The 71,300-nt window shown below is 50.2% G+C and overlaps 1 protein-coding gene across 1 annotated transcript; it reads left to right on the plus strand.

Annotated features, from left to right (window-relative positions):
- The first annotated feature begins 27,873 nt into the window (after positions 1-27,873).
- LOC142002860 (aquaporin-5-like) lies at positions 27,874-44,657 on the plus strand. The gene is made up of 4 exons (XM_074979316.1): positions 27,874-28,392; positions 39,590-39,751; positions 40,575-40,655; positions 44,469-44,657. The coding sequence occupies exons 1-4, from the start codon at positions 27,874-27,876 to the stop codon at positions 44,655-44,657; spliced, it is 951 nt and encodes a 316-aa protein (XP_074835417.1).
- The last annotated feature ends 26,643 nt before the right edge of the window (positions 44,658-71,300 follow it).

Consider the following 71,300-nt stretch of genomic DNA (forward strand, 5'->3'; position numbering starts at 1 on the left):
CTCCAGCACTGAGTGGTGGGAGCATCTGGTCATGGGGGAATGGGATGATGACCAGTGAACTTCCACATGATCCAGGAGACCTTCATGGAGCTCTGCCAGTGGCTCACCCCTGCCTTGAGGCACCAGGACACCCAGTGCGCCTTCATTGTCGAGAAGAGGGTCACAATAGGAGTCTGAAAGCTGGCCACTCCAGACAGCTACCGCTCTGTGAGCCAGCAGTTTGTTGTTGGCAAGGCCACAGTCAGGGTTGTCATGATGGGGGTAAGGAGGCTTGGGCCTGAACTCACTGGGGGGGTAAGGGGCTCAGGAAGGGGGCCCGGGAATGGGGCACACTCTGCATACCCTCACAGGCATCCATGTCTCCTCCCCACAGGTGGTGCATGCTATCAATGCCCTGCTGCTGCAGAGGGTCATCCAAGTTGGGGACCTGGACGCGGCCATCGCAGGATTCACCACCATGGGATTCCCTAACTGCTGTGGGGCCCTTGATGGGACCCACATCCCCATACGCGCTCTGGACCACAGTGGTGGGTACTATATCAACAGGAAGGGCTATCACTCTGTGGTCCTGCAGGCCATGGTGGACGGCCATCACTGCTTCAAGGATGCATATGTGGGCTGGCCTGGCTGTACCCATGATGCTCGCGTGTTCCACAATTTGGGACTCTGCTGCCAGCTGGAGGCAGGGACCTACATCCCCCAGAGGGAGATGCCTCGGGGGGACACCACTGTATACCTCTGCCTCGTGGCGGATGCGGACTACCCCCTCCAGCCCTGGTTTATGTACCCCTACATGGGCCGCCTCAATGCCAGCCAGGAGCTCTACAATACCCGACTGAACCACGCCCGCTAAGTGATTGCATGGGCCTTCAGGCACCTGAAGGGCCCGTGGCATTGCCTCCTGGCCTGCCTGGACGCGGGCCTCCCAAATATCCCTCAGGTTGTAGGTGCCAGCTGCACTCTCCACAACGTGGTGGAAAGCAAGGAGGAGGCCTTCGTGCAGGGCTGGGCACTGGAGGCCGGAACAGGCTACCCCCAGCTGGCCACTGCCCCTAGCTGCCAGGCCCACTGGGACAGGGTCCAGGTCCAGGAGGCCCTGCGGGAGTACTTTGACCAGGGGGCCCAGTGAGTGCCAGCCAGACCATCCTTGGTTGGTCCCCTGCACACCACCCCTAGCACCTGCACGCCGCCCTCACCAAAAGCACATGAGACATGGAGTTTTTGAAAAATAAAACCACTTCGTTGTTAAAATAACCAAAAACCTTGCCTCTGTGCATATAAAACTAATAAACAGCATCATGGAAAATAACTATATACGGCGGAGGACAACTATATACACGGGGGAGACATGGGCAGGCCAGCCATCAGCTCATCATTCCGGGACGGGGGTGGACAGGCGTGACCCCGCCATGTTCAGGTAGTTGGTCCCCCCCTCAGCCGGAGTCCCCAGTGACACCAGCTGGGAGGACGGGGAGGTACTGCCAGGGTGGGTCCTCAGCCTGGTCGTCAGCCCCATTGAGCTCCTGCCCTGCAGAGCTGGCAGGTGGGGTGGCAGGTGGGACATCAGGCAGGACATCAGATGGGGCAGCAGGGAAGGCAGCACAGAGGACAATGGTGGGGACAGCCGGGCCACCAGCTCCTCGAAGGTGGAGGCCACCCAGTTAAAGGTGGCCATAAAGTCCTGCCAGGCCTCCCAGCGCCAGGTGGCCTCCCGCTCCTCGAAGTGGAGCCTCTGCTCCATGACGTCCACTTGGCACCGGAGGGCAGCAGCCACCTCGGGGTTGTGGGTGGTACTCCTCTGGCCCCAGCGGGGGGTGGGCCCATCCCAGGGCTGGCAGTGCCCCCGGGCAGTGGGGGTCTGGGTGTCTCAGGGGGCTGTCCGGGACCATGGATGGTGCAGCTGCGGAAACAGGGGAAGCGGGGAGGGAGGCCGTGAGTACCAAGCCCTGACCTGTGGCCCACCCCCCATCCTCCCAAGGGCATCTGGTCCCCATACCCCATCGGTGCATGCAGTGGCCCTGTGGGGGGCCGCTCCTTCCAGTTGTCCACCCCTCCCACCTCCCACCGGGGGAAGGGCACCGCACTGTCCATGGGTGAGGGTGCTGATGGGCACTGGTGGCTGTGGCACCATCCCTGGGCCATGGTCTGCCCGGGTCCTCGCAGGCTGGGGTCTGCTGGGGATGTGGTCAAGTGGTGCCTTGAGGGGCGGTGCCCTGTGGGGTATGTACACGACAGGCCACTGCCATGGTCGGGGAGGCCCGTCTGGTTGATTTCCAGCTGGAGCTGTGGGAGGGGATGTCCAGCATGAGCTCTCCCTCCTCTCTGGACCACTCCGTGGTTCGGGTAGAGGGTCCTTGCTCTGGCTCTGGCCCTGGGGGTGCGGGGCTGGGCTCTGGACCCAACTCTGGCTCTGAGGCCTGCTGGGGCTCTGAGGTCGTCGTGTCAATGGTGGCTGGGGGGGAGGAGGTTTCCCAGGTGCCCAGGGTAGCCCTGAGCTCCCTGTAATAGGGGCAAGCAGCGGGGGCAGCCCCACACTGGTTGGTTGAGTCCTGGGCCTGTGCGTACCCCTGCTGCAGCTCCTTGACCTTAGTCCTGACATGGTCAGGAATGCGGGCAGGGTGACCCCAGGTGGCCAGGCCCTTGGCCAGCCGGGCATATGCCTCTGTATTCCGCCACTTGCTCCCCATTACGTGGAGCACCTCCTCCTCACCCCAGAGCCCCAGCAAGTCACGGAGCTCAGAGTCAGTCCAGGAGGGGCCCCGCTTCCTGCCCCGCTGGCTGGAGGCCTGGGAGCCCTGGGATGGCCTGTGTGGGGGAGCTCTGAGGACGCTTGGTAGGCTGGCTTGCTGCCATGGTCTCCCTCTGGGCTGTGCAGGGGTGCCTTGTGGCACGGCTGCTGTCTGCACGATATAAGCTTCCTGCTACGGGTTTCCAGGTCCCTCCGGCTTTAAGAACTGCTGGGTTCAGAGATCACAGAGCCCTGCAGGGGCTGGCCAGCACATCTTCGCCTAACAGCTGATTTTCGCCATGATGGACCCCGCTATTTCAAATTGGTTAGACGTCGATGTAGGGTGTGATAACCATCTTCTGACAGGAATACCGATTTTGACGTCTCGACGTCTAACTTCGATTTCAACTTCGAAGTAGCATGTGCCATGTGCAGAATGGGCACGTGCTATTTCGAAGTTGGGCTTGCTACTTTGACGTTGCATTCTAGTGTAGACACACCTTCCATGAGATTGTCAGGGTAAGTGTAGCATGTTTGTGGTGAGCTGTAATTGTAACTGTTATTTTTAAATGAGAAATTTAATAAAACTAAAAAAGTTAAAAAATTGAAAGGTCAGATTTACATTAGAAAAATGCATTTTCATTTTTAAAAAAATCATTGCTTTTCATACACCCTGGAGCCCCTGTCACTGCAGAGTTCGTGAGGGCTGGGACAACCCTTCATGTGCAGAGCATCGGGCCCCTGGTGTCTGCTACTGGGCACCAAATCCCCTTTGGAGGTTACTTTTCCAGCTGTGTGTCTGAAAGGTCTGTTTCTGAGCTCCTCCAGCTCCTGGATAGCAGGGGATGTCTTCTCTCCATGCCTTGGCCAACAAGGCACTGCCAGAACACAGCTAAATGCTGTCATGGCAGTTAGTGCTGACACGAGGCGGGGGAGTTATGTGAAGCTCGATGGAGACACACAAAAGTGGGTTCACCATCCCCAGCAAAGCTCTTCAAGCAGAGTGCCCAGTGAGCTCCAGGCCTGTGGCTTGTATTAGACAGACCAAGGTGGCCTTCTGCTGGACTGATAAGAAACTGCTGTTGCCACAGCATTGCCTGAGGTGTGGGGTCTGGAGCTGGGATGGGGTGGGTGTGGGGATGTAGGGGACAGGGTTCCTGGTAGCTCTGTGGGGAGCCAAGCAGGGGTCACCCAAGGGAGGGGGCTAGGCAGGTGCGCTGGTTGGGAAGGGGAGGGATATAGTCCTTTCTGCGCTGGGGAAAGGGCATTGCTCTCTCTTCATTCCGACCCATTCCAACCCTGGGTCTAGACGCAGCCCATTTCTACCCACCTCCAGGGTGGGAAGAGAGCAGCATTATATAAAGCAAGATCAGGACTGAAGCTTTATTTAAGGCCACATTCATTTCCCCTCCTCCTCCTTCTACTCTTCCTCACCAGTCTTCCCCAAACAGTTGGGCATGGCACCCCCGCCCCCGCTGGGACTGGTGAGCTGTGTCAGCACAAAGGCCTTGGAATACAGCAATTCAGGGAGAGCCAGGGGCTGGGCGAGGAGACTTGAATGGCCCACATGGGAAACAAGAGATTTGCCCACAGATGCCAGCTGAGCAGGGCTTGGTGTTGTGCTCCGGCATTGGTATGGTGGCAACCTACAGCAGCTACAGACAGCCCCAGGACTTCTGCATCTCCCCCAGAATAGGCCCCTGGGTGGCTTTCATCTCTCCAGGCCTTGTCAGGGTGTGGTGATGGCATCATTGCTGCGCCCATGCTCTTCTGTCACCCAGAAGCTAAACTAAGGCCATGTCTTGTTCAGGAGCAGGACAAAGGCTGAGACAGAGATCTCAACTCCTATGCATTTCAAGGGCAATTTTCCCACCTGTAATATTCACAGAAGAGACACATCCTACTTAGTTTGACTCATCATACGTGTAACCCTTTTTTTTAGCTTTTTGTTCTTTATTTTTTTCCCTTCTAACCCCCACTGCTGTATAATCCCTGGATTCTGTTTTTCTACTCCAGTCATCTGAAAAAGTGGTCTTACCCATGGACGCTCATGACCTAACAAATTTGTTAGTCACTTTGGGTATGTCTACACTGCAGCATTATTCTGAAATAAACTATTCAGGAACAGATATTCCAGGTAACTTATTCTGAAATAATGATGCTACACAAAAAATGGATTTTGAAATAGCACTCAGCTATTTTGAAATATGGGCTATGTCTACACTTAGTAAAAACTTCAAAATGTCCATGCTAATGGCCAAATCAAAGAATATGAATCAGGTGCTGAAATTCCAATGAGCTTATCCGGAATATCTCTTCCCAAATCTCAAATAAGGGGATTTCGATTTTCGTGGAGTCCTTTCGAAAAGGACCCTGGTGTAGATGAGCCGTGCAGGAGAGAAACTGCGGCACTTTTGAAGTGCGACGGCCGCCAGCATACTAATGAGGTGCCGAATATGCATTTCAGCACCTTTGACCATTACTATGGCCATTTCGAAGTTTTTACCAAGTGTAGACACATAACCTACTTGTACATTAGACACTTTTGTTGACAAAACACAGGTTTTGTCGACAAAATTTGTGGAGCGTCCACAATAAAAGACCTTTCAGAAGAGGCATGTTAATGAGGCACTTCGGAACAGGTTAATGAGGTGCTGCCATGCATATTCATTGCCTCATTAACATAATGGCAGCCAGTCACACTTCGAAAGTGCTTTTGAAATGCAGACTGGCTGCGTAGACACAAGCGCTTCGAAATAAACCCCACACTTTGAAATTCCCGTATTCCCAATTCGTTTTGTAAAGTCTGAGATGGGGGTTCAATGTCGTAGTAGTAGTAGTAGTAGTAGTAGGCATCCTTCTGCATAGACTATGGATCGTGCCCTCTTAACACACCATATTTTCATCCATTTCAACTCCTCAACCAATTAAATGAACGTGTTGATTCTCAGGGAACTTGTTCAGAGCGAGTGATCAAGAGACAACGTGGAGGGGGAATACCTTTGACTGGTGAGGAAAATCAGCTTTTGAGCTGCCCAGAGCTCCATTTCTGGTCTGAGAGCAGGGCTGGAAGGCTGGGCAGGAGACCCTGCCCCATTTTGTGTCCCACCATGGCAGAATCCCTGCCTTGCATGCAAACTCAGCTCCTCAGCGCTGGGACTGCAAGGCTACGTCTACACGTGAAGCCTACATCGAAGTAGCTTATTTCGATGAATAGCGTCTACACGTCCTCCAGGGCCGGCAACATCGATGTTCAACTTCGACGTTGCTCAGCCCAACATCGAAATAGGCGCAGCGAGGGAACGTCTACACGTCAAAGTAGCACACATCGAAATAGGGATGCCAGGCACAGCTGCAGACAGGGTCAACGGGCGGACTAGCGCTTCCGGGGCAACAGCTAGCCGCTCCCTTAAAGGGCCCCTCCCACATACACTCAGCCTGCACAGCACGCGGTCTGAGGAGCCATAGGCACACAGACCCCGGGCGCCGCAGTCATGGACCCCCAGCAGCAGCAGCAGCAGCAGCAGCTAGAGGTCCACCCAGCCCTCCCGGCAGGAGCAGGGCTTACCCTGGCCCATGCCATGTGGGAGGCAGCTGAGTACCTCCTTGCCCCAGGGGAGGAGATGCCCCCAGGGCAGCAGGGCTCAACCCCTACCCCTGCAGCACCCCACTCCACCCCCTGCCTCACACGCCGGCAGCTGTGGAGCTACCCCACCAGCACCAACTGGTGGGAGCGGCTGGTGCTTGGCGAGTGGGACGACGACCACTGGCTCAGGAACTTCAGGATGAGCCAGCAGACATTCCTGGAGCTGTGCCAGTGGCTCACCCCCGCACTCAGGCACCAGGACACTGCCATGCGGCGTGCCCTCCCTGTGGAGAAACGGGTCGGCATCGCTGTCTGGAAGCTGGCCACTCCGGACAGCTACCGATCCGTGGGGCAGCAGTTTGGTGTCGGAAAGGCCACCGTCGGGGCTGTCTTCATGGAGGTAAGAGAACCCACAGGGGGAGGCCAGGGCAGGGCAGGGCAGAGCAGGGGGGCCAGGGCAGAGCAGGGGGGCCAGGGCAGGGCCACGCACACCCTGCTCACCCCTCATTGGGGCTGTCCCATGTGCTTTCTCTGCAGGTCGTGCGTGCAATCAACGCCATGCTCCTGCACAGGCTCGTGAGGCTGGGGGACCCACATGCCACTGTCGCCGCCTTTGCCACCCTGGGCTTCCCCAACTGCTTCGGGGCTCTGGATGGGACTCACATCCCCATCCGCGCCCCGCATCACAGTGGAGGACGATACCTCAATCGGAAGGGCTACCATTCTGTCGTCCTGCAGGCCTTGGTGGACAGCCGGGGACGTTTCCAGGACATTTACGTGGGCTGGCCTGGCAGCACCCACGACGCCTGGGTTTTTCGGAACTCGGGCCTGTGCCGCCGGCTGGAGGCGGGGACCTACATACCCCAGCGGGAGATCCCTCTGGGGGACACCACCATGCCCTTCTGCGTCATCGCAGATGCGGCATACCCCCTCTGGCCGTGGCTCATGCACCCCTACATGGGCCACCTCTCCGCTAGCCAGGAGCGCTTCAACGAGCGCCTGAACCGTGCGCGCCAGGTGGTGGAGCGCTCATTTGGCTGCCTCAAGGGACGCTGGAGATGTCTCCTGACCCGCCTGGATGCGGGCCCCAACAACATCCCCCAGATTGTGGGTGCCTGCTGAGCCCTGCACAACCTCGTGGAGAGCAAGGGGGAGACCTTTCTGCAGGGCTGGGCCGCGGAGGCTGGCAGGGCACACGTGCAGCCACCTGCTGCCCCCAGTCGGCAGGTGGACCTCGAGGGGACCCAGGTCCGGGAGGCCCTGTGGGCCTACTTCGACCAATAGGCCGCGGGGTGAACTCTGCCCAGGCCCCCTACTGCCCGCCCCTTCCTCCCCCACACTCCTGCCCCAACGCCCACACCATGGAGCACCCCACCGCCCCCCCACCACTTGTCCTGGACAAATGATAGCACGAACTTGTGGGTGAACGTAAATTTTTTTTTTCTGGCCGAACCTTTTTTTTGGGGTGTAAATAAATATGTGAAGCACAAACAGAAAACTAAGTACAAACGTTCAACCAAAGCAATATGTACACAAATAAAACAAACCAAAGAAACAACTGTGTGGCATACATAATAAAAAGAAAACCAGGGAGGAGAAAGGGGAGAACTATTTACATGGGGGGGACGGGGCAAACGGGGGCACCAAGAAAACAGGGTCCAACTATATACAACAAGGGGGGGGCCACGTCCCGGGCCCCTCGCCCCTGTAGCCCGGCACTGGGCGTGCCCGGCCGGGAGCCCCGCCGCGCCTGCAATCTGGTCCGCGGCTGGGTGGGAGTGGGCTGGACCGGAAGGTATCGGTGCCGGCGAGTCTCAGGTGGCTCCAGGGGTCCCTCGGCGCTCTGGCCCTTGCGGGTGGGTGGTGGGGCGATGGATCAGCCGGCGCGGCATGGGGGGCCAGGTAGTCCACCAGCCGGTTAAATGTCTGCATATAGGCCCCCCATGCCTCCTGGCGCCAGGCCAGCGCCCGCTCCTGCAGCTGGAGGTGCTGCTCTGATACCTCCAGCTGCCGGCGGAGGATGGCCAGCAGCTGGGGGTCCGTCGCCGTCGCCGGTAGTAGGCGCGGGGTCCGCCGTCTAGTCCTCCGCGGGGCCGGTCGTTCCTCGGCCGAGGGGCTGCCCTGGAGCGATGGTCTCGGAGGGCTGTCCGGGACAACTGAGGCCTCGCCGGCGCTCTCTTCCAGTCCTTCTGATGGTGCAGGTGCAGGTGCAGGACACAGGAGAGGAGGGGGGAAAGAAGAATGGAGACACACGTTAGTGTGGGCCCCGAGCCGTGGCCTCTGTCCCCCCAGCCCTGTGCTGCAGGTTCCCCATCCCTGTCCCTGGGAGATGCTGCTGTGATGGATGGGGTTCAGGGGTCCCCCTGCCCTGCACCCCGTCCCCTGGTGGGAGCGACTCTCACTTCACCCCACAGGGTCTGAGAGCAGGAGAGGTTTCTTAGGCCACAGATGGCCAGTTTCTGGCAGGAGTGACAGCACCAGCTGTCGGAAGAGACAGTCCTTCCAACCCGTCGTGGGGAGAAGACCCCAAGGGGGGCCCCTCTGGGATGCAGCTTTCCCCCTCCTCAGGCTGGCTGCCTACCAGCTCTCCCTTCCCCTAGCCTCTACCTGTGGCCCCCGCCCTCGCCCCCCAATTCCAAGCCAGCTCGGCTCCTCCCTCCTGTTGGTTCAGGGCAGAGGTGTCACCTGCCAGCTGTAGCGCCAGGATCCTCCTTTGGCCCTGGGAGCTCTTCGGCTCTTGTGGCTCATATGTAGGCTGAGTCTCCCTTTGGCACTCCCCCCACTCCATCACATGCTGCTGCTGTGGGGTGTCCCACCCCCTCCGCCCGGGGGCCCCTCGACGTTCTGCTCCCCCCTGGCCCGGGGATGGGGCATGGCACTGTCATGCAGGGTGTGATGGAGTGGGGAATACCTGTGTATGTGTGTGGCTCACAGAGGGTGTGGGGCTCCTGCTGAGGATAACCCTGACAACCAGGTAACACCTTTGTACTGCAGACAAAGGAGGAGGTGGAGCCTGAGGGGTTTGAATTGGAACTGGGAGTTGGAAGCAGTTAGTCTGGGCTGGGAGTGAGAGAGAGAGACAAAGGAGGGGGCCAGGCCCCAGCTCTGGGGGCCCCTCGGGGCCTCCCCTCCCCAACATGAATTGAACTGGCTGTCTCTGCCTGCTGTACTGACTCCTCTGTACGATGCTGTGTCCTGTCGGCTAATAAACCTGCTGTTTTCCTGCTGAGTGAGAGACTCTCCTGCCTGCGGACAGGGTGCAGAGCTTGGGGGACCCCAGAACCCCATCACACTGGTGTCAGGAGTGGGATGTTCTGCACCCCGAGGATGGAGCATCCAGCAGTAAGTGACCGGGGCCCCGGAAGAAGTGGGGCCTGCGAGACCCAGGTGTGCTGAAGGGCAGTGAGGTGCAGTTCCCCAAGGCGGAGGGGCCTGCGGCCAAACCCAAGCAACTGCGGTCGGGGTCCTCGAGAGGGGGTGTCACACCCGAGGAGGGGTTACTCCTGGGAATCTGTAGGAGTCGGTCCCAGAAGGTGGAGGGGCCGAGAGCCCAACCCCCAGGAACAAGTGACCCCTGAGGAGGCTGACGCTGAATGAGTTCTTCCCAAGACAGTGTGCTTATGGTCCTTGAGAGCGGGTGTCACACTGAAGAAGGGGTTCCGCTGGGAGTCTGTTGGAGTCGGTCCCAGAGGGCAGAGGGGCCTACGGCCTAACCCTGGGCAGCTTGTGACCCGCAAGGAGCCTGGCACACTGAAGGGATTCTTCCAGGAATCGTGGGGTGCAGAGGGCATCAGCCTGAGAGCCTGCAACCACGCTGAGCAACTCCGCTGTGAAGTGGCAGCACCTGGAAACTGAATCAAGGTTAAAGAAGCTGGACAAGGCAGCGTGGATGTGCAGTGGCAGAGCTGAGGGTTAAGGAGAATCCTGCAGAGGTGAGCCCGGATCAGGGCAGGAAACCCTGGACTGCATGGAGTTCTAAACCGAGTGGCCTGCCGCAGCTCAAGGAGGGGAGGAGCAATTCCAACCCATCATCTACTAGTGGCCAAGACAGACCTGCGAAGAGTTTTCCAGGCCTGGGCCAAGGAAGGTCCCTGTGTGTCTGTGCAGGAAAGCAGCTGATCCACTGGGAATGGCAAGTTGTCTGTGAGAGAAGCTGCTTCACCTTCTGTGTGTGTGTGGAGACCAGCCGGGGGGCTGGGACAAAGGAGAAAGTGTCTCCCATTGTCTGTCTGTGTTGAACAGCAGCAGCAGCCTGGGGAGAGAGCAGAGCCTGCGTTTGGAAAAGGTGCCAATGAGGAAACTAGCCCATTGTCTGAGGAGGATTCCTCAGCCTAGGGTGGCTGGAGGATCCACCAGAAAAGAGCATTCCAGGTATGTCTCTGAATCCAGCCATGGGGGCTGGAGCAAAGGGAATGGCTCTGGGATGGGCAGTGGTATCCCTGCTAAGGACACTGGTCCTTGGTGCAAGAAAAGTGCTTCTGCTTCTGGGGAAGTGAATCCTTTGCCTGAGCCTGTGGGGGCTCAAGATGGAGCCAAGATCCCAGAGCTGGATCTGAGGGCAGCTGAAGCCCAGATGGGAAGTGGGCCTACCTCTGTGTCTCTCAGGGGGGATGATGCTTTAACTTGGTCTAATCCAGTTAGTATAATCAGGGAATCCCAGAGACCAGACGATTCTGGTACTTGTTCTTTGCCTGATGCTGAGGTGTTACTGGGAGGGGGTGAGAGGACTCTGTCCTACCAGAGTCATCCTCTCACCAGGACACAAAAACAGATGGGCAATGGAGTTATGCTGACTAATGAAGATAAAGAAGCTGGTAGCAGAAGGGAGGAAAGGGACCCTAACCTTCTGTCCGGTGGTACTGGCTGTCTGCCTGGAGGGGGATTACATGGGAATCTGCCTGATGGGCCAGAAGTGATCCTGGGTGTAGGTAAAACCCAGGAGCTGGTTGTGGCTCAAGGGAGCAGTGCCCTGTGGAGCCAAACAGGGGTGAGTTGTTGTTTGGGGGAGCTCTTGAGGAAAAGAATTTCCCTGAAACTTTTCCTGACCCGTCTGTGGGGACTGCAGAAAATGGGAGTGAGGTAAAGGAGAGTGAACAGGAAAGGTGCTTGTCTGTAAGCACCAGAGCAACCCTTTGCCTGGGGAGAAGTTTGTTTCAGCTCCTGCTAGCCAGGACCTGCCTAAGTGTGAAACCACTGGCTGTGCTCTGAAAGGGTCCAAAGCAGGCAGGGTAAAAGTTTCTCAGGAACTGGAAGCTGGTGCAAGTACAGTAAAAACTATCAGGGAATGTGAGCAGCCCTGTGAGAACCAAATAAAACAGTTGCACAGTCAGTCTCTGTAGAATGCAGGAGAGCGCCAGCAATTCCCCATCTCCAGATGGTGGAAACACTTATATTCTTATACTGGACTCCACTTCTGATTCCATGGGAAGGCAGTAGTTGGAGGTAAAAGGACAAAGGAGCTAAGGGCCTGGTGGGCCAGTAAGGAATAAACAGGGATTCCTTCATGTGAATTCTGCGTCTGGGACTCACAAAACAACTCTCAGAAAGCAGTTTGGTTTGCAAATTTCCAGACTGGCTGGAAGGGGGCTGTCTCCCTGAGATCATCAATGGCGCAGCTCTTGTTAGAAGAGAGGGCACAGCCAAAGAGATCAAATTTCCACCCCAGGGGGCAAGGGAGAAGATTAGAACTTGATGGTGCTAAAAAAGGCCTCAGCCATTTATCCCCAAAATACCAGATTCTCAAGGAAGTTACACAAAAGTTGTGGTCTACCAAAGAGCAACGTAAATGTACAGTTGCAATGGGTTTGTTCTATTACTCACGCTAACTGCTGTAACCAAGGGGTGCTGCTACCAAAAGCTGTAAAATTGTACCATGCACTAAATGTTTAAAAAGAGCCATGTGACATGATAACATTGATGTAAAAGCATGAATTGTATGTTGAAGGAGTCTGTAACTCTGAAATGTCACCATTGTTCCCTGTAACTAGTTTTGCAACCTCTGACATGAGAAGAAACATTCCAAACCTATTGTGTGGCATGAAAGGGGAAACTAAGGCACACAACCATTTTGGTGGTCTGGCTAAATGCCAAGGGTGAAAGCATTTGTACCTTCCTTTACTGAACTGTAACTAAATTCCAAACATTGGGCGGAGCAGCTGTATGGACTGGTGGTCAGACGGGGCAGGGCCCAGACCAGAAAAGAACTATTTAATCTGTTGGTGCTGCAGCATCTGTATGGGCTCTGCCTGCCCAACTTGAGAACGTGGCTAATGGACCAGAAACAAAGGCCGGAAAACCGACCAACCTAAGGGAACTAAAGGGACTTGTCTGGCTGCATCACATGAAAAGGGCCAAGACCAAGCTCCTAACTTGGAGCCTCCCCCAGCAGAATTATAACATGGAGGTGGTGCACATCAAGGGGAGCACTGAGGATGCAGCCGACGCCCAATCACAAGGGGAGGGCCCCGAACTTCCCCAGGTCACCAACTGAGTGACCCCGCTCAGTTCGGTCTGGAAGGGGGGAGAGATGTGATGGAGTGGGGAATACCTGTGTATGTGTGTGGCTCACAGAGGGTGTGGGGCTCCTGCTGAGGATAACCCTGACAACCAGGTAACACCTTTGTACTGCAGACAAAGGAGGAGGTGGAGCCTGAGGGGTTTGAATTGAAACTGGGAGTTGGAAGCAGTTAGTCTGGGCTGGGAGTGAGAGAGAGAGACAAAGGAGGGGGCCAGGCCCCAGCTCTGGGGGCCCCTCGGGGCCTCCCCTCCCCAACATGAATTGAACTGGCTGTCTCTGCCTGCTGTACTGACTCCTCTGTACGATGCTGTGTCCTGTCGGCTAATAAACCTGCTGTTTTCCTGCTGAGTGAGAGACTCTCCTGCCTGCGGACAGGGTGCAGAGCTTGGGGGACCCCAGAACCCCATCACACAGGGTGTGGGGGGGCAGGGGCTGATGGCTGCAGTGCTGTGAGGGCCATGGCCCTGGTGTCCTTGGGGCCATGGCCATGTGAGCATGTGGGGGGCCCTGGACACATCTCTGTTACCCCCGCCCCTCCAGCCCAGGGGTGTCCACCAGAGAGGGGTACCTACCTGTGGGTCCGCTCCCACGGTCCGGAGATCCCCGGGGGTCGGAGGCCCTGCTGCTGCTCCGGGATGGCAGGACGAGGATCTGCAGGCTGGATTCTGCAGAGGAGGAGCCCCCCTCCTCCTCCTCCTCCTCCTCCTGCCCCGATGACCCGGGGATGGCCTCCGGGGGGGGCCCCCGGGGTGCGGGGCTTGCCTCCGGGGCGGACTCCGGCTGCAGGGCCTGCTGGGGCTCGTCAGCCGAGGTGTCAAGGGTGGCCGGAGGGGAGGAGGTGTGCCGGGGGCCCAGGATGTCCCTGAGCTCCCTGTAAAAGGGGCAAGTGACGGGGGCGGCCCCAGATCGGCTGGCCGCATCCCGGGCCCGGGCATAACCCTGCCGCAGCTCCTTCACCTTACTCCTCACATGATCCGGAGTGCGGGCAGGGTGACCCCGGGCAGCCAGGCCATCGGCCAGCCGAGCGAACGCATCCACGTTCCGCCTCTTGCTCCCCATTACCTGGAGCACCTCCTCCTCGCTCCAGAGCCCCAGCAGGTCCCGCAGCTCGGCCTCCGTCCAGGAGGGGCCTCGCTGCCGCTTCCCAGACTGGGTGGCCCTCTGGCTGGGCTGGCTGCCCTGGCTCCCCTTGGGGGGGGGTCCCCTGGGGGCGCTGGGGGGGGCTGCTGGCTCGCCATCGCCGCTGGCTGGGTGGCTGATGGCTGTGCCGGCTGCCCACGTGTGCAGGCTGCAGCCTGCACGTTGCCTCAGCTTCCTGCAGAGTCAGGGCGGGGGAGGGGACCTTTAAGGGGCCGCTCCACGTGGCCACCAGTGAGCTGAGGGGCTGGAGAGAGCATCTCTCAACCCCCCAGCTGATGGCCGCCATGGAGGACCCGGCAATTTCGACGTTGCGGGACGCGGATCGTCTACACTGTCCCTACTTCGACGTTGAACGTCGAAGTAGGGCGCTATTCCTATCTCATGGGCTTAGCGACTTCGACGTCTCGCCGCCTAACGTCGAAGTTAACTTCGAAATAGCGCCCGACGCGTGTAGCCGCAATGGGCGCTATTTCGAAGTTAGTGCCGCTACTTCGAAGTAGCGTGCACGTGTAGACACAGCTCAAGTGGCATTTCTGGAGCAGAAAGCAACATCAGTGCTAGAACAGAACTTTGAGTAACCATTTCACCAGGAAGAAGACAGTCATTTGCTCCCACTTGTTTGTTTTTAAAACATTTTTATATTAAAGATGCCTTAGAAAAATGTAGGTCAGAGAGGCTGAGTGGGGAAGGGAGTGTGAATAGACAGAGACAGCTAAAGAGATGTCTGGATAGTTGTTTTGGCTGGTTGTTTTCACTCACTCAGGCCTTGGCTCATTGCATTTAACTATCTATGGCTTTCCTGCCTTGCAGCTGTCCTTGGATCAGAGGCTGTGCTCCCTGTGGGAATGGTTTTGCTGCTGCCTCTTGCAGGTAGCTAACCCCTGGAAGGAACCTTAGGCACCAAACTTCCATTGATTCTCAACCTGGCCAGGCTTTTTTGCAAATCCCACTAGGTTCTTAGCTGCATCTTCAGGCACAGAAATCTTTGTAAGTCTGGCCCATGGAGCCAGGGAAAGACTGGCCTTTGTTCTGCCGCTTGCTTATCCAAGCCTTTATGACATGTGCTTTGTTCTATGGGCAGTATATGCTGCAGAACCACCAGACGTGACACAGCCGCAGTGTGTGGGAACCTAGAGGTTGCAGTCACTAATGCAATTAAATTAATGGGGCTGTAAACGGTTTTCTAAAGTCATCACTCTCAGCTTGGAGGTTCTGTGCATGGCCTAATCACACATTCCAATAATTCTCAGCCTTTCGGTTAGCTTCAAAATTCATCTCCCGGGTTTCCTGTATAGTTGCCTCCCCCAAAACAGAGAAGTGAGAGGCAGAGTTTGTAGCCTGTCAGTCTGAATCTATGAATTTCTGCAAAAGAGACACATTTTACAGACTCCTGGACTCTTCATTCCATGCACAGCAAATCTCTAATATCAAACACGGGTGGGTTTGGGAAGACAATGATTTTCCCTGGTTCCTTCAAACAGCTGAAGGGAACCCCAGCTGATGTCATTGTTTATACAATGCAAAAGAATTCAGATGCTGGGATGAATTTTTAAAAGGGGTCCATGGAGACACCTGGGAGCTGAGTCACTGGTGATTGTGTAAGAGTCCTCTGGATAAAGTTTTACCCTGCTCTTCTCTCTATCTGGCACCAGAAAATTTCTGACCCCCTGACCCCAAACTCTGCTAGGTGCGTAAAAACATTCTCTCCACATAAGGCTTATGAGGCCGGATTCTGAGCCCTTAAAGCACAGAGCAGGGTTTCCCATGAGCTTTGCCCAACTAACAAAGCAAGGGGAGTTGCTGGGGGAGAACCAGGCCCTTGATGGAGAAAAGTAAGATTTTAATTGATCAGCATTGCTTCTTACAGCACCCATTTGCAGCTGACATGGGTGGAGCTCACAGCATCTCTGGTCAGCTGAACCCTATATGTGGACCTGCCCAGGGGGTGAAACAGAGCCTTATCTGGGGGGACAAGAAGAGTTCAGCTCTTTGCTCTCCATTAGCTCTGTTGGTTGGAAGGAAATGGATTCCCCTCTGCCCCCCAAACTCCTGTCAGCCAGGTGAGATTAATGGGCCATTGAAGACTCATTTTTGGATCAATCAGTGTTTGGCTATGGCCCAGCTGGGAGCTGGTGCCTAGGATGGCAACTCCATGGCCAGCTCTGTGCAGTCAGTTACCAGATGCATGCTTTGGGAGAAGAGGGTTATTTTCTGAGTGCTCAGCTCACCTGGCTCCTGCAGACCAGGAGTTGGCCTTCAGGGACTTGAAGCTTGTTGGTGCCCAGCAGAGAGTTCCTGTGAGCGTACAGGGGAACACAGCTCCTCCTTGCAAGCCAGCGTGGTCTCTCAGTCAGCCCATGCAGTACTAGCAGAACCCATGCTAGCAGTATTGTTATTTATTATTTGGGATGCAGTAATGCTGAGATGCCCCGCTGTGTTAGGCGCTGTATGTTATTTATTAGGTGTAACACCTAGGCACTCAGTCATGGACCAGGGCCCAAATGTGCTAGGAGCTGTACCTTACTTATTATGTGCTCTACAGTAACACCTAGGCACCTAGGCACAGACCAGGGCCCTGCTGTGCTAGGCACTCAGCATCATTTATTAGGTGCATTACGGTAACACACAGGCACTCAATCATGGGTTTGTGGAGTCCCCCTCCTACTCCCCCTGCTGTTTCCAGGCTCTGCACTGTTAATGCCCGGACACAGTTATGTGCCCTTGCAGGGCCCATGTGGGGCTTGGTGCCCTATGGGAAGGCTGGTGCTGGGTCATCATTCCTGCAAGTATCACCCCTCTGCCACAGGTTGGGCACAGTGAGGGAATGGGTTTTCACATGCAGCTTGAAGCATGCACCTTCACACCTTCACATTCTGCAGAGCTGACTTCTAGGGGCTGTCTCCATCCTTGCTCAGCTCTGGCCTCTCTGCTGAGCCTGCCTGGCCCAGGCCTTTACACTCCAGCTGATGTGAATTCGCACCCATGAGCAACTGGGCCACTATCTATCCCAACATCCTGTCCCATCCATGACCCAATGACCTAGAGTGCAAAGCTCCATACCCTACACCTGCCACTCACAGTGCTGGTTACCACACCCAGCTCCATGGAAACAAGTATCAGAGGGGGAGGGAGCCGTGTTAGTCTGTGTCTGCAAAAACAATAAGTCCTGTGGCACCGTACAGACTGAGGCTGCATCTACACTATCAGAGAAAATCGAATTTAAGGGAGTTAGCTCGATATTAAACATCAGTCTTCTCTGCAACTGCCATTAGCTTGAATTAGTGAGCCCTAATGCTGATAATAAAATGTCGATATCAGCAGGTGGGTATAGTGTCAATTTCAAATTTTAGATGAAGGCAATTGTGGAAGTGCCATGTTATTAATTTGAATGTATTAGCCTCCAGAAGTGTCCTGTATGTATTCCACAAAGTTACAGGAAGAAGGTCACAGGAAGCCTGCGAATTTTTTGATTGAATTAGAATTAGAATTTGAATTCTGCAACACCCAGGCCTGCAAATATAAAGATCCGAATATGCAGCTGACAGAACTGGGTGGGGGTGCACAGAGCTGATAGCACAGCTACAGCAGCATCTACAGAGGATGTGCGGCACAGGGAATCCACAGGGTTTGGGGGAGGGCTGAATTCTGTTACTATGTGCTCTGAATTCTGGGACAGTGCTTTGTATTCTGGGATTCTAACAGGAAACATCCACAAGCAACTGGGGTGAAGGCACTGTGGGAGAGGTACCCACAATGCACTGCTCACACTGTTGAACTTGCATAGGGCAATGGGGACACAGAAACTTGACACGGAAAAACCAAGAGTCGAATTTCAAAGTTTGTGGACACTTAAATATGAATTCATAAGAGCAAGGTTAAAAATTTAATTAATTAGAAATCTAATTTATCTTGTAGTTAGACCCTAACAGATTTTTTGGAGCACAAGCTTTCATGGGCAAACACCCACTTCATTCCGGCTCCATGGAAAGCATTGCTCTGTGTTCCCTTTTCTTAGTGTCCATCACCATCTAGTGAAACTTATTGGAATTGCACTTAGGTATTTTCCATGATGTTGCTTAAAGGTCACAGGTGTAGCTGGTTGAAAGATTGGTCCCTAGTGAACTATCTGGTGCATTTCATTCCCTTTTTCCTCCCTCCCCATGAATCATTGGAAAACTGGCCCCAACTCCTACAGATATGGTCATCACCCTGACCCCTCTCCAGTTACAGGGCTCAAGGTTCATTCTGTGCAGGGCATCTTTGGCTTCTCAAGATCTTCCTGGGTCCCTGGCTGGATGGCTGAAACCAGACAACTAATGAAGAGCAAATCACACCCTGGCCTGTGACCATGGCAGGTTAAGAGACCTTCCTTTAATATGTCTGCCCAGATGCCACTCTTGCAGGAGATGACATGGAGCTGTGCAGTGCTGGGGGTGTGTGTGTCCCACAAGCCAGTCATGTGCACAACACTCCCTCTCCACTTTCCAGTTTAAATGCAGATGCTTCTGGAGAGCTGCTGTCCCTAGCTTTTTCCTGTATGAAGGCTGCCTGCATATCCCTCCCTTGGAGTGCCCCAGGGCGATGCACATGGAGGGTTTCACAGGAGGGCATTGTGTTTCTCCAGCCCTGAAGAGCAAGCATGAAGCCTGTTGTCTTGGCCAAGGTCTGAAGTTGAAGTTTGGACCTTCAGAGTGGAGTGCATTGGTAGGGGTGCTGGAACAGGTTGTACAGTGGCTAATGGCTCAGAACCATAGAACCAATGGAAACCACTTCAAGTGGGGTGTGTGGCAGCCCCCAGGATCTGCATGCATAGACCACTGTAACTGGAGCTGGAGAGCCAGCCTCTCCATCTGGGTCTCGAACAGAACCATGGACTCTGTGGATCAGGCACAGAGAGGCTCCAAACACACACTGACCTGGGAGTTATGGACAACCATCCATTCCATGGCCACATGTGAGCCCAGGGACTCGTTTCCTCATGCAGGGCACATCTACACTTAACACTCAAAGCAGAAACAAGTCCCCTTTATGCACAAAAACTGTGGGAGCATCTATACTTGCCAGTGAAAAGAAAACCACCTCCGTGAAGCCAAGAGATTTTACTGGTGATGCTTTTATGGCGATTTGCAAGAGAAGACACTTTCTTGCCACCTACACAGGTTTTAGCCTTCAGAGGATGCCCCACAGTGCCTAAGTGTCCATTCTAGACAGCAGCTCTGCTGTTCTGATGCCAAGTAAACTGAAAAAGGGGGAGAGGGAGATACATTGGAGTATACAGATCGGGTCCAGAGTGACCTAGACAAATTGGAGGATCAGGCCAAAAGAAATCTGATAAGGTTCAATAAGGACAAGTGCAAAGTTCTGCACTTGGGATGGAAGAATTCTAAGCACTGTTACAGGCTGGGGACTGACTGGCTGAACAGCAGTGCAGCAGAAAAGGACCTTGGGATTACAGTGGATGAGAAGCTGGATATGAGTCAACAGTGCGCCCTAGCAGGCAAGAAGGCTAATGGCATATTAAAGTGCATTAGGAGAAGCATTTCCAGCAGATCTAGAGAAGTTGTTATTCCACTCTATTTGGCATTTGTTAGGCCACATCTGGAGTATTGCGTCCACTTCTGGGTCCTCCACTACGGAAAGGATGGCAGCAAAAATAATTAGGGGGCTGGAGCACATAACCTATGAGGAGAGGCTGAGGGATTTGGGCTTGTTTAGTCTATGGAAGAAAAGAGTGAGGAGGGATTTGATAGCACCCTTCAACTTCCTGAAGGGGGTGTTCCAAAGCGGATGCAGAAAGGCTGTTGTCAGAGGTGACAGAGGACAGAATGAGAAGCAGCAGCAGAGGTGTAGGTTGGGTATTAGGAAAAACTTATTTCACTAGGAGGGTGGTGAAACACTGGAATGGGTTACCTAGGGAGGAGGAAGAATATCCATCCCTAGAGGTTTTTAAGTCCTGGCTGGGATGATTTAGTTAAGGTTGATCCTGCTTTAGGCAGGGGGTTGGACTTGATGACCTCCTGAAATCCCTTCCAGCCCTAGGATTCTATGTTTCTAAAGTTCCAGGAACTTTGAAATTCCCCTTCCTATTTTTTTGGCAAGTCCTCACTTATCCTCTGGCCAGGGGACAATGCCAGCTCCATGGAGCAAATGATCCTGTTTGCAGCAGTACTGAACCATTAGAGCAGGGCAGTGTTTGGCTTCCAGGTCAGCCTCAGATCTGTGGGCAGGCACCAACCTTGCTGAAGTTGACAGCAGGCTAGCTACTTCCCATGCAGGCTAAATGAAGGAAATTTTAAATAATTTGTTTAGAGACAGTTGAAATGATAGAAGCCACTGACCAAATCAGAGATTAACCAGGCAAGGCTGGAGAAAGGAGCTGAGGCATGCCATTGGAGAGGTTGCTTTGGGGAGCTAGGTGGGGAAGCAGGGAGAGAGAGAGAAGCATAGAGAACACAGATGCTCTAACACTGCCGAGAACTTTGGAGATTCGGGGTCAGTTCCTTACCAGGCGATGGCAAAAGATTCATTGGTAACGTGAGGCTGAGAGAAAACCAAGGGAGAGGGTTTTGTTTTTGTTTTTGTTTTTGTTGGGGGTTTTTTGTCACACTGGAAAGATACTTTGTTTTTGGGGGTAGCCTCTGATTTGTGTGGCCCCTGACTGTTTTTTCTGTAGATCAGAGGCCCCAACCTAAAAAAGGTTCTTCACCTCTGCCATAAATAAAGACAACACTGAAACCTTTTTATTGAGGGGGACGTAAATTAATATTTTATTTTATTAAAAATGAAGTTTGGTAAACTAACATGATAAAGTTAAAGCACTTAATCTGATTAATTATTTTGATTTTGTTTATTAATATTTCCCTTCTTACCAGTTTTATGCACCCCCTTATGTTATAGATCCAGTAACCTAATATGAATAATTTAGTATTTAATGTGTTTAGAGATAAACAAAGGCATTTTGTCATCATGGGCAGTTGTCTGGTGGTTCAAGGAAAGGTTTGTGTTGAGTAGGGTGGGCTGTGGCCAAATGGTTTGAAACCCATTGTGTCTCAAAAAACACCTGACTAGGATGTCCAGTTCTCAAAAGTAACAATCCAGGACACTTCAAAAATCTGCAGAGTGCTTGGGTGACAACTAATTGTTTAAAGAAAACAATGAAACAGGAATGTCTAAAAGTAAAGTGGCCTGGAGACAGCCCCATGCATGCAACACCCCCCCTCCCCACCAGCATGCTGCACCAGCACAGGGAAGAGCAGGGCTGCTGAGCTTTGCAGGCCAGGAAAACAGCCAGTCAAGTTCTGGTGCTCCACATAAAATCATAGAATCCTAGGGCTGGAAAAGATCTCAGGCGGTCATTGAGTCCAGCCTCCTGCCCAAAGCAGGACCAACCCCAACTAAATCATCCCAGCCTGGGCTTTGTCAAGGACTTGAAAACTTTTTGGGATGAAGATTCCACCACCTCTCTCAGTAACGCATTCCAGTGTGTCAGCACCCTCCTGGTGACATTTTCTTAATATCCAACCTACACTTCCCCCACTGTAGCCGGGGACTATAGGTCCTTGTTCTGCCATCTCTCATCACTGAGAACAGCCTCTCTCCATCTTCTTTAGAACCCACCTTCAAGAGGTTGAAGACTGCTATCAAATCATCCCTCATTCTTCTCTTCTGAAAACTAAATAAGCCCAGATCCCTCAACCTCTCCTCATATGTCATGTGCTCCAGACCCCTAATCATTTTGGTTGCCCTCCACTGGACCCTCTCCAATGTATACACATCCTTACTATACCAGATGGGGGATGGGGCAGAATTGGACACAATCTATAAGGTGCCCCAGGATTTCCTGTCATTTTTGCAGATACACACTCACATGGCTTCCCCTCTGATCTCTGTGCCAGTCCCTGAATCTACCTCTCCTCGGCAGTTGGCTGGCGTTTCACAGCAGGCACAGCACAGAGCAGAAAGATCAGCAGCTCTCTTGCAATTCAGGTTTCATTAGAAACATACGAGATGAATCTCATGGCAACTGTGGTATGAGCCAACCCAGTTCCTGACGGTCAACAGGTGGAAGAGCTGTGGAATGAGGATGCTTTCAAACTTCAGGGCTGTATACACCTTACATGCTTCAGTGCCTAGGATTTTCTTCAGTATTAACAGATTTTTTCAGAGCATAAGCTTTTGTGGGCAAAGACCCACTTCATCAGATGCACAGAGAGATATGCGCAAAGGAGAGAATCTGGTAGGAAGGACACAGTGTGCTAAAGCTGGGTAGAATCATAGAATACTAGGACTGGAAGGGACCTCGAGAGGCCATCGAGTCCAGCCCCCTGCCCCAATGGCAGGACCAAGTACTGTCTAAACCACCCCGATAGACATCTATTTAACCTGTTCTTAAATATCTCCAGCGATGGAGATTCCACAACCTCCCTTGGCAATTTATTCCACTGTTTGACCACCCTGACAGTTAGAAACCTTTTCCTAATATCCAACCTTAACCTCCCTTGCTGCAGTTTAAGTCCATTACCTCTTGTTCTATCCTCAGAGGCCAAGAAGAACAAGTTTTCTCCCTCCTCATGACACCCTTTTAGGTACCTGAAAACCGCTATCATGTCCCCCATCAATCTTCTCTTTTCCAAACTAAACAAGCCCAATTCTTTCAGCCTTTCTTCATAGGTCACATTCTCTAGCCCTTTAATCATTCTTGTCGCTATTTTCTGGACCCTCTCTAATTTCTCCACATCTTTCTTGAACTGCGGTGCCCAGAACCGGGCACAATACTCCAGCTGAGGCCTAACCAGTGCAGAGTAGAGCGGGAGAATGACTTCTCGTGTCTTGTTCACAACACACCTGTTAATGCATCCCAGAATCATATTTGCTTTTTTTGCAACAGCATCACACTGTTGACTTGTATTTAGCTTGTGGTTCACTATAACGCCTAGATCCCTTTCTGCTGTACTCATTCCTAGACAGTCTCTCCCTGTTCTGTATGTGTGAAACTGATTGTTCTTTCTCAAGTGGAGCACTTTGTGTTTGTCCTTATTAAACTTCATCCTGTTTACCTCAGACCATTTCTCCACTTTATCCAGATCATTTTGAATTATGACCCTATTCTCCAAAGCAGTTGCAACCCCTCCCAGCTTGGTATCATCTGCAAACTTAATAAGCGTACTTTCTATGCCAATATCTAAATCATTGATGAAGATATTGAACAGAACAGGTCCTAAAACAGACCCCTGCAAAACCCCACTTATACTTTTCCAGCAGGATTGAGACCCATTTAGAACTACTCTCTGAGTACGGCTATCCAGCCAGTTATGCACCTACCTTATAGTAGCCTCATCTAAGTTGTATTTACCTAGTTTTTTTATAAGAATCTCATGTGAGACAGTATCAAATGCTATACTAAAGTCTAGGTATTACATAGCTACCGCTTCTCCCCTATCCACAAGGCTCGTTATCCTATCAAAGAAGGCTATCACATTGGTTTGGTATGATTTATTCTTTACAAATCCATGCTGGCTGTTCCCTATCACCTTACCACCTTCCAAGTGTTTGCAGATGATTTCTTTAATTACCTGCTCCATTATCTTTCCTGGCACTGAAGACAAGCTGACTGCCGTGTAGTTTCCTGGGTTATTCTTATTCCCCTTTTTATAGATGGGCACTATATTTGCCCTTTTCCAGTCTTCTGGAATCTCTTCTGTCTCCCATGATTTTCCAAAGGTGATAGCTAAAGGCTCAGATATATCCTCTATCAGCTCCTTGCGTATTCTAGGATGCATTTCATCAGGCCCTGGTGACTTGCAGACATCTAATTTTTCGAAGAGATTTTTAACTTGTTCTTTTTTTATTTCAACTGCTAACCCTACTCCTTTCCCACTAGCATTCACTATGTTAGGCATTCCTTCCTCAGACTTCTCAGTGAAGACCGAAACAAAGAAGTCATTAAGTATATCTGCCATTTCCAAGTTCCCTGTTACTGTTTGTCCCTCCTCACTGAGCAATATCCCTACCCTGTCCCTGGCCTTACCTCTTGTTTCTACTATATATATAAAAAGCCTTCTTGTTTCCCTTTATGCCTGTAGCTAGTTTGAGCTCATTTTGTGCCTTAGCCTTTCTAATCTTGCTCCTGCATTCTTGTGTTGTTTGCCTATATTCATCCTTTGTAATTTGTCCTTGTTTCCAATTTTTATATCATTCCTTTTTTATTTTGAGATCATGTAAGATCTCCTGCTTAAGCCAAGGTTGTCCTTTGCCATATTTTCTATCTTTCCTATGCAGCAGGATAGCATGCTTTTGGGCCCTTAATAATGTCCCTTTGAAAAACTGCCAACCCTCCTCAGCTGTTTTTCCCCTCAGTTTTACTTCCGATGAGACCTTACCTACGAGCTCTCTGAGTTTACCAACATCTCCCTTCCTGAAATCCATTATCTCTATTTTGCTGTGTTCCCTTCTACCCTTCCTTAGAATTGTGAACTCTATGATTTCATGATCACTTTCACCCAAGCTGCCTTCCACTTTCAAATTCTCTACCAATTCCTCCCTATTTGTTAAAATCAAATCTAGAACAGCTTCCCCCCCCGGGTAGCCTTTTCAACCTTTTGGAATAAAAAATTGTCTCCAGTGCAATCCAGGAACTTACTGGATAGTCTGTGCCCTGCTGTGTGAGTTTCCCAACATATATCTGGATAGTTGAAGTTCCCCATCACCACCAAATCCTGGGCCCTGCATGACTTTGTTAGTTGTTTAAAAAAAGCCTCATCCACCTCTTCCACCTGGGTAGATGGCCTGTAGTAGACTCCTAGCAGGATATCACCCTTGTTTTTTACCCCTCTTAGTCTCACCCAGAGACTCTCAACACATCCATCTCCTACGTCCATCTCCACCTCAGTCCAAGTGTGCATATTTTTAATATATAAGGCAGCACCTCTCCCCTTCCTTCCCTGTCTATGCTTCCTACGCAGGCTGTAACCTTCAATAGTAACATACCAATCATATGTATTATCCCACCAAGTTTCCGTGATGCCAACAATGTCATAGTTGTATTTATGTATTAGCGCTTCCAGTTTTTCCTGCTTATTACCCATAATTCTTGCATTTGTATATAGGCATCTAGGATATTGATTTGATCTTGCCTCCCTGTTTTTCCCTGACCCTCTTTTTACTCTGACATTGTTGCCCATGCTCTTTCCCATTTCTGACCCATATCCCAGGTTTCCATGTTCTCCACTTACCTGTGGGCTTCGCTCCCCTGTCCCCATCGAACCTAGTTTAAAGCCCTACTCACTAGGTTAGCCAGTCTGTGTCCAAATAGGGTCTTCCCTCTCCTCGAAAGGTGAATGCCATCTCTGTCTAGCAGTTCTTCCTGGAATACCATCCCGTAGTCAAGGAAGCCAAAGCCCTCCTGGCGACACCATCTTCGAAGCCAGGCATTCAACTGTAAGCCAGGCATTCACCTAGGAGTGCATGGAAGGGAAAGGCATGTTGGCAGGTCCTGGAGCAGCCTGGCACAGGGCTAGGTTGTAGAATGGGATGGTTGCTCACTGCAACATGGTCAGCCTGGGTCTTGCTGGGAGGGGAGGGACATCCCAATATTGATTATGGCTGATCAGCACTGGATCTGGTGAATAACTGCTGTGTCCATCTTGCAAGAGGTTTTGAGATTTCAAAAAAAAACCTTTTCCTGTCTCGCCATTTATGAAAAGTCAAAAATCTTGAACATTTTCACAAACCGACCATCCGGAAGATCTGGCTCCTTGCTGTTTCCACCACCTGGGATGCCAAAATATTAGCTGAGTTCTGTGTATAGACCTGATGGTTTACAATATAAATAAATTAAATAAATAAATAAAACCCTTTGCAAAACCTGGTAGAGATCAAGCCCCAATGCCATTGGCTTGATTTTTGCCTTACCAGTAGGAGAGGCCAGGACCACAAGCAGTCATTGATGGTACCCAGCTGGCCCTCAGAGAGCATCGCTCTGTGTGGAAAAAGTAGAGTGTAAGCCTCTTTCTCTCCCACTGAATGGTTTAACGCTTGCATGCAGTTATTGGAATGTCTGATTATAGAGCATTTTCTCTCTCCTCCAGAAAGCAAAGTGTATTTATTGCAGTGAAAGAAACTTGATATTCTCTGTCAATGCACCACGGCAAATGCCATTTTACATGGGACTGGACAACAGTCCTAAGAATTCAGCAGGACGGCTTCTGATCCTGCATATTTCAGTGTGAATATACATCAAAGGTACCTAGCTTAAAAATACCTCTGTATGCCTAGCCATTTCTGTACATTCTGAGGCCCTGCAACAGAGCTCAGACTAATTAATCCTCTCTACAAATAGCAAGGCCTGAACATTGATCTGTGTACTCGTATATTTCAGATTTTAGATAAAATATACAGAGGTATATTAGAAGCTGTCAGGATTTTTGGCAGGTTCATTTCAACGACTCAGCCTGTAATTAACAACTTTGATGAAATACCATATATTTTCCATGGCTTATGTTTCTGTTTTTCCATTTCCAATCTGATCTGTTCTCTGTAGCCTCTTTGTTCTGGGATGACCTTTGCAGGTCCAGCCTTTCTTGCCTACAATTCTGCAGCCAGATCAGGAGAGAGCTTTGTAGGAAGCATGAGGTCCTGTTGACAAACTGATTCCTTCCCCCACCTTGGCAAGTCCATTTCATGAAAAGTGTTCAGCAGCAGCTGGTTTTAAAGAGCCTGGGATGTGTCAGCCACTACCCGCAGACAGTCCAGCTGTCAGAAGTTAAGCATGTATAGAACTCACCCCTGCAATGCTAAAAGCCCAAGCCCCTGCACTTGAACTGCTGTTCTGTAGTGTATGGCCTCAGGGCATCAGCAGCTTGTGGCATATTCCCTCTGTTCCATGAGTCATCCTTTTTAGATCCATAGCCCACAATAATGGGAGTGAGGTCTCATGAGACAGGCATGGGATGGAGGAAAGGGGAGATGTCCATTGTCACTAGGGGTAGGGACAGAGGGAGTGAGTGTGGTGATGGGGAACATGTAAAATGATGAGGGTCCAAGTTTGGGTTAGAAAAGCCTATTTTTTCTTACTGCATCCTGGGGGATGTATGGTATTTCCTGTCTGCAGCAGGGTCAGCAAACTGGATCACAGCCCCCCTCCCCCCGTCCCCCGGATAATCTCACCTCTGGTTTTCTGCTAACCGGGTGCTTGAGTAATAACATGGTGCAGGGCCAGAGCCAACCACCCACTTGGCAGAAGGGCAAATGGGAGCGGAGCGTATCCCCAGTTCGAGACAGAGTGAGCAGTGGAGCCTGTGGACAGCTGAGCCCAAGGGGGAGCTAATCCAGCAACAGCTCTGCCTCGGCGGCTGGAGAGCTCTGCACGCTAGCCAGGCAATATTACTATTGCCATGGATTGGGGGCTGCCCTGTGCTGTGTGGGAAAAGGAGGATGGAAGGTGCTGGCTCCCCATGCATAAAAGTGCTGAGGGATGGAGCATCCCCTCAGCCAAAGGGAATCCTGCATCAGACACAGCCCCTCAGGGGTGCAGCAGGACATGCGCCTTGCAGGAGGGTGGCATGCTGTTCTCCAGCATGGAAGCAGCGACACACCCATCTCAGGCCTCACGCCTAGCCTCTGCCCCCCTGCCCAAGCCAGGTTCATTTGGCCTGGCTGCATCCCCCTCAGCCAAGCTCTGGCCAACGCCTCTAGTGGCTGGTTTTGGCACTGCACCCTTTGGAGTGGGTTTCTGGAAAGCCAGCTTAAGTCAATACATTTGTGAGCCAGTTCCTGCCTCCTGCTGACGTCCGTGGAGCACCTGCTCCAGAAGGGGCGGGGGAGGGGATGAGAGTATAAATGCAAAGGGAACAGGACTGAGCCCTAGTGCATCACTCGTGCCTGGGATCACTCCCTGTGTTTAGGATGGAGCTGCCCCGGGTGACCTGCAGCGCTTGGGACATGTGTCTCCTCAAAGCTTTGCTGGCTGAGTTTTTGGGCACTGGGATCTTTCTCTTCACTGGCATGGCCTCCATCACTCTGTGGAGTCAGCCTGCAGCTGACCCAGAGAATTTGGGCAGCCCTACCCAGAGCCACCCCTCTGAGTCGAGTGGTACCCTGTCCTCAGCCCCATCAGCTGCGGCCAACACCCACAGCCTGGGAGATGTGGGAATGCTGGCTCCTTGCAACCTGGCCTCCCACAACCTGCTTCATGTGTCGCTAGCCTTTGGGAGCTCAGCAGCTCTCATGGCCTACTGCACACTGCCTCTGAGTGGTGGTCATCTGAACCCAGCAGTGACCATCTCCATGCTGGTGGCTGTGAGAGTGAGGCCTGCCTGGGCCATGTGTTACATCATAGCACAGCTGCTTGGGGGAATCACCGCCTCAGCTCTCTTCTATGGGCTGACTCCAGAACACACCCGGGGGGAGATGGGTGTCAACAAGGTGAGTGAAAGGTTCAAGGGCCACGGGAAGTTGATAGGACATGAGCCAGGTATGTTAAAGTGACCAACTTTGCGTGGCCTAGGACTGGGCAGGCGGGGGGGCTGAACTTTGTGTTGGAACCAGTTGGTTCAGATCCTTTCACGATGACACATTTTGACTTTGCCCTTCATATCAATGTTTCATTTTGGAATTTAGAGAGATTTATAGACCAAGCAATGAATGCAAAACCAGGGGATGAAAAAGAATACAAAGCCTGGAAAAAATAGTTTGGTTTTCTTTGTTTCCATCTTGTTTCAGGTGTTTTTAGTCTGAAATGAATTTTTACTATAGTTTTTGCTTGTTTTAGTAAGAAAAACTAAAACAAATTATTTTTTTTATTGAACAACCCCAAAACACCAATCATTTGCCCAGCTCTTGCATGTTGTCTGTTTCCAGATACAAAGAGCAAGCCAGCTACTCTCACTTCTATATTAAAAGAATTTTAGATTAAGGAAACACTGTGACGTCGCAAGGAGAGAGATCATAGTGTGTGTATATTTGAAGTGACTGTCTGCATGGAACTCAGCACACAGGGAATGCTTACAAAAGTCCCAAAGAGTACAGAAGTAAAACTCGGGCTAAGGACAGGTGTGCACTTAAAATGGTTCATTGTTGCGCAACTGTACTGCTGTAATGCTTTTAATGAAGATGTTCTAAGCTGACAAGCTAGGACATCTGTGGTTACCTTGCTTAATCCACCTGCTGGATTTACACCCCTGAGCAATGTAGTGACACTGAAGACATTTTGTAGCATAGACCAGGGCCAGCTGCCCAAAACCTTTCACTGCTGAAAAATGCAGTGTCAGCAACACCAAAACATTTTGCAAATTCATGATAGTTTTCCCAAATTTCGGGGGTAAAACTGTGTGCACCTTCCTCTGAAGAATCATCTGTTGCTGGTTGGAACAGTAATCTGGGCTGGGAGGAACTGTGAGGAGGTCTCCTACCCTGGCAATGCTCTGTTGCCAGCTCCAGTCACACCTTTTGCAGCATAGCCTGTCATGCTAGGTGGAGGCATTTTTGTCTCCCGCTGTCACAGAGTCATAGAATCATAGAAATATAGAGCTGGAAGGGACCTCAAAGGGTCATCTAGTCCAGCCCCCTGCTTCAAGCAGGATCAACCCCAACCAAGTCATCCCATTCAGGACCTTGTCAAGCCAGGACTTAAAAACCTCAAGAGATGGAGAATCCACCACTTCTCTAGGCAACACATTCCAGTGCTTCAGTTGTTCCTAATATCTAACCTACATCTCCCTCTGTAACTCCTTTCTCCTTGTTCTGCCATCTGACACTGCTGAGAACAGTTTCTCTCCATCCTGTTTAGATTTTACCTTCAGGAAGTTGAAGGCTGCTATTAAACCACCCCTCAGTCTTCTCTTCTGTAAACTAAACAAGCCCAAATCCCTCAGCCTATACTCATAGGTCATGTGCACCAGCCCCTTAATCATTTTGGTTGCCCTCCGCCAAACCTGCTCCAGCACATCCACATCTTTTTTATACTGGGGGGGGGGCTCAAAACTGGACACAATATTCCAGATGTGGCCTCACCAGTGCCACATAGAGGGAAACAACCACTTCTCTAGATCTGCTTGAAATGCTCCTTCTAATGCACCTTAAAATTCTGTTACCCTTCTTGGCTACAAGGGCACACTGTTTACATTTATCCAGCCTTTCATCCACCAAAAGGGTGGTAGAAGGTGCCAGAAAGTTCCAGAGATTGTATCTGCTTATGTTTGTGCAAAGGAGGGTATTTAATCTGAGGAGAGGTCTACACTTAAAACACTGCACTGCTGCAGCTCTGCCTTGGGGCATCAAAAAGAAGATGTTTTGATACCAACTGGCAAGCTTCTTCTGCTGACATAGGTAATCCACCTCACTGAGAGGCAATAGCTATATCAACAGGAGAACCTTTCCCACTGATGTAGTGCTGTCTACACTAGGGATTAGCTCGGTGTAAATGCATTGCTGAGGGGAGTGGATTTGTCATATCCCTGAGTGACAGAGGCTGCGTCTACACGTGCACGCTACTTCGAAGTAGTGGCACCAACTTCGAAATAGCGCCCGTCGCGTCTACACGCATCAGGCGCTATTTCGAAGTTAACTTCGACGTTAGGCGGCGAGACGTCAAAGTCGCTAACCTCATGAGGGCTACGTCTGCACGTGCACGCTACATCGAAATAGCTAATTTCGAAGTAGTGACATCGAAATAGGATATTTCGATGAATAACGTCTACACGTCCTCCAGGGCCAGCAACGTCGATGTTCAACTTCTACGTTGCTCAGCCCAACATCGAAATAGGCGCAGCGAGGGAACGTCTACACGCCAAAGTAGCACACATCGAAATAAGGGAGCCAGGCACAGCTGCAGACAGGGTCACGGGGCGGACTCAACAGCAAGTCGCTCCCTTAAAGGGCCCCTCCCAGACACACTTTCATTAAACAGTGCAAGATACACAGAGCCAACAACTAGTTGCAGACCCTGTATATGCAGCACGGACCCCCAGCTGCAGCAGCAGCAGCCAGAAGCCCTGGGCTAAGGGCTGCTGCCCACGGTGACCACAGAGCCCTGCAAGGGCTGGAGAGAGAGTATCTCTCAACCCCCCAGCTGATGGCCGCCATGGAGGACCCCTCTATTTCGATGTTGCGGGACGCGGATCGTCTACACGTCCCTACTTCGATGTTGAACGTCGAAGTAGGGCGCTATTCCCATCCGCTCATGGGGTTAGCGACTTCGACGTCTCGCCGCCTAACGTCGATTTCAACTTCGAAATAGCGCCCAACACGTGTAGACGTGACGGGCGCTATTTCGAAGTTACTGCCGCTACTTCGAAGTAGCGTGCACGTGTAGACGCAGCCGAGGAGATAGGAATAGCGTCCTACTTCGACGTTCAACGTCGAAGTAGGGACCGTGTAGACGATCCGCGTCCCGCAACGTCGAAATTGCTGGGTCCTCCATGGCGGCCATCAGCTGGGGGGTTGAGAGATGCTCTCTCTCCAGCCCCTGCGGGGCTCTATGGTCACCGTGGGCAGCAGCCCTTAGCCCAGGGCTTCTGGCTGCTTCTGCGGCAGCTGGGGATCTATGCTGCAGGCACAGGGTCTGCAACCAGTTGTCAGCTCTGTGTATCTTGTGTTGTTTAGTGCAACTGTGTCTGGGAGGGGCCATTGAAGGGAGCGGCTGGCTGTTGAGTCCACCCTGTGACCCTGTCTGCAGCTGTGCCTGGCATCCCTATTTCGATGTGTGCTACTTTGACGTGTAGACGTTCCCTCGCTGCGCCTATTTCGATGTTGGGCTGAGCAACGTAGAAGTTGAACATCGACGTTGCCGGCCCTGGAGGAGGTGTAGACGCTATTCATCGAAATAGACTATTTCGATGACGCAACATTGAAATAAGCTATTTCGATGTTGGCTGCATGTGTAGACGTAGCCAGAGTTCTATTGATACAAAAAGCAGTCAAGTAGCACTTTAAAGACCAGCAAAATAGTTTATTAGGTGCTCGGGGGTCATGTTATGCAACATGTTATGCGACCCCTGAGCACCTAATAAATTATTTTGCTAGTCTTTAAAGTGCTACTTGACTGCTTTTTGTTTTGATAGTGTATAGACTAGCACAGCTTCCTCTCTGTTACAGTTCTATTGATAGAATGCGAATGGAAGAGTAAAACCAGGGAGAAAAGGACCAGGTCAGGCAAGGGCAAAAACTGAGGACCAGGCAGGCATACAGGGCTATTCCTAGATTCCAAGGTGAGCAGGGACCATTGTGACCCCCTGTAAAACACAAGCCAGATAACTTAGCCAGTCATTGGCATTGTCTCTGGGTTTACAGGCAGGTTCTACATTTGCTACATGGCTATGGATTCACATGGAGAACTTCTTTTTTCTGGGGTCATTTAAGGGAAGACCTGGCCCCTGCCATAGCCTCCTAAAGTGACAGTGACAGCAGACGGAGTCAGAAGCTGAGGGGCTGGGTTGCTCCTGAGTTGCTCTGAAAATCTTGCTACAAAATGCCCCCTCCTTCAACCCAACAGCATCCCATCCCAGGGCACAGTGATCTCACTATCTTACCCCTACCACATGGACCATCTCTCCCTCTCCACTCAGTCCTTGCACCACGTGCCCCCTCCCTGCTCCTCCACATCACTCCTGCAGCCAGAAGTTTCCCAGGACTGTGAAAGCAGTTCCAGTTCCCCCATCACTTGCCCTGCAAAACTTCCTGCCTGGGCTCCTGGGCATTGGGGCCCCAGCACATTCCTTCCTTCTGCACCCCCAGCCAATGGGATTGGCAATGCAGAGACCCACTGTTCTCCCTTGTCACAATTCTCTGCCGGTGACTGTGACTGACATCTGGCTATTTTAGGGGGAGGCAGTCACAATTTGCTACCCCTCAGCCTCCCATCTGCAGTCTGGAAGATCAGGGTGCAGGACAGGTCAGAGCTGGGGCCCTCAAGACTGGAACAACCAGGAGAAGCTTCAGATCAGCTCATGTGCTTCAGCAGAGGTAGATGGGTTTTCAGGCTTAGAACTGCAGGGTGCTCCACCAGCCAGGAGAGAGGTGTGTTAGGAGTGGTAGCTCGAGATTGCAAAAGGAGATCTTCACCGTGGGATTCAGGAGTACAGCAGGGTACAGCCTTTTAGCTGCTTGGTGCCTGGTTCTTGTTCATGCAGCAAAACTCATCAAATTAAAAGCCCCAACATTAAGATCAAACAGTTTGGAAAGAAAGTTCACATAGAGAGTGACACAAGTGGAGTCAGCTGCTGGTTTCCCACAGCCCCATGAACCTGAGTGACACTGACATCATCTGCTTGGTCTCAGCATTTCCATAAAGCTACAATGACCTTTATGCCACCAGATCCTTCACAGATCTAGGGCTGAGCAGCCACCCTGAAGCTAAGACACAAGAATGGGGTTTAACTGCCATAGTTGCCACAGCATTGACCTTGCCAAGTAATACACCCAGTGAAACCCTGTTTTCCCAGTGACTTCATTGTGCCAAGACTTTCCTCCCCCGGTCTCAAACCTGTCATCTTGTCTGCTCTTGGAACTACATGCACAGTAGGAAGCAAACTTGAATAAAGCCCTGTAAATTTAAAAACAGAAACTGAAGATGAAATTCTAAACAAAAAGTGACTTCAATTCAAAAAATCAATGTGGTTTCATTTTTTCGGATCTCCCTTCCTCAACAGAAACAGTTCCATGAAATTGATGTGAGGATGTAAAATGTTTCAGTCCCTCTAACTCTGCATTGCTTTTTGGTTAAAAAAAGAAAGAGTTTGCCCAACAAATTTTGTCCAGTTTTAATCCTGAACTGATGTCTTGGGGACCTGGGCAGGATGGTCTGGACCCAGCAAACTTTTCCACTCTAAGGGGCCAGCTCTGAGGTCCTAACCCAGGCAAAACTCCCAGTAAAGTAAATAAGAGTTGGCAAGATTTGAATGGGGGAGTCCATGGCTCTGTGACAGAAATTGATAAACAGTTCAGGGAAGAACAGGCTAGCTTCTGAAGTGAGAAATTGACCAAATAGCAACTCTCAGAGTGATCAGAGAACAATTGCTTGTGTGGAGCTCACCCCCTGTACATAACCTTCATAGACTTCAAAAAAGCCTTCAAAAGTATTGATAGGGACACTTGGTGGAAACTGCTGCAATGATGTGGCCTCCCATCCAAAATTATTAACCTGATCTGTTCAATGTGTGAACTCTTTTGTTTACAAGGGTGTCTTGACAGAATCCTTCAGCACACTCTCAGGAGCGTGACAAGGGTGCCTATTGTCACCTTTTCTGTTCTTGATCACAATGGACTGGATTATGAGCAGGACAGCAGGTGGCCATCAATGAGGCATTCAGTGGACACTTTTCAAACAGCTAGAGGACATTGGTTTTGCTGACAATGTCACCCTTCTTTCACATCGACATGAAAACATGGAAGAAAAGGTTACAACACTGGACAAAACTGCCTCAATGACTGGACTGAGCACAAGGGAAAGGCCAAGACAATGAGGATCAACCAGTCCAACAACAACGCCATCACAGTGAAAGGGGATGACCAGGAAGATGTGGAGCAGTTCACCTCCTTGGAGAGCATGATGGGCAGAGACAGAGGAACAGATAGGGATAGCAATGCCAGGATAGGGAAAGCAACAGCTGCCTTCAAGACTCTTTGTCCCATATGGAGTTCACAAATAATATCTGCAAAGATGAAACTGTGAGTCTTCAACACAAATGTGAAGAGAATGCTCTAGTGTGGATGTGAGACCTGGTGTACTAAAAAGTCTTCAAATCATAAGCAAGCTTGTCCCTGTTCCGTCTGTGATTAAAATGCAGAATTCTCGCTTATGTGCTCATGGTGGGAGCAAGGGGCTGCTGTGACATGGTTCTTGCTGAAAGAGGAATCCACTATATAATCAGAGGACTAGTTGCTCCCACATGCCAGCAACGAAGCTCTGACTCACACGAAAGGCAGATTGCAATACAATGAGAAGGTTAATCAAAAAGGACCTCAAGCTAAGAGTAAAAGAAGATGGCATGTAACTCTGTAGCTCTTGTGACGTAAATGCCATGATGCTGGAAGACCTGTAGCCACCTCATGCCAAAGTTTCTGGGCCTCACTGAATATTGATGACTGTGGAGCTGGAAACTGGTCTGGCTTCCCAGTGTGTGAGTGCTGTTAAAACAGACATTAGCATTTGAAAAACTTGGTTTGTGTTTAATCTTACAAAATGCTTGTTGGATGCCACACATATGAATAGAGCTGTAGCCCATGATGTAAAGCCCTCCCTCCAGCTACACTGCAGTGAAGGATTGACAGCAGGCCTCTGTCTTCTGAGTTGGGCTGCAAGATGCTAAAATGCAGTCTAGACCTTTGGGCTCAAGCCAGAGCCAAGCCCTTGTGTTCCCTGTGAATGGAGAGGGTTACAGACCTCAGGCCACACATCCGAACTACAGTGTTACAACCTGTAGTGGGGTCCACCTGCTTGCAAGCACCTCTCTGTGCCATGATGTAAAGTGATAGTTAAGTGTCTGTGCAGTAACTAGGAAGTGATTGTTATAGCTGTAAAACCCCAAGGTCAGGAGAGAAGTATTATGGCAGGTTTACACTAACATGTTTTGCTTCCAAAAACTGCCTTTTGGGGACAAAACAATGAGAACGTTCACACTGCAATGTGGCTTTTGTTGGGAAAAATGCCCAGTTTTGGCAATAAAAAACTTCCACCCCTTGAAGAGACTATTTTTCTTTTCTCCTCCCTTTATTGTGGAGAACGACCAAGTGTAGACACTGCTGTTTGTTTTGTCACCAGAAATGACTTCCACCAGTATCCCACAATTCCTGCCCTGCTGGCTCTGCTCAGTGGTTGATCTCCACTGCCCAGCAGGCACATACCCATCCTCTTTCAGAGCTCTGGGTCTGGGAAGTATGTGACAGCTTAATGAGCCCAGCGCTACACCAAGGGAAAATACTGATTTAAAATATGCAACCCCAGTTATGTGAATTCAGTAGGTGGAGTTGACACGTCCTAAACCGATTTTTCCTGCTGTCTCCACAGTGGGAGGTTGATGGGAGAAACTCTCCTGTTGACTTCCCTTACTCCTCCCAACAGCAAAGAGTACCAGGGTCAGTGGTGGAACTCTGGTAGTTCCATTTTTGCACAGCCTCATTAGGTGCATGAAATCAAACCCCGGAAGGTCGACTGCCACTGCATTGATCTTCTGGTAACCGTAGATGTCTCCAGATCTGCTCTGTTTGAGGAACAAACAAAGAACAAATCATTGGACTGCTCCTGTACAGCCCTGTGCTAGGAACATGGGACAGGCAGACTGCTGCAGCAGGGGGAGGGGGATAGATTGCTGTGTTGCTTTGGCATTCCTCAGCACCCAGAGCTCATGAAGCTACTCACAAGGAGGCTCTCAGAAGCTGAGAAAGCTGTGGGAGAACTCAGAGGGAATCCCAAATTGCACAGGGATCGACCAGCCTTCCTACAATACTGTACTGTGGGATACATACCACAATGCATTGCTCACTCTGTCAATGATGATGTCCCCAACACAGACATGATCTGTGGACAGAGGGAACTAGTGTGAACATGCTCTGGCTATTTTTGTTTTGGCAATTTTTGGGTGTTGACATAAGTTTTGTCAACAAAACTTGGTAGTAAGTATCAGAGAGGTAGCTGTGTTAGTCTGTATCTTTGAGAACACCAAGAAGTCCTGTGGCACCTTACAGACTAACAGATATTTTTGGAGCATAAGCTTTCATGGGCAAAGACCCGCTGCATCAGATGCATCTGATGAAGTGGGTCTTTGTCCACGAAAGTTTATGCTCCAAAATATCTGTTAGTCTATAAGGTGCCACAGGACTTCTTGGTGTTCTCAAAAACTCGGTACTGTAGCTAGACCCTCAGAGGGTGTGAAATACAGTATACCAAAGAAGTGACATCTTCTTCCCAACTGTAGAAGGCCTGGAGACACCAGACAAATAACTGTGGAGCATCAGGTTAGAAACAGCTTTGTTGATTGTTTCCCCCATGCCATGAAGAGGATGTACACAAGACCTCCTCCCATCACCTTTTGAATGCTGCGGGGAAGGGAATAAAAAACCCTGTCAAAGAGAAATTATTGTCTCTGTACTGCTTGGGACTTGGAGGGGACAATGCATCAAAGCATAAATGAGGGACTGCTAAACTGGATAGTTGGAATCAGCCCTAAGGGCTGACACCTACAATTTCAAGGCACTGGGGCTGTAGCAGAATATGTCATGGAGATCTCTAGGAATCATAGATGCTGTGACTTCTGTGACACAAAAGTAGGCTTTCCTATCATTTAAATCCACTTCTGTATTAGATGATTGGATAAGAAGATAAGAACGCCCACACTAGGTCAGACCGAATATTCCTCTGGCCCAGTGTCTTGTCTTTTAAAAAAGGCTCCAGAAATGATCCCAGCAATTACAGGCCAGTAAGCCTAACTTCAGACTGATGGAAGCTATAGTAAAGAACAAGAATCACCAGGCACACAAATAAACACAATTTTTGGAGAAGAGTCAATATGGGTTTTGTAAGGGGAAATCATGCCTCACTAGTCTACTAGGATTCTTTGAGGAAGTCAACAAGTATGTGGACAAGGGTGATCCAATGGATATAGCGTAGTTAGATTTTGACAAGATCCTTTACTGAATGCTCTTAAGCAACGTAAGGTGTCATGGGATACAAGGGAAGATCCTCTCATGGACTGGTAACGAGTTAAAAGAAAGGAAACAACAGATAGGAGTAAATGGTCAGTTCTCAGAATGGAGAGAAGTAAATAGTGATGTCCCCCATGGATCTGTCCTGGGACCAGTACTTTTCAACATATTTATAAATGATCTGAAATGGGGTAAACAGTGAACCTGGAAAAATTTGCAGATGATACAAAATTACTCAAGATAGTTAAGTCCAAAACAGATGCTGAAGAGTTACAAAGAGATCTCACAAAACTGGGTGACTGGGCAACAAAATGGCAGATGAAATTTAGTGTTGATAACTGCAAAGTAATGCACATTGGAAAACATGATCCTAACTGTATGTAAAAACCTATGGGGTTTAAATTAGCAGTTACTGTGTATGGAAGAAATCTTGGAGTCATTGTGTACAGTTCTCTGACAACAACCAGTGTGTAGCAGCATCAAAAACTAACAGAATCCTAGGAATCTTAAGGGGTAGACAATAAAACAGAAAATATAATATTGCATTTGTATAAATCTTGAATACAGTGTGAAGATGTGGACACTTCGTCTCCAAAAAGATATCTGAGCATTGGAAAATGTATGAAAAAGGGCAGTGAAATGATCAAGAGTATGGAATGCCTGCGATATGAAGAGAAATTAACGTCTGGTTCTTTTCAGCTTGTTAAAGAGACAATTAAGTGGGGATATGATAAAGATCTATAAAATCATGACTGGTGTGGAGACTGTAATGAGAAAGTGTTGTTTATTTCTTGTCATAGCACAAGAACAAGGGGGGCAGAAATTAAACAAATAGGTTTCAGATTTAAAACAAACAAAAGGAAGTATTTCTTCCTATAGCATGTGATCAACCTCTTATAAACTCTTTGCCAGAGAAAGACTTTTACAGGGTTAAAAAAAAACAAGTGGAATCTAGATAAATTCTTGGAGGATAGGTCCCTCAATGGCTATTAGCCAAGCTGGGCAGGGATGATGCTCTTAGTCTGTTTTCCAGAAGCTGGGAATGGGCAGCAGGGGATGGATGACTTGATGATTACCTAGTCTGTTCATTCCTTCTTGGGCACCAGACATTGGCCAGTGTCAAAAGACAGGATACTGGGATAGATGAACCTTTGAGCTGACCCATTGAGGCCATTCTTACATCCTTAGAAATTGATTTGATAAACCTGAGTGAGGGCTTTGTTTCAAAAGGGGAAGGGATTGAGGACATGGTGCATTTCTGACCATCTGTGCAGGCGCAATGGAAGGTGCAGGACAAGGGGCTGATGTGTGATTGTGAGTTTGGCAGTGGTGGGGTGTGTGTGGCTGGGTTGTGGAAGTGCCTGTGTGTCAAAGCATGGGGCCAGCAAATGTGGAAGTAGGGTAAATGGAGGGTGGAGGTTATTGTGTCTCTGCGATGGCACACTTGTGAGCAGCTTGATGTTTGTGTATGTGAGTGAGTGTGTTCACATACAGGTGCAAGTTACCAAACCACTCTGCTGCTGATAACAAAACTGATAGCGAGGGCTTTCCATTAGTACAGCACAAAGCCATTTACAAGGAGATCAGTATCATTATCCCCATTGTACAGATGGGGAAACTGGGGCACAGGTCACTTGCTGAAGGGCAGGCCAATGGCTGTGCCGGGAACTGAACCCTGCTGGTCTGTGTACCAGTTCAGCACCCCGATTTCTCTTTGTAAATGATGGTGGAAGAAAAGAAAGACACTTAGTCACAAACCATGAAGGGCTCCAGCCTGAAAGGACCTACTGGTGCAATTCCTCCAGGGAGCGGCTGCCCACGCTGTGTTCAGCTTGCCCTGTACTCTTGTGCTGTGAACACCCCCGAGAATGCTCCCAAGTCATTATCTGCTGACATTCCCCAGAGCCCAGCAGAGGCTGGGCCTGCCCCAACAGAACCCCTCAGCTTTGTAATCTTGTTGTTGTGTCTCTGATTCTGAGAACAGCTGGCTCCGGGGGTCACGCTGCTGCAAGCCCTAAGCATAGAGGCAATCGTCTCCTTCCAGCTGGTCCTCTGCATTCTTGCCATGTCCGGGAGCAAGAGAGACCCTTCCAAGGGTGGACACCTGGTCATTGGGCTCTCTGTCATGTTGGGGCACCTGGTTGCTGTGAGTACATTGGTTACCTCACGTAGGAAGCCTGAACTACTTTGGGAATCTTGGCTTTCACTCAGGAGTCTCAGTTGGTGGGGCTTTGTAATGGAGTGGACTAAGCCCTGATGCCTTACCAGAGGCCAGGGTCCTTGCCACATCCCATCCCGGCCAGAGGAGAAGAAGAGAGGTCCTCCAGGTAGGACAGAGTGTCTGTCTCTCTGGCAGCCAATCAGGACCCAGCAGACCGGTATAAGAGAAGTGTCTGGGGTAGGGCTAGTCAGTTCCTCTTAGGGACTTGACCCAGGCAGATCTCTGTGTTGTCTGGGAGACCAGCAACACTTTGGACAGCTCTGAGTGTGTGCTGAACTTAGACCTGGGCAAGGCCCAGGTGTCAAAGACTGGCCACAAGGCTAACCCAAGAGCTGACATCACCATGGACAGGGCTAGTCAGATCCTAGCCTGAGAGCCTTGGAGCTGATCAGGCAAAGACCTTACATGGCACCCCTTTGCCACAGAGGGGTGCTTGCAAGCAGGTGGTCCCCGTTATAGGCTGTAACACTGTAATGCCTGAGGTCTGCAACCCTTTCCACCTAAACGGAACCCAGAGTTTGGCTCTGGCTTGAGCCCAAAGGTCTTGACTGCATTTTAGCACCTTGCAGCCCAGATTAGAAGACAAAGGCCTGCCACCAATGCTTAACTGAAATGTAGCCAGACCTTAAGGGGTAGGGCTGATGCAGCTGCAGAAATTATTTTGCTACTTGAGACCCTGATGCTTTCACTCTATCGGCAATTGCAATCTCCTTGTTTACCTCGTGTCTCTGTCATTCTTCCTCTACAGATCGGTTACACCGGATGCAGCATGAACCCGGCCCGGTCTCTAGGCCCTGCTTTGATTACTTTTGAATTTGCTAACCACTGGGTATGTCAGCTCTTTACAAGCCTCCTTTAAACTGTGCAGTGCTGTACATGTGGTTCTTTTCAGACAGTGACTGTACAGAGGACGTTGTGGGTCTCTCACTTTATTGATTACTCAGATTTAGTGTGCCCAGGTACAAGTAAAAAAGATGGGTAGTTTCTAACTACCAAACTGCAAAAGCCCCCAGGGATCTGAAGGTCAAGCTGGGTCCTTTCCCTTTCATTCATCTTGACAGTAATAAAGGTTCTGAAAGCCAGTTTCGGCTCCCAATGACACCTGTGCAGCCCCATGCCTTCAATGGCATGTTTTAAACTGACAGAAGATTAGTAACTTTCAAGGTTGATTCCCCACTCTGAGTGCAGAAGGAAGGTGCCCTCAAGAAACCTTAAAAATACCTTGCCTCTATAGGCTTCTGCTTAAAAGCTTCCCAAGGTCACAGGTTCCCTGACCTGGCACTGCCCAAGAGACAGAACCCCTTTTAAAAACCTAGGCTAATACACTTGGGATGTCTCCATGTGGCGTAACCCAAGCCCTTAACTCTCCCTTAGAAGAGAGCTGGAAAACAAAGAGGAGGAAGAAATTAAGCTGCAGTCTGTTAACTGACCTTTCAGTCTTTGGCATGGATATAAACAGACCCCTCTAGGACACAGGAATCAAATTACTGCCTTTAAAATAACGTGATTTATTACCATAACAAAAGATTTACACAATAAAGTATTTGATTGCAAAAAGTTACATGGCAATAACAAAAAGGTTAAAACACAGAGAATAACTTCCCTGTGATTCAGTTTCGAAGTTACAGTGTACAGGGAGTACATCAGCTAGTCTGAAGTCCTGCACCAAAGCCAAAGTAAAAAATAACTTGATCTCATCTGACTAAACATTTTTCTCTACTTACATATCTGTATGCCCTGATCTCCTTGTCACCTGCATATTCATGGAATTCCTTAAGCCTTCTCAGGCTTAAACATCTGTCTCTGTCCTCTGGCCACACACAAGACAGACTCCTCAGCACGTAATTTCTTTAATTCAAAAAATCCCCACCTCTCTTCCCATTGGCTTACCTGGCTGCTTGTCAAGAGAGAACCCACTCTCTAATCCTTCACAGGCACACATTCATGACACCTCCCTCCCCAAATTACAGACCATGATAGACAGTACATGCATACTGGCTGTAATTTCCTTCTTGAGGTCTAGGAGAAACATTTTTAAGGATATACATGCACACGCCTTCATTCATCACAGTAACCAGATCTGTTGATGATGCACAAGCTGGAACTTACTAGCTGGCTCACTTCCATATGGCTGTCCTGGCTTCAGCAGGGCTAGAAGGAGTCAAGAACAATTCTGCCCTGTACAGTGTGAAGCGTTCTCCAAGTCAGTAGTGGTCGCAGAATCAGGTTCATTGCAGAGAATAACCACAGCTGGCCTTTAGCACAGAGCTTGTCTCTGACCTCACTCTGGGTTCACACCGGTGCCACTCCCCTTGGTCCAATAGATCACAGCTGATTTACAGTGGTGTAGAGAAGCATGTAATCAGGCATATAATCAGTGTAAGAGGTGCTTACACTGCTGCAGGTTTGGAAAAGCTTGGCGTGTTTCTCACCTGCTGACAACTCTGCCTTTGCAGCTTGGACTGTCTCTGCCTTTGAGAGTGACGTGGCCAATCCCCTTCTTGGCTTTATGAGGGTGGCAGAGAGTGCTTCCCACATGGTGGATTTATTAAAGCTCTCAGTCTGGATACAGGTGGAGAGTAATCCCACCTAGCTTCCTTGGTGATTGATGCCTCCATAAAACCAACCAGCTTGCAATGGAAGTGGAGGGATTTTAAAAAAGGGCAAAACACGCAAACAACTACATTGCTCTGCTACTTCACAAGACTAACAGAGCCACTTGTCCTACTGCAGTGGTAGATGCCTGTGAGCTGAAGCCTTGACTGGGGCAACCAGACACTGCTGTGCTGTTTGAATGGAGTAGGGCTGATCTGCACCAGCTGGAGATCTTGTCAGATGATTCCAGTGCTGGTCATTGGCGGTTGTCCTTCAGTGCTCACTGTGGCCTTAGTAGGAGCATAGCTGCAATTACACACAAAAGGGTGCACATTTAAAGGTCCTGCTCCAAAGCCTGCTGGTTTAGAGCTTCCCAATGGGACAGGACTGGGAATTGTTCTAACTTGGGCCAAACAATGTCATTTCTCCTAAACTTGCCATGCTACACAGGGAATATCAGCACAAACAGGCTATGGTTACACTGGGGGTTCTATGTTGGGATATATTTGTCTCTTGAAATAGAAACCCTGTGGCCAGGGCTATTTTGAGCCTGGTATTTCATTCCTGCTGCCCCTCACGAGAGAGGTAGCTGGACATTTGAAACTGAACTTCTGTGTTGTGTGGCCAGCACCAAGTTCAAAATGAGCTACCTCAAAATAACTTATGCAAGTTGCACAATGCCAATTGGGTATGCTACTTTGAGACAGGGCTACAGTGCAGCCCTAGCCTTAAAGTATGGCAAAGGAACTGCAACCTTTAAAGGGTCTTATAGTGGCAAGTGTCTGGCAACATTAACTATACTTCACTGCTGGCGTCCCTGCCTGTATTCTACATAGGTACAGTCAAGCCACAGCAGACAACACTCTCTGGATTTCTGAGTCCCAATCCTTACAGTGTGTGTGGTTTTTTTTGTGGGGGTACTTGCTGGTACTGAGTACTAGCACCTCCACAGCCCCAGCCATGGGAATGGCTGGGTTTAGTGGGTGGGGAGCTGGCTGAGTACCAGCTCCTCTTGCTTTAGAAAAAAAGACCCTGTCTAGGGGTGTCAAAGGTGCTGAAACAATTGGGTTTTAGAGGGGGTGCTGAAAGTCATTGATCCATGCTGAACACCTTGTCTATCACGGAAACTGCTTCAACACAGAGGCGTGGCAGTCCCAGCACCCCTAGTTCCAGCACCTTAAAGACAGGGGGCCTTTTTAATACACAGCAAGGGAGGCTTTCTTCCTTCCCTTGTAAGGACACTGCTTCAGGGACACTGAATCTATTAGTAAATTTATGTCCGTTACACAAAATTGTTTTAATTGGAAAATAAAAAACCTGAAAAATGGAAATGTTTCATTCTGACATTTTTAAAATGAAAATCTTCCATTTTTCAGTTTTAAAAGACTTTGTTTCAAAATTTCACTTCATTTCGATGAAATCACCAACATTTTAAAAAATCTTGAAATCAAATCAAAATATTGGTGGCTGGGTCAAATAGAACATTTCATTTTGACTCCAAATATTTTTTTAGCATTTTATTTGACAAAAGCTTTGAAGTAGATTTGTTTTCTGTTCTATACCTGAAACAAGGGGGTGGGGATTTTTTTTGTTTATTTTTCAGAATTTGCAGCAAACCAAAGAGTCTTATTCCTGCAGCTCTGCTGCAGACCATGAATTCTCCATTAAAAAAGTAGCAGTACATTTGAGAGTATCCTAACTCATGTTGCTCCTAGAGAAAGACGTGGCTTTAGCACCTTGGACAGTTTGCTACAGGCAAGAAACCAAGAGCAACAGAAGCATCCCAAAAATTGGAGGACCAGAGGTGCCTAAACTGTGACTCCACCCAGCTGTGCTTCCCTTTCCTTTCTCTCCAGGCCCCACCCCTTCCCAGGAGGTCACACCCCCAGCTCACTCCTCTCTTCCCACTCTCCCTTTGTCTTGTCCTTCTGGCCAATAAAAAATGGAAGGTCATAGCCACTTCCATTATATCTGAAAGCAAACCCAGCCCAGGTGGTCCCAGATTTGCTCCAACCCATTAACATCTGTGCTCCTGCTCTTTGTACAGGTCTTCTGGGTGGGCCCAATTGTCGGTGGTCTAGCTGCAGCCATTCTCAATGCGGTGGTGCTGCCCCCAACAGGCAGTGGCTGCCGCCAGTGGCTGACAAGGCTACAGGAGGGACCGAAGGGAGATTGCAGACTGAAATCCAAGGCTGAGAGCACCACCCAGGAGATGGGCCTGAGTGAGACACCCTGAGGAGCAAAGGCAGAGAGGTACAAAGAACAGCTGGTGAGCAATGCAGTGTCACGCCTGGGGACTGAGGAACTATGGGCAGCATCAGTATGGACTTTGTGCTCCCAACTGGGCTATTTACCATCTTTAGATAATCAGGGCCATATTTCTCATACTGTCTGCCAGAAGCCAATAGGGACATGCTTTGATTTTTTTTATGCCCTTTGCATTTTATCTTCCATAATTTCCCCAAACCCAGCAAACTGTCCCAGTGCCATCCTTGCTGTATCTCAGGCAGGGCAAATATGGTCTGCAAGTCAGATCTGAGCCACCAAGCTTTTTAATCCAGCCTGTGGCTGGCCCCTACATCTGTGGAGGGAGAAATGCATTGGGTGCTGGCCTACCTCCAGGAAAATCTCTTGGCTTCTATTGGCTGGAAACCAATGCTAGGGGCTTTCAGCACCCATTGTCTGGTTTCCAGCCAATAGGAGCTAAGAGAGTTTGCTGGGACCTGGGAGTAGTGTGCAAAACTGTCCAATGGGAACTGAGAGATTTTGCTGGGGGTAGGGCAGGGAGTGAAGCCTTCCCCAACCAGTGCAAAGAATCACACTGAACAACCAATGAGTTGGGGTTGCTGCCAAACAGGAAAGTCTGCCTGAGAGTGCTGCTAGCCAACAACCGATTAGGTAAGCACCTTCCAGCCACTGCCTGCTTCTGGCATTGGACCTCACTTCCTTCCCTGACCCTGCACCTGCTCCTGCACCCCTGAAGCCAGAATCCTCTCCTGAACTCATAACTCCTTCCAGACCCTGCACCCTCCTACATCCCTCCCCCAGTCCAGTATCCTCTGCTGCACTCATACCACTCCCAGACCCTGCACCACAATAACCTCCCTTAGGTCTCAGCTCCCTCCTCCACCCAGATTCCCTCTCAGACACCCTACCTCCCTCCTGGACCCCAGTCCCCTAACCCGAGCTGCCTTCTGTACCCAGCCTCCATCCCAGACCCCATGCCCCCTCCATGGAGAAGTGTGACCCTTGTCTACTTACCAAAATCTTGGAGTGTTCCCATGAAAAATTATTGCCCACTCTTGCTCTAGCTGAGCTGAGTGGTGGTGGTTTGTACTGACAGTAACCCAGCTGACATTATTTCCAAGGGAAGTTTAACTTCTGTGCAATGAAAGATAATAGAGCAAGTAATTAAGGAAATCATCTGCAAACACTTGGAAGGTGGCAAGGTGACAGGGATCAGCGAGCATGGATTTATGAAGAACAAATCATGCCAGATGAATCTGATAGCATTCTTTGATACGATAACGAGCCTTGTGGATAAGGGAGAAGTAGTAGATGTGGTATACCTCAACTTTAGTAAGGCATTTGATACAGTCTCAAATGATATTCTTATCAATAAATTAGGCAAATACAACTTAGATGGGTCTACTATAAGGTGGGTGAAAAACTGATTGGATAACCATACTCAGAGTAGTCCTGTTCTGTGCTAGTCACCAGAGCAGCAGCTGCCTGCTGAGGCAGATGGTATGAGACGCAGGGCTGGGTGAAGCATTCTGCATTCACAGCCAATTGGTTTTATTTCAGCTTGGCAGAGTTCCATTTTTGTGATTTTCTAATTTGTCTGGAGAATATAAAAGTTTGAAGCACTTTTTTATGTTTTCACTTTTGCAGTTGTGGGGATTTATCGAGGGAGACCTCAGCAATAATTAATTAATTACAGTGAAGGCTGATTTCAAAAAGTTAAAGCTTTATTACTGTTCAGCAAACAGCTGCTATTGCAAGTCAAACTATACAAAGTAAATAGCCACCAACCTCATGCTACGTTCTCAAGTGGCATATTTATTTTCTGTGATTGTGTGTTACAATTGTCGTTTTTCATTGGTTTCTATGTGCATTGGTGAAATTGAGATTTACCAGCAATTACTGAATAAAATAGAATTCTGTCATGCCCAGTTTCATTCTGCAGAAACATTTGGTTTGGTTAACCTGAAACTGTTCACAGAAGACTGGCCATGCTGAGTCAGATCAATGGCCCCTCTTCCAACAGTGGTCAATGCAGGTGCCCCAGAAAGAATGAACAGAACAGGCAATGGCCAACTGCCTGCTCTCAGCTGTTGGAAAACTGAAGCTAGGGAGACCATCCCTGCTCATGTTGGTTAATAATCATTCATGGACTGCTCTTCTGTGAACCCCGTTATAGTCTGGGCCTTCACAACATCCTCAGTCAAAAAGCCACACATTGACTGTGTAAGGAATGTTCACAGATCATTTCGTTTTGCAAACCAGCCAGGAGAGGTGTTGGTGCTCCTCCCCTTTCCCTAGACCCCTGAAACCTGTTGTCAGACTGGATGGGGGCTTGTCAGGGGTATGGGATTCTCAGGTACAAATCTGGACCAGCCTCAAAATGGACTTTCACAATTCAGACAAATGTCAGAATCAATTTGGCCTGCCTGGGATTTTTTGGAATTGCCACTGACCTGAGAAATTAATTATGCGCTCAGCGCTGGAGCTGTCACACTTGTTCAATACATAGTCTGCCAAGGGATGAATGAGACTCATCCTAATGGCTCAGGGGATTCCTAGTGGGAGGCAGAGCCTTTCACAGCCACCTGTGATTATTAGTGACCCCAAACTTTTCATTCCTCTGATGGTTGTTTGGTAGATATTGCAAACGAGCTGGTGGGGCCAGTTGCCAGTTGTCATTGTCCCTTTGCTTTGTGTGTGTACAGCACCAAGCTGGTTGTTGCTGGTCTGTGATGAGGGATCCTACATGTGACAGTAGCACAAATAATCAGTAGTGATAACAGAGAAGGTACAGCTGCCTGGTGCACTCGGACGCCGCCTTTGCTCAAGTCTCACCAGAGCAGCCAAGGACCAAAAGACTCATGGAGACGCACTCACTCTCCTTAGACACATGGAGGGAGGGCTGGTCTGGGCTACTGCTGAGACTGAGTCTCCAGTTGTTTTGGGGCTGTGGTTTGGATCCCACTTCTGCAACCAGATGTCATGGAGTGAGGGGGGCACCGGGCACACACACATCATCCGCAGTCAAATGTGATTCACAGGTAGCACAGAAGTTTTACTAGTTGACAGGAACACAGCACAGAACAGTTGTTAGCCCAGAAACAGTCAGTCCAATCCATTTTGAGGAGCGGAGGACCTGAGGGATATCCCAGAACTTGGGGGGCAATGAAGGCTGGCTCCGCTTTGTTCCTCTCCAGCCTGAAGACTGACTGCCTTGTAACTGCCCACTTCCAGTTCAAACCAGCTGGGCCCCTCAAGGATTTAAGCCCCTGGTAGGTTGAGTTTCTCTAAGTTTCCCTATGCACCACATCAGTGCATAATGCCAGTGCATAGGAAAATGTTGGTGGTGCAGCGGTTAGCATGTCTACCTTCCAAGCAGCTGGTCTGGTTTCATTTCCCAGCCAACACAAGCTCAGGTCTTGCTTTCTGTTAAAGTAGCTGGTCCCATGGGAAAATGGCCGGCACTTAGGGCTCTGACTCCTGCAATCTGAGTTCCAGAAGTAATGGAAGACCATGGAGATTCCTGAAGCCTGGAAAAGGGCAAATATAGTGCCCATACATAAAAGGGGAATAAGAGCAACCTAGCAAATTACAGACCACTCAGTTTCACTTCTGTGCCAGGAAAGATAATGGAGCAAGGAATTCATCTATGAACATCTGGAAGAAAACAAGATGATAGGAAACAGCTAGCACAGATTTGTAAAGAACAAATTATGCCAAAGCAATCTGATAGCTTTCTTTGATAGGATAACAAGTCTTGTGGATAAGGGAGAAGCAGTTGTTGTGGTTTACCTAGACTTTACTAGTGCATTTGGTACGGTCTCGCATGATCTTATCAGTAAATTGGGCAAATGAAATTAGATGGGCCTGTTATAAGGTAGGTGCATAACTGTCTGGATAACCATTCTCAGAAATTAGTTATTAACAGTTCACAGTCATACTGGAATGGCATGACAAGTGGGGCTCTGCAGGGGTCTATTTTGGAACCAGTTGTGTTCAATATTTTAATCACCAATTCAGATACTGGAATAGAAAGTGCGCCTAGTAAATTTGCAGATGATCCCAAACTCGGAGGGTTGCAACTGCTTTGGAGGAGAGAGTCAGAATTCAAAATGATCTGGACAACTTGGAGAACTGGTCTGAGGTAAACAGAATGGAGTTTAATAATGACAAATGCAAAGTACCCCACCTAGGAAGGAATAATCAGTTTCACACATCCAGAATGGGAAGTGACTGTCTAGGAATGAGTATGGCAGAAAGGGATCTAGGGGTTATAGTGGACCACAAGTTAATATGTGTGAACAGTGTGATGTTGTTGCAAAAAAAGCAAACATAATTCTGGGATGCCTTAACGGGAGTGTTGTGAGCAATACATGAAAAGTCATTCTTCCGCTCTACTCTGTGCTGATTAGGCTTCAGTTGGAGTATTGTGTCTAGTTTTGGGCACCACTTTTCAAGAGGGATGCAGAGAAATTGGACAAGGTCCAGAGAAGAGCAACAAGAATGATTAAAGGTCTAGAGAACATGAGCTATGAGGGAAGAATGAAAGAACTGGGCTTGTTTAGTGTAGAAAAGAGAAGACTTCGAGGGGACATGATAGCACTTTACAAGTACGTAAAAGAGGGTTGCGAGGAGGAAATTGTTGACCTCAGAGGATAGGAGAAGAAGCAATGGGCTTAAACTGCAGCAAGGGAGGTTTAGGTTGGACATTAGGAAATACTTTCTAACTGTCAGGGTGGTTAAACATGAGAATAAATTGCAGAGGGAGGTTGTGGAATTTCCATCATTGGGGATATTTAAGAGCAGGTTAGATAGACATCCATCAGGTATGGACTAGATGGTACTTAGTCCTGCTATGAAGGCATGTAACTGGATTTGATGACCTCTCAAGGTCTCATTTTCATTCCAAAATAATTGTCTTTTTATTAAAACAAAAAAGCAGTCCAGTAGCACTTTAAAGACTAACAAAATAATTTATTAGGCGGTGAGCTTTTGTGGGACAGACCCACTTCTTCAGACAATGTCTTTTTATTGAGTCTGTGGTGGGGGTGGGAGTGGGTTGGGGGATGGCAGGGATGGGTGATGTTGATGCCCCAAGCAGAGAGGCCCAGGGGATGGGGTCAGTGCTCCCTTGAGTTGGAGATCTCCATCAGAGCCTCATGGAGGCACACAGCCCCCTGATTGGCTTGTCAGGTGGCAGCCATGTGCGACTGTTCATAGGCCTGGCCCAGGAACTTGACCTCCGCCCCCCACACAGGCAGGAAGGCATCCCCCTGTCTCTCACACAAATTGTACAACACATAGTATGCCACCATGACAAGAAGCATTCTGTGATCCCTGAGGTCCAAGCAGGTGAAGAGGGATCGGAAATTTCCCTTGTGGTGGACAAAAGCACTCTTGACTGCCACTCCTGCCCTGGGCAGCTGGGTGTTGAATGCCTCCCAGGAGGGGTCAAGGTGGCTGGTGTGCAGCGTCATGAGCCAGGGCATGAGGGAATAGGCTGCATTCCATACCAGGCAGATGGACACATCCACATCCCCAATGCTGATGGTGTGGTCCGGGAAGAAGGACTCAGCCTACTGCCTCTGGAACAGCGTCGAGTTCTGGAACACATGGGCATCATGTTCCTTCCCTGACCAGCCAAAGAAGATGTCTATGAACTGTCCCTGGTGACTGGTCATGGCCTGCAGGAACACTGAGGGGTATCCCTGGAGGTTGATGTAGCTGGAAGCTTGGTGTTCTGGGGCACACATGGGGATGTGTGTCCCAACAATAGCCCCCTCTGCAGATGGGGAAGATTAGGACACTGAGCCCAGCAATGACAGCATCCACATCTGCCAGGCAGATGACTCTGAACAGCAAGGATGTGAATGATGACCCTGACCACCTGCGGGGGGAGGGATGAACTGGGACTCACTGGAGTGCCAAGGTGCTTGCTGGTTCCTGAACCCTTGGGTCTCCCCATTCACTGACAGCAACCCACTGTACTCATGCCCACCCCTGTCTGGGCTTTGTGGGGGCAGGATGGAAGGACCCTTCCCAGAAGGGGCTCACCCCACCCCCCATTCTCTGGGGATGCCAGCCCCATCCTTCCCCCACAGTCTGGGCCAGTGGCCAGAATTCCCATACTTCCATGAGCAGGAGCCCACCAGTTGACCTCCCCATGCCCTACTGGTCCCTCTGGATCAATAGCTGTCTGGAGTGTCAAGTTTCTAGAAGGGGATGGTGACCAGCTTCTGGAAAGGGGTAGCAGCCCTCATGTTCCTGTCCTGTCACTACAGGGCCGGGGTGACCCACTTGCAGAGCTCAAGGAAGGTGTCCTTCATCATGCAGAGGCTGTGGAGCCATTGATGGTCTCCCCAGTGCTCCAGGACAATGTGGTCACACCAGTGTGCACTGGTGTCCAGGCACCTGATGCTGCAGGGCATGGTGTCAGGTCCATGTCCAGGGGCCTCCAGCTGCCAGCTTTGTGCCCCCAGTTACTACATGAGGGTCTGCCAGCCAGTCTCAGGGTCGGGTTCCAGGAGTTGGGGGTCGGCCAGCATGAAGTGCCACATGACCTGCAGCAGTAGCAGGAGGGGCTCAATACTGCCTGGGGCAGCTCCAGCTCCAGCTCCATAAAAAGGAATGCTGTGGCATCCTGTACCAGGGCACTTGGTGGGCATAATTTGCTGTCCCTCCTCAAGGTATGCAAGTGAGCAGGGAAACTTGAGGAACCTCTGTCCAGGGGGTCCCTTTAAGCATGAGATTCAGATAGCCTCCAGCAGCAGCCAGGGGAAGCAGGTGTTGACCTGATGCCCTGCCAGAACTGCTTCCTGGTGGTCTTCATTTTGAGATAGCTGCAAAGCCCTAGAGATGCTCTGTTTCAAAATAACCTATCGCTATTTTTATGCAATTGTTGTGTTTAGAAGCATTATTTCAAAATATCTTTTTTCCAAAATAAGCCTGTCATGTAGACGTAGCCTTGGTGGTTACTGGATCATTGGGAAGAATCAGCCTGACAGAAACCAGCAACCCAAGAGACTGGGGAGCAATTCCATCTCAGGATACCAAGAACGAACCCAATTTTCCACTGGACTCCAGACTTTTGGACGATCCCACCCTTGTAGGCCTTGAAGATTTTCTCGAAAATCTCACGTTTATTTATTTATCACACGAGTCAGTGCTGCATTGCCCCTCAAAGAACTGATTCCTTACTCCCATCCCATTCTGCCTCATCAGGGCCTGTGAGAAAGGGGTGGGGTGTGGTGTTGATCCTGTTGTTCATGTTGGAGGGTGGACTGCTTAAGACACTGCTGGTATTCAATTATTTTATTTGGTCATGTTCTTTCCCTATCCCCCAGCCAGTGTTCCCTGTACCTAATAAAGCTCTCTTTGCTGTTGTAATGTTATTTTGGGGGGTTGCTAAAATTATTTTATTGCTTGTGTATTGGCTCAGACTCCTAGAATGTTATGTAGTAGCAAACATTTCCCCAAATAGATAGCATCTCTTGTGTTCCAGGCATCAGAAGAGGTCCCCCTGTGATGGAGGCACCAGGTGCTAAGATAAAAAAAAATCCTGGGACCCCTCCTGCTGAAGTGAGAGAGCGGCAAACAGCAGGTATTAGGGTGAAGCCTGGGGAGAGCGGTTATGCTTATTTTTAGATTTGGTGCCCAAAATAGAATATCTGAGAAAATACACAGTTTCAGATTGACCAGAAATGGAAATATTTTGCTTACGCTTGTTGAGAACAGAAAGAATTTTCTTCCAGATCAAACCCTATTTGACCTGAAAGTGATTTTTGTTGGCCTGTAGTTTTAGTTTTGTTTTAGGGTGTTATTTCCCCTCCTTTGTTGCTCTTTTAAATGAATCTTGATGAATTTTGAAAAAAAAATGCCATTGTGGAATGAAAAATCAAAATGTTGCCTTTTGGCGTTTTTGAACATTTTGAAAAATATTTGGCTAAAGCTATTCAGTGAATTTGACCTGAAACTGCATTTTTTGGCAAACAAATTTTTGCTGAAAGATTTTGTCCAACTCTTATCTAAATACCTCAGGCAGCATCAGGTCCGAGTTACTTACTACAAAGCAATGAGGCAATGTTGTTAAGGAAATACCTGTTGAAGTGCAGTAATGATCAGAGCAGTGTACCAAGCAGAGTTCCCTCTTATTTTTATTTCAGTGTGTGGAATGAATTTTGTTATGTGTACCAATATGAACATGATGTATGGTGGGAGAAGTGGGGGAGGGGTTTGGAGTGGGGGAGGGTGCTCAGCCCTGAAGCAAAGGGCTGGGTTGTGTGGGGGTGGAGGCTCCCCCTGGGGATGTGGGCTCGGGGGTGGGGCCATGAAGGAGAGGTTTGAGGTACAGGGTGTCCCGGGTCTCTGGCAAAGTAAGAGGACTCCCTTGAGCCCTCTCCTGCTGCAGCAGTCTGAGGTTGGGGCAGAGAGATGGGCAAACTTGCATGGCCCCATCTCTCCAGTCAAGGCCACTGTGGCTATGCACCATTGACAGACTGCTGGCCTTAGAGCCCCTGCTGCAGGCTTTGCCACCCTACTAGGCTCTACACCAGGAAAGGAGCAGTGAAGGTGGTCCTCCAGGTCTGGCTGGTTCCCTGAAGCTTTTCTAGGCAACCAGAGCACAGCAGGCTCAAATAAAGGAGCTTCAGGGCTTGAGCAGGTCAATTGCTGGCTGGGAAGAGATGTGAGTAAGTGGCGGAGAACCGAGAAACTCTCCAGACAAAGAGACCTAGGAGAGACCCTGGCCAGGCACAGGGATGGCTCTGAAGACCTCAGGGAGAGCCAGCCAGCTGTTGAACTTTGTTATCCTGGAAGGAGTTCATCCATTCTTCTGTAAACTGTGTGACTTTGCTGGAGGGCTGAACTACTGAAGACTCATCTAGTGAAGTCAACAACCTAGAGGGGACACCAGGAGAAGGGAAAAAGAGACTGAAGCATCATACCCCTCTGACAGGAACCACGGACTGAGGTAAGTGCCCATTACAATGCCTCTATTAAAAAAGCCTCTGCGTGCCCTAATTAATTCCTTCTAATTATTCCAGGCAGGATTGCTCTAAGCAAAAGTGAAAACAAAAGATCTCTTAACTGCTTGGTTTGCAAACTAATGGCTTGGAACCATTGCTTTATCATCATTGCTTAGTATATCAGATCAGGAGCAAAGAATCTAGAATTAGGTTATTCCCCTCGCTAGTCCCCTTGATTTGAAGCCCTGGCTCCAGGGCCTTGAGAAACTGGTGGCCCCCAGATGGCTCGAGGGTATGGGACATTGTTCCTTGTGCCAGTTGGATATCACAGCCATGGGCTGTAAGATCCAGACTGAGTGATGCATCCCAGTAACGCAAAGCCCAAAGGGAAACACATTGGAAGGAATCTCACACTGAGGAGGAGGAAAGGGACCTCTTTGTAGGGAAAGATCCTGCTCAGCAGATTGGCTTTTTTGAACCTTGCCATGTGATACAGAGGGGTTGCATTTTTATTGGTAAACAGGGTTACCATATTGACCTTTCAAAAAAGAAGACACCCCTGAGAGGGAGTGTATCTGTATCAGTATCTACCAACTCATGTTGTATTAATGTACTAGATGTATTGTAACACATTAATACAATGTGGCTATGTCTACACTAGAGGGTTTTGTTGACAAAACCAGCATTATATCAACAAAACCTGGGGAACGTCCAGATTCCCAAGGTGTTCTGTCAACAGTAAATTGACAGAAAGCAGCACTTTTGTCAACAGCCTTAGTCTGCTCCCCATGAGGAATAATGCCTCTGTTGACAGGAAGCTGGTCTGGATGTTTTGGGGGAGCCCTCTGGCCAGAGACAGGGCTGCTCAGTGTCCCAGAAGCTCTACCTGCTATGCTTCTGGTTGACCATTTTGTCAAGAGAGCAGCTGGGCAGTCCAGCCACTCTGTTGACAGAACAAAGCAATACTCTTAGCAGTTTGGCTGCGATCTGTTGACAGAAGTTTTGTTGGAAGGTATCTTCTGACAAAAACTTCTCTCAACAAATACCTGTTAACTCCACATAGCCTGTGAGTTGGTAAATACCGTTACAGATACACTACCTCTCAGGGGTGTCCTCTTTTTCATATGGTAACCAGAGGTAAATGTTAATTTCACCACACACCCAGATCAATGAAAAATACATTCCCAGGGGCAATAATAGAAATTTACAGGTAGGTAAGGAGGTAAAAGTTGCTAGATTAAAATGTTGCTTAGATTGTTTTGACTAAAGCTATTTTCTTGGTTTAGTTGATGGATCTCAGTCTGACATGCAGTGTTGTCAGCTCATGTGTTAGTGGTTATAAATCTTTAACTAGTTAGGTCTCAGTGTCTGCTGTCATTAAATAATTATTACCTGACCCTTGTTGTCTGAACTCCCCTCTCCCCACAGCTGTGATGACTTAAACTCATAAAAATTAAAAACAGTACTTAAAATAAACATCTATGTTACCTTCGAAATAATAAGAAAATAAAAATCAAGAGCTAAAAACCAGTGCATGGGAAGATCTGTCTCGGCTTAGTGCTTATTGTGGCTGACTAGAGTATGGTCCTCTCTGATCTCACAAGCCGAAGTGCTGGGCCTAAGCAGGTCTGTATGGGGTGGGGGATGTCCCCAGAAAGTCCTGTTGAAACAGATGCTGGTGATGTCCGTGATGAAGGTGGCACTATATGAAGAATAAATAAACATCCCAACACTGTGTGAGGACAACTGTATTTCCTCCAAGGCATCGGATTTTTTGATCCATGGTGTTTCCTGGCCTGTTCTTTCAAACAAGCAGCTGAGGTGTGGCCACTGTCTGTGGAAAGAGAAGATTGCTTTTTCGATCCGCTCTTTTGTGTGGTCATGGTCTTCTAAAAAGAGGTTTTTTGGAAGAGATCTTCCTGCCCTAGCCTTGGGAAGGATATGGAGGAGGCATTATCTCCAAATACAGCACTGGTGAGACCATTAATGGACCATTAGTGGCTGAGTGTCCAGTTCTTCTGGATACATTTTGCATAAAGATTTCAGAGACATTTTAGAGAAGAGCTTGATCTTGACATCTAGACTTCCTCTGAGAGAACTGAGTGCACAGCCAATTTACCGCTCCAAGAAAGAGTTCAGGGGGACTTCACTGCAGTCTGCCCCTACTTGGGGAGAAGACATCTGAAATGAGGCAGCTCTTTACTCTAGCAGACAAAGGAAGAACAAGATCTGTGGCTGGAAACTGAATCTTGACAAGTGCAACTTGGAAACAAAGTGTATATTTATAGCAGTGAATGTCATTAACCACTGCAATAATTTAGCAAAGAACGTGGTAGATTCACTATTACTTTGACTTTTTTTTTCAGTTCATTGTAGTTGTCTTTCTAAATGACCTGCTTTAAGTTCAAAGCCAAGTTATGGGTTTGGTGCAGAAATCTCTAGGGGCGGTTCTCAGGCAAGGATTACGCAGGAGGTCACACTAGATCAGCGTTTCCCAAACTTTTCACTAGTGCAGCCCCTTAGTCATTCCCCCGCACGCTGCTCACAAACCACCATCAAAACCAATTTTAGCCAATATGTACACTTCATTAAGCCCATGTCTACACTAGCATGCCCCTTTCGAAAGGACTCTGCATGCTTTGAAATCCCCTTCCTCCATTAACCAAATAGGAATAAGGGAATTTTGATGTCGGGGGGGGGTCCTTTTGAAAAGACCCCCTTGTAGATAAGCCCCGCATGATCAAAAGCAGCACTTTCAAACTGCTGCAGCCACCATTATGCTAATGAGGCACTGCATATTCATTGCAGCGCTTCATTAGCATATCCCAATGTGTCTCATTAGCATCCCCCTTTCGAATGGTGGTGCTAGCGTAGACATAGCCTAAATGAAATAAGGAAACTTAAATAATTACCGTTTAAAATGATTCATATTGATAGAATCCTGGGGCTGGAAGGGACCTCAGGAGGTCATCAAGTCCAGCCCCCTGCCTAAAGCAGGATCTACTGCAAGTAAATCATCTCAGACAGGAATTTGGCAAGCTGGGACTTAAAAACCTCTAGGGATGGAGATTCCAGCAACTCTCTGGGTAACTCTTCAACACTCTCCCAGTGAAACAGATTTTCCTAATATCCAAACTACGTTTCGTCTTCTGTAACTTGAGACCATAGCTCCTTGTTCTGCACTCCTTCACTACTGAGAACAGCCTCTCCCCATCCTTTTTAGAGCCCCCCTTCAGAAGCTGAAGGCTGCTATCAAATCACCCCTCACTTTTCTCTTCTGCAAATTAAATAAGCCTAAATCCCTCAACTTCTCCTGGTAGATCATGTGGCCCAACCACCTACACATTTTCATTGCCTCCACTGGAGCCTCTCCAGTGCACCCACATCCTCTCTGTACTGGGGAGCCCAGAACTGGACACAGTACTCCAGACATGGCCTCATCAGTGCTGAATAGAGGGGAATAATAACTTCTCTAGAACCCCTGAAAATGCTCCTCCAATGCACCCCAATATTCCTCTGGCCTTCATGGCTACAAGGGCACACTGTTGACTCAGATCCAGCCTCTCATACACTGTGATCTCCAGGTTCTGTTCTGCCGCACTGCTACTTAGCCAGTCAGTCCCCAGCCTGTAACAGTGCTTGGGAGTCTTCCATCCCAAGTGCAGGACTCTACACTTCTCTTTGTTGAACCTCATCAGATTTCTTTTGGCCCAGTCCTCCAATTTATCCAGTTACTCTGGACCCTAGTCCTACCCTCCAATGTATCTACCTGTCCCCTGAGCTTAGTGTCATCCACAAATTTGCTGAGGGTGCAAGCCATCCCCTCATCCAGGTCATTAATAAAGATACTGAACAATACCAGCACTCACTTCCAATGTCACAACAATTCAATCATTTCATCACTCATAGGTGCCACCACATAGATTTTCAGACCACAATTAATAACATTATTGGAAGATATTTCATGGAAAAGTAATAATTGATTGTAGCTTTGCAAATATTTTTGAACTTATTTTCTATGATTACTTTTATTTATCTTTTTTTTTTCGACAGACCCCCTTCAATGCCCTCGTGGACCTGCAGGGGTCTGCAGACCCCAAGTAGGAGCCACAGTTCTAGATGATCGCAAAGGCCTCTTCTGGATTTAACATTTACAAATCTAGGAAGCGCTCTGTCCCTTGTCCCCAGCCAGACTCAAGTCATTCATTCTCCATGTGTTTCAGTGTGACTGGCCCACACTAATGACTCAGAATGTTCACATGTTTGGAAGCAAAGAAGCACAGAGGCAGCTGGCTGAAAAGAAATCAAACTATGCTGGTATTGTATTTCATGCCTTTGTAACAAAACATCCCAACAGCTTCCATTCTAACAAAACAAAAAAGCAATAAAGTAGCACTTAAAAGACTAACAAAATCATTTTTAGATGAGCTTTCATGGGACAGACTCACTTCTTCAGATCATAGCCATACCAGAACAGAAACAATATTTAAGGCACAGAGAACCTCCAAAAAATAGTAATCAGGGTTGACAAATCAGAAAAAAAATGATCAAGGTGAGCAAATCAGAGAGTAGAGGGGCGGTGTGTGTGTGTGTGTGGGGTGGGGTGGAGGTCAAGAATTAGATTAAGCCAAGTATGCAAAAGAGCCCCTATAATGACCCAGAAAATTTGCATCCCAGTTCAACCCATGTGTTATGTCAAATTTGAATATAAAAGAGAGTTCAGCAGCCTCTCTTTCCAAAGTAGTGTGAAAATTCCTCTTCAGTAAGATGCGAACTCTCAAGTCATTAACAGAATGGCCCACTCCATTAAAATGTCGGCTGACCGGTTTGTAGATCAGGAATGTTTTTATGTCTGTTTTATGACCATTAACTCTTTGTCTAAGGGAGTTTGAAGTCTGTCCAATACACAAAGCATCTGGGCACTGTTGGCACATGATGGCATATATGATGTTAGTTGAGGAACATGAGAATGTGCCTGTGATTCTGTGAGTAACTTGGGTAGGTCCAGTGATGGTATCCCCAGAATTCCATTCCAAGAATAGCAGGTGTGGGTTTCAGACACTAGAGGGCAGGAGAGGACTTTTCAACACAGAAACAACCCAGGGAAAAGCATCTCTTCCTACAAATCTGTTCTTTAATATTCACTTGAGCAGCTCCCAGCCTTTCCTTTGCGTAGGAAGAAGACAAGTAGACTTTCCAAGACAAGCTCCATTTTCATCATGGGACTTCAGAGAGATCTGCCTAGACAGTGTACCTGTGGAGAGTCTCCTGGGCTGTGTCTACACGTGCACGCTACTTCAAAGTAGCGGCACGAACTTTGAAATAGCGCCCGTCACGGCTACACATGTTGGGCGCTATTTCGAAGTTGAAATCAAGGTTAGGCGGCAAGACATCGAAGTCTCTAACCCCTAGGGGATGGGAATAGCGCCCTACTTCGACGTTGAATGTCGAAGTAGGGCACGTGTAGATGATCCGCGTCCCGCCACATCGAAATAGCGGGGTCCACCATGGCGGCCATCAGCTGAGGGGTTGAGAGACGCTCTCTCTCCAGCCCCTGCGGGGCTCTATGGTCACCGTGTGCAGAAGCCCTTAGCCCAGGGCTTCTGGCTGCTGCTGCGGCAGCTGGGGATCCATGCTGCATGCACAGGGTCTGCAACCAGTTGTCGGCTCTGTGGATCTTGTGTTGTTTAGTGCAACTGTGTCTAGGAGGGGCCCTTTAAGGGAGCGGCTGGCTGTTGAGTCCGCCCTGTGACCCTGTCTGCAGCTGTTCCTGGCACCCTTATTTCAATGTGTGCTACTTTGGTGTGTAGACGTTCCCTCGCAGAGCCTATTTCGATGTGGTGCTGCCCAACGTCGAAGCTGAACGTCGACGTTGCCAGCCCTGGAGGATGTGTAGACGTTATTCATCGAAATAGCCTAGACATAACCCTGGTCTCCCCTGCTTACTGAGTCTCATAAGCTATTTCGATGAATAGCATCTACACATCCTCCAGGGCTGGTGCCGTCACATCGAAGAAGGTGTTGCAGGGGAACGTCTACACGCCAAAGTAGCACACATCGAAATAAGGGTGCCAGGAACAGATGCAGACAGGGTCACAGGGCGGACTAGCACTTCCGGGGCAACAGCTAGCCACTCCCTTAAAGGGCCCCTCCCAGACACACTCAGCCTGCACAGCACGCGGTCTGCAGAGCCATAGGCACGCACACCTCGGCGAAGCAGTATGGACCCCCAGCAGCAGCAGCAGCAGCCAGAGGTCCACCCAGCTGCCCCTGTAGGAGCAGTGCTCGCCCTGCTCAATGCCATGCAAGAGGCAGCTGATCACATCATAGCCACGGAGGAGGAGCTGCCCCCAGGGGAGGAGGAAGCAACCCCAGACCCTGCAGCGCCCCCCACCCCCGCCACACACGCCGCCGGTTGTGGAGCTACCCCACGAGCACCGACGGGTGGGAGCGGCTGGTGCTCGGAGAGTGGGACGACGACCGCTGGCTCCAGAACTTTTGCATGAGCCGGAAGACATTTCTGGAGCTATGCCAGTGGCTCACCCCCACACTGAGGGACCAGGACACCACCATGCGGCGTGCCCTCAGCGTCAAGAAACGGGTCGGCATCGCTGTCTGGAAGCTGGCCACTCCAGACAGCTACCGATCCATGGGGCAGCAGTTTGGCGTCAGCAAGGCCACCGTTGGTGCTGTCCTCATGGAGGTAAGAGGACCCATGGGGGTAGGGGGAGGCAGCCCTGGCAGGGGAGGGCCACACACACCCTGCACACCCCTCATTGGTGCTCTCCCATGTCCTTCCCCTGCAGGTCGTCCGCGCCATCAACACCCTGCTCCTCCACAGGCTCGTGCGGCTTTGGGACCCAGATGCCGCCATCGCGGGGTTTGCCACCCTGGGCTTCCACAATTGCTTCGGGGCTCTGGATGGGACCCATATCCCCATCCGTGCCCCGGAGCACAGTGGAGGATGCTACTTAAACAGGAAGGGCTACCACTCAGTGGTCCTCCAGGCCTTGGTGGATAGCCGGGGCCACTTCCTGGACATATAGGTGGGCTGGCCTGGCAGCACCCACGATGCCCGGGTATTCTGGAATTTGGGCCTGTGCCGCCGGCTGGAGGCGGGGACCTACATCCCCCAGCGGGAGATCCCTGTGAGGGACACCACCATGCCCCTCTGTGTCATCGCAGACGCAGCATACCCCCTCCGGCCCTGGCTCATGCACCCTTACACGGGCCATCTGTCAGCCATCCAGGAGCGCTTCAACATGCGCCTGAATCACTTGCGCCAGGTGGTGGAGCGCACATTTGGCCGCCTCAAAGGGCGCTGGAGGTGTCACCTCACCTGCCTTGATGGGGGCCCCACCAACATCCCCCAGATTGTGGGCACATGCAGCACCCTCCACAACCTGGTCGAGAGCCGGGGGGAGGCATTCTTTCAAGGCTGGGCTGTGGAGGCTGGCAGGGCCGATGTGCAGCCACCCGCTGCCCCCAGTCGCCAGGTGGACCCTGAAGGGACCCGGGTCCGGGAGGCCCTGTGGGCCCATTTCGACGAGGCCGGAGTGTGAACGCTGGCAGGCCCCCCACTGCACCCCCCACATCCTCCACAACACTCCCTGCCCCTACGCCCACACCACAGAGCACCCTAGAGCACCCCCCCGCCAATTTTTCTTGTAAATAAAAATAGACATGTTGTTCGTGAAACTAGAAAACGTTGAACTCTTATTATTATTATACTATTTACAACCAAAATAAATCTTATATATATGTATTATATGATGAAATGAAAAAAAAGGGGAAGACAAGGAAGGGGAGAACTATTTACATGGGGGGGGCAGGTATCATCATAAAATAACAGGGGTGTAATATAAACTATTTACAAAACACTAGTAAAGGGGATATGTACAAAGGGGGGAGGGGCCACATCCTGGGCCCCACATCCCCTAATGTCCAGTGCTGGGGGTGGGCGGCCGCTACCCGCGCCTCAGTGTCAGCCCTGGCCGGGGCTGGCTGGGGGCCGGGCAGACTGGGGGATATGGCCGGTGGGTGTCAGCAGGCCCCAGGTTCCCCCCAGCGGAAGGGCCTTCGGTGGCGGATGGCGGTGCGACGGCGGGTGGAGCAGCGGGTGGAGCAGGCAGGGCGGGTGCTGCGGCGGCTGGCACGGCATGGGGGGGCCAGGTAGTCCGCGATGTGCTCAAGGGTGCGCATAAAGGCCCCCTATGCCTCCTGGTGCCAGGCCAGCGCCTGCTCCTGCAGATGGAGGCGCCACTCCTCCACCCACAGGCGCTGCTCTGAGACCTCCAGCTACCGCCGGAGGATTGCCAGCAGCTGGGGGTCCGTCGCCATCTGGGAGTGGTGCTGGGTCCGCCGTCGTCCCCGCCCTGGGGCTGGTTGGTGCTCCGCTGAGGGGCTGGCCTGGAGTGATGGCCCCGGTGGGCTCTCCGGGACCACTGACACCTCGCCGGCGCTCTCCGGTCCCTCCGATGGTGCAGCTGTGGAACACAAGGGGGGAGGAAGAGTGGAGACAGCCGTTAGTGTGGGCCCCGAGCCATGGCCCTTGTCCCCCCACCCCTCTGCTGCTGGTTCCCCATCCCCGCCCCCGGGAGATGCTGCTGCTGCTGATGGGTGTCCCACCCCCTCCCCCCGGGGGACCCTAGGTTCCGCTCCCCCCATCCCCAGGGATGGGGCATGGCACTGTCGTGCTGGGGGGGCAGGGGCTGATGCACTCTTCTGAGGGACATGCCACTGCTGTCCTTGGGGCCATGGTCATCTGGGTATGTGGAGGGGCCTGGTCATGTCTTTTGCCCCCGCCCCTCAACCCCGGAGGTGTGCAACGGGGGGGTACATACCTGATGGTCCGCTCCCACAGTCGGGGGACACCTGGTGGGTGGACGCCCTGCTGGAGCTCCGAGATGGCAGCGCAATGTGGAGCCCCCCATCACTGCAGGAGGATCCCCCCTTCTCCTCCTCCTCCAGCACCCCAGGGGTTGGCTCCCGGAGGGGCTCCTGGGGTGCGGGGCTTGCCTCTGGGGTGGACTCCGCCTCCGGGGCCTGCTGGGGCTCGTCGGCCAATGTATCAAGAGTGGCCGGAGGGGAGGAGGTGTGCTGGGGGCCCAGGATTTCCCTGAGCTCCCTGTAAAAGGGGCAAGTGACGGGGGCGGCCCCAGATCAGCTGGCCGCATCCCGGGCCTGGGTGTAACCCTGCCACAGCTCCTTAACCTTACTCCTGACGTGGTCAGGAGTGCGGGCAGGGTGACCCCGGGTGGCCAGGCCCTCGGCCAGCTGAGCGAACGCATCTGCATTCCGCCTCTTGCTCCCCATTACCTGGAGCACCTCCTCCTCGCTCCAGAGCCCCAGCAGGTCCCGAAGCCCGGCCTCTGACCAGGAGGGGCCCTGCTGCTGCTTCCTGGGCTGCTGCGAGCCCTGGCTCCCCTTGCGGGGGGTGCCCTGGGGTCGCTTGGGGGGCTGGCGAGCGGCCATCGCTGCAGGGATGGTGAAACGAGGCTGCAGAGAGGCATGCAGGCTGGCCGTGTGGCTGTGCTGCTGGCTGCACGCTCTCTCAGCTTCCTGCACAGGAAGGCAGGGGGCGGGGACCTTTAAGGGGCCGCTGCACGCGGCGACCATCGAGCTCAGGGGCTGGAGAGAGCGTCTTTCAACCCCTCAGCTGATGGCCGCCATGGCGGACCCTGCTATTTCGATGTTGCGGGACGCGCATTGGCTCCACGTGCCCTACTTCGATGTTCAATGTTCAAAGTCGAAGTAGGGCGCTATTCCCATCTCCTCATGGGGTTAGCGACTTCGACGTCTCGCTGCCTTATGTCGATGTCAACTTCGAAATAGTGCCCGCCACATGTAGTCGTGGCGGGCGCTATTTCGAAGCTGGCGTGGCTACTTCGAAGTAGCCAGCACGTGTAGACGTGGCTATTGAGTCCAAGGGACCTACCTATGTAGGCTCACCTGTGGGGTGAACAGCAGAGTGACAGCTTTTGTCATCGACTGTCCCCCAGATACATAGAAGTTGCATCAAGGGAGGTGATATACCAAGTACGTGGCTGCTGAAAAATAGCACTAGTGTTTTTCTGACTCCCTCTGATGTAGTATTGCAGCATGTCAGTCCTTTTTTATTGTGTTTAACTTTCTAGACGCCTCTGAGGTAGTGCTGTTAAACCCATTACACAGCTGGAGAAGCAAAGGAACTTGACCAAGGTTACAAAGGAATTGTTTGGGGAAGCAGAGAATGGACATGGACCTGCCAAGTCTCTGGCTAGTCTCCCATCCTTCCTGCTGTCACAGCTATTGTCAATACCCTGCACACTAATCTGCCATGACGTCATGGCAACAATTGAGATAGAACTCAGATCCTCTGGTTTCCAAAGCACCCACCCCTGTCAGGGGAGCTATAGCAAAATCTCCAGCGCCTGCTAGGGATACAGTTCAGCAGTTCCGTTTCCATCCAGCAGAGGACACTAGTGCACAGGAGCGTGCATACTGGTGCGCATGAATGTGCACGTGTGCACACACCTGCAGGTACTAAGCAGTTCTGTCTTTAGCCCTACATCTGTTTACTGAACCGGTACAAACTGGCCACCTCTCGAGCTAGCAGACTTTATGAGCACCTGGGAATAACAGCAAGCAGAACCCAGCTTGGGTTTGCATGGGGCATTTTATACAAACTGTCCCCAAAGCACTTTACATATTTAATAATCAAACCCAGCAGCTGGAAACAGTCTAGGTTACAGAATGCAGATGATGACAGCAGCTCGGAGTGAATCAATGAAACCGTTAGCTCTTCAGGCCAATTTCACAGGCAGTGGGGAAAGAGGGAGGTTTGCAGGTGAGATTGGAAAGTGCATGACAAGTCCAGGGGAAGAGAAAGGGTTTGGAGCAGCAGGAGCTAAAGAGGAAACAAGCTTGTGATGGCACTGAGGGGACTGAGGTAGGGAGCAGGTTAGTGTGGTGTTCTGTGCTTGGAAGAGATGCTCTTTATTGTTCCCAACTGCTTCTGCATGACGAGGTGTAAGCTTCTGCAGGGCCTAGGGTGGCCAACTGGCTCACCATGCAAATCCAAACTTGCCTGCCCCACCCCACTCACTCCACCCACCTTCCATTGCTCGCTTCCTACCCCCCAACTCACTTTCACTGGGCTGGGGCAAGGGCAGGGTTGCTTGAGGGGGTAAAGGGTTCAAGTTCTGCAAGGCGTGTGGGTGCAGGAGGGAGCTTGGTGCTGGGGCAGGTGGTTGGGGGGCAGAAGGAGTGAGGGGGGGCAGGCTTTTGCTGGGAAGGGCTTACCTCAGGTACAGCCTGGTCAGTGATGCAGCTGGTCTAAGGCAAGCTCCCTGCCTGACCTGGGCTCGCACAGCTCATGAAGTAGCTGGCTTGTCCTTAAAGCCTCTGCAGCGGGGTGGGGAGACAGGAAGCTCGATGCATGATACGCAAACACAGACACTGCCCCCAGCACAGACTCCACAGCTCCCATTGGCAAGGAACTGTGGCCAATGGGAGCTGTGGAGTCTGTGCTGGGTTTGGAGGCTGGATATGAGTCAGCAGTGTGCCCTTGTGGCCAAGAAGGTTAACGGCATATTGGGGTGCATTAGGAGAACCATTTCCAGCAGATCTTGAGAAGTTATTATTCCCCTTTACTCAGCACTGGTGAGGTCACATCTGGAGTATTGTGTCCAGTTCTGGGTCCCCCAGTACAGAAAGGATTGTGGATGCAGTGGAGTGGGCCCGGTGGAGGACAATGAAAATGTATAGCAAGCTGGAGCACATGACCTACGAGGAGAGGTTGAAGGATTTGGGGTTATGTAAATTGCACAAGAGAAGAGTGAGGAGTGATTTGATAGCAGCCTTCAAATTCCTTAAATGGGGCTCCAAACAGGATGGAGAGAGGCTGTTCTCAGCAGCGAGGGATGGCAGAACAAGGAGCAATGGTCTCAAGTTACAGTATAGGAGGTGTTGGTTAGATATTAGGAAAAACTATTTCTCTAGGAGGATTCTCTAGGATTGCAGAACCACTGGAATGTGTTGCCTGGAGAGGTGGTGGAATCGCCATGCCTAGAGGTTTTTAAGTCCCAGCTTGACGAAGACCTGACTGGGATGATTTAGATGGTGTTGATCCTGCTTTCGACAGGGGCCTGGACTCGATGACCTCCTGAGGTCCCTTCCAGCCCTAGGATTCTGATTCTTTCCCTCAACCTAGGGGCTGCAGAGATAAACTGGCTGCTTCCCCAAGCAACGGTGACTTGTAGCAGTTTAAAATCCCCCAGATTGGCCGCAGTAGCTTCTGGGAGTTAGAGCCTGACTCTGGGAACCTTAGTGCCTTCCCCACACTTCCTGTCTACAAAGCTGACCCCAGTGCTATGGCCCTCAGATGCACAGAAGGTTGGGAAGGTAGATGCAGGGATTATCTTGTCTGCCCCCTGGAAGGGCTTGGAAAAAAAGAGGTTGACTCTGCCACATGCTTTTCCAGTCTCATCCACAATCCACAGCATGGGTCTGATCAGCAGCTCCAGCCACATCTGCACCCTCTTTAGCCCATCAGCTGGGACCACGGCAGCAGTGCAGCTGGATGCAGATATCAAGCAGCAACAGAGAGGGCATGGTGCAGTGGCTGGTTGCTCACCATGCAGAGCTGCCAGTGCTTGGAGTGAATCCTTCTGGAGCACTTTCTACAGCATGAGCCATGAGCACATAGGAACATGTTGGTGTCCCAGGGCAGAAGAGCCTTCTGGCAGGACGTGCCAGAGGGAAGCACCTTATAGGTGACACTTGATTCAGAATGAAATCCTGCCTTGCAGAGAGTGAGAGCACATGGCGTAGGCCACTCTTAAGTCTTTGGTGACAAATCCTCTACATGCAGGAATTTCACCCCTACTGCTTGTAATACGTGCTGCCAGTGGGCCTGCTCTGGAAGGGCAGGTTCTCTCCAGAGCTTGTGCTCTGGTGCTAGTGTTACCACCTGGCTTGTGTTTGACTGGCCTGGCCAGTGTGTTTGTGGAATCTGCCAGCTATCAGAAAAATAATTTAATCTGCTGTGGGGGTTTTTTGTACAGATTTTTCTTATTATCACAGTGTCTAACCCACACGCCGAGTATGTTGTTCCCATACTGGCACCTATACCACTTACAAATAAAAAAAAAAAGTCTTATCTGCAGCCCTAAGTGAGATGCAGCTGGCTTTTAGTTCAGACTGTAGAGGTTCCTGCACTAAGCTCCAGAGGTCCCAGGTTTGCATCTGTCTGCAGCTGGTTACAAGTGCACTGCGTTACCCGAGTGTTAATAGCATCTGTGTCCCACTACAGATGTGGCAGCATTCTGCCTTCCACCGTTTAAATAAACGTATTGCAGCTGTCCACCCACCAACACCTGAGTGCACTGTGCACAGGTGCAATGGGGGGATTGAGGCACATGGGAGGGAGGGGGTGTGCAAGGCAATTAAATAAGGGCTGAGGAGGCAATGATGCAAGTGATTGTACGACAGCCCTGGAAGGGGTGGGGTGGGGCAGGGGCAGGGGAGTTACACCAGAAACTGCGCATTTGATGCCAAATGAGCCAAACTACAACTGGCTGGCCAAACATGCTGACAAAACTCCCCTTTGTTCACCATTAATGTCGGTTATCAGTGGGGGCTGGCAGATGTCCGGGAGCTGGGCACAATAGCACATTTTGGAATAAACACAGGCAGCGCAAAGCGTTTAGAGATCAGCAGTAAGCAGAGGTGCGATGGAGTTGTGGGGGCATGCTACAAGGGTCTGTGTCAGAACAGGCATAGAATTCCAGGGCTGGATGGGACCTCAGGAGGCCATCTAGTCCAGCCCCGACCCAAAGCAGGATCAACCCCAACTAAATCATCCCAGCCAGGGCTTTGTCAAGCTGAGACTTAAAGACCTCTAGGGATGGAGAATCCAGCACCTGTCTAGGCAACACATTCCAGTGCTTCACCACCCTCCTGGTAAAGTGGTTTTTCGTAATATCCAGCCTACACCTGTCCCGCTGTAACTTCAGACCATTGTGCCTTGTTCTGCTATCTGACGTCACTGAGAAGAGTTTCTCTTCATCCTCTTTAGAGCCCCCCTTCAGGAAGTTGAAGGCTGCTATTAAATCACCCCTCAGTTTTCTCTTCTGTAAACTAAACAAGCCCAAATCCCTCAGCCTATCCTCATAGGTCTTGTGCTCCAGACCCTTAATCATTTTTGTTGCCCTCCGCTGAACCTGCTCCAGCACATCCACATCCTTTTTATGCTGGGGGGCCCAAAACTGGACACAGTACTCCAGATGTGGCCTCACCAGTGACAAACAGAGGGGAACAAGTCAGATGACTTCAAACCCTTGCTGGCCTTGGGAGGCCATACGGGACACCTGGTACAGCCCGTGGGTGATGGTGATCTCCAGCACACCTTCTGGAGACGTCAAAGAGAGTGTAGTGCAGGGGCTTGGGCTTGACCGTGGAATTGTGGGAGATCTGTGATCAACTCTCTAATGCAATATTTATGCGCTGAGCTTGGTCATCTCATCTCCCCAAATGGAGACAATGGCACGACCTGCCTCCCAGGGTTTTAGGAGAGTAAATTTGCAGAGGGGTGCCAGGAGCCATGCAGGTAGCCTAGATGGATCTTTTGCAGAACAGTGTGATGAGCTGTGAGCTGCTGTAATGTGTCCTGCAGGGTGGTGGGGAGATGTGGGCCCTCGCTGTGTACTGTGTGTCTGAGTACTCCTGGTGTGTGTGTGTGTGTATGTTTTGGGAATGGCTCATTTGCACAGTCAGGTGTCTCCTGCCCTCATGAGCCATGTCTACACGTGCACGCTACTTCGAAGTAGCAGCACTAACTTTGAAATAGCGCCCGTCACGGCTACACGTGTTGGGCGCTATTTCGATGTTAACATCGACGTTAGGCGGTGAGATGTCGAAGCCGCTAACCCCATGAGGGGATGGGAATAGCGCCCTACTTCGACATTCAACGTCGAAGTAGGGCACGTGTAGACGATCCGCGTCCCGCAACATCGAAATTGCGGGGTCCTCCATGGAAGCCATCAGCTGAGGGGTTGAGAGACGCTGTCTCTCCAGCCCCTGCGGGGCTCTATGGTCACCGTGTGCAGCAGCCCTTAGCCCAGGGCTTCTGGCTGCTGCAGCTGCAGCGGGGGATTCATGCTGCATGCACAGGGTCTGCAACTCGTTGTCGGCTCTGTGTATCTTGTGCTGTCTAGTGCAAGTGTGTCTGGGAGGGGCCCTTTAAGGGAGCGGCTGGCTGTGGAGTCTGCCCTGTGACCGTGTCTGCAGCTGTGCCTGGCACCCCTATTTTGATGTGTGCTACTTTGGCGTGTAGACGTTCCCTCGCTGCACCTATTTCCATGTGGTGCTGCGCAACGTTGATGTTGAACATCGACGTTGCCAGCCCTGGAGGACATGTAGACGTTATTCATCCAAATAGCCTATTTTGATGTTTCCACATCGAAATAAGCTACTTCGAAGTAGGCTTCACGTGTAGACGTAGCCATGGATGCTCTCGTAGCTGGGCTGGGGTTACCAGCAGTGGGCGCTGTCATGGCTGTTCCCCACTCTGAATGCAGAAGGCGGGGCCTGCAAGAGACCTGAGGATACTTAAAAGCTTCCCAAGATCACAGATTCCCTGATCTTGTGAGGTAGCTGCCACCATCCAAGTCAGCAAAATCCTTTTTAGAACCCAGGAAGACACACCAGGGAGGTAACTCCATATTTGTAAATCCTTCCCTAGAAGAAAGCTTGAAAACAAAGAGAAAAAAATAAACTGCAGTCTCTGACAGCTGACCTTCCCGTTTTCAGCACGCCGGACCTTCTCTAGGTCACAGGAATCAAAGCATTGCCTGGAAAAAGGTGAATTTTAACAAAATGACAGATATACTTGATAAAGCATACTCAGTTGTTAGGTATTACAGTGCAATTAAAAAAAGTAGATTAAACACAGAGCTTTAGCTTCCTGGGATTTAGTTCAAAAGTTACAGTGTACAGGGTGGGTACATCAGCCAGCCAGAGAAGTTCCTCACCCAACCCAAAATAATAATAATAATAATGAAAAGATAGTAACTTGATTGTGTCAGAGTAAACATTTCCTTCCTGTTATTCCAAGAGTGCCCTTGAGGCCTGGATATGACTGAAATTCTCCAAGCCTGGCTTCAGGCTTAATTCATTATCTCTGATCTTTTCTCCAGACACACAAAGGACTTACTGAGCAGATAACTGCTTCAGTTGAAAAGTCCGCCTCTCCCTTCTCAGTGGCTCACCTGACTGCTTGTTAGCACAGAACCCTTTACAGGCATTTATTCATAACACGCACCATCCGGAAGACACCCAGGGCAGATATAGTCCCAGCAGCCAGTCTGAGATCCAGGAAAGCAAATGCAAGGTGGCTTCTCTTGAGCTTCACCCCTTTGCTCATCATAGCACAAGAGTTACTAGTCTGAAGGAGAAATGAAAGCGGAGAAGAAGTACATTTGGCAGGAGTATTCCCTTCCTGCTGCAGAGCATTCAGATTAGAGTCATACAAGAGACAAGACTTCTGAGTTCTCTTCCTGCCTCTGGGAGGGAGCAAGATCCCATGGTTGAAGCCCAGGACTAAGCACTTGGACTCCTGGGTTTGCTTGCCAGCTCTGCCACTGACTCTGTGTGACCTTGGGCCAGTCTCTTAAATTCTAAGTTCTGCAAAGGTATTTAGGCACCTGATGCCCACTGATATCAATGGGAGTTGGGCACTTTGATTTAGTGGCATGGTAGAGATTGTTTTCAAGGCAATTGTCATTGGGCGGATGTTGTCTCCATCTCCTTCCTGCCCAGCCTTTGACTACCCCTGTCCCTGCCCCATCTCCACACTCAATCCCTGCCGCAAATTTCCCCTCCTCTGCATCAGCTCCTGGCACCATGAATGTGGAGCCCAGCTTACCCTGCAGAACCACACAGACTCCACTGTGCAGTGGAGCAGGAGACCTTGTCCCACCAGCTCTCTCTGCCCCACAGCATTCAGTGGCAAGCTGGCCAGCATCCAGACCTGCTTGCTACTCCCTGGGGAGGTGGTTGACAAGGGTACCGCTGGGGGCCATGGGCACTCAGTTCCAGGCGTGGGAATGGAGGACACAGCTGATCTGGTTGAGTTGCAGAGAGGTGTCAGGTAACTTAAATCTGCTGTGCTTGCAATAACTGTCCTTCTGGGGCTTAGCCTAGTGTGAGATCTTGGTCCCACTGAAGCCAATTAGTTTCACCATTAACTTCAGTGTGGCCCAGACTCTCACCCCTCCAAAATTCACATGCCTGTTTTCAGCATGGAGCAAATCCAGTGAAGTAAGGTTTTTCTCTTTCACATCTGTGCCTCAGCAGCAAGAAAGCAGGATTTGTTCTGGGGAGAGAAACTCTGCTTTATTTTGATTTATGATTTGCACTGCTCTAGGAGCTAGTCTCAGGCATGGACCTGCACCTTTGTCCAGGACCTAGCCTATGCAGCTATTGTGAATTATCATAATTACTGCATTGCACAGACATCTCAGAGACCAGGACCCCACCGAGATCCAAAGGGCCAACATAGCAACAAAAATGTTCCAGAACTGTGCAGCCATGGCCCAGTAGGCTGCAGCTTGCAGGCTGGGAACTATAGAGTTGGGAGTTACTCCTGCAGGATCCCACAAGGGACTTTCAGTAGGGTGAGGCCTAGA

The sequence above is a fragment of the Carettochelys insculpta genome, chromosome 28 (assembly GCF_033958435.1).
Source record: "Carettochelys insculpta isolate YL-2023 chromosome 28, ASM3395843v1, whole genome shotgun sequence".
Classification (NCBI taxonomy): domain Eukaryota; kingdom Metazoa; phylum Chordata; order Testudines; family Carettochelyidae; genus Carettochelys; species Carettochelys insculpta.

What these genes read in the sequence shown, in the direction of transcription:
- LOC142002860 (XM_074979316.1), top strand. Translation starts at nt 27,874, where the DNA reads ATGGAGCTGCCCCGGGTGACCTGCAGCGCTTGGGACATGTGTCTCCTC. An exon ending in GGGAGATGGGTGTCAACAAG is followed by an intron (nt 28,393 to 39,589) that starts GTGAGTGAAAGG and finishes TTCTGAGAACAG; the next exon opens with CTGGCTCCGGGGGTCACGCT. An exon ending in TTGAATTTGCTAACCACTGG is followed by an intron (nt 40,656 to 44,468) that starts GTATGTCAGCTC and finishes CTCTTTGTACAG; the next exon opens with GTCTTCTGGGTGGGCCCAAT.